Genomic DNA, 72,089 nt, shown 5'->3' on the forward strand with positions numbered 1-72,089 from the left:
TATAGGCACCGGCAAAGACTTCTTAGAAAAGACCTCAGAGGCACAGTCAAAGCCAAAATTAACATTTGGGAGTGCATCAAATTGAGAAGTTTCTGTACTGCAAAAGAAACAGTCAGGAAAGTGAAGAGGCAACCGACAGAATGGGAAAATATATTTGTTCTACTTAATACTATTGGTTGAACTCTTTAATTAACACACAATTGGAGAGGGAGCGGGAGATGGGAGGTTTGTGGGTGGGAGGGAAGTTATGGGGGGAAAAAGCCACTGTAATCCAAAAGCTGTACTTCGGAAATTTATATTTTAAATAAAAGTTAAAAAATATATAGAGCGATTTTAAATCTGATCCTTCTCACCATTTCTACTTACTGTTATCCTGAATTATCTTCTGTCATCTCTCACCAGGGTACATCATTCTCTCTCAGTTCTCTGTTTATATGCTTGCACTCTTACTAGGCATTTGCAGTACAGCACCAAGAATCATCCTTTAAAAATGCAAATCAGAATTCAGCTACATGCTCCAACATGGATGAACCTTTAAACACTATACTAAGTGAAGGAAAGCCAGACACAAAAGCACAAATATTGTAGGATTCCACTACGTGGACTACCCAGAATTGGCACATTTATGGAGACAGAAAGTATGTATATGGTTACAAGAGCAAAGGGAGGGAAGAGTGGCAAAATATTGTTTCATGGGTTCTGCGTTTCTGTTTGGAATGAGAATAAGTTCTGGAAATAGTGGTGGCAGTGTGGATGAACCTAATTGCCACTGAATTACACCCTTAAACTGGTTAAAATGATAAGTGTTACGTATTTTTCACTGTAATAAAAAACATAAATCACGTGGCTTGTTTTAAATACCCTTTAATGGCCTCTGTTCTCTTAGGGAAGATCTATATTCTTTATCATGGGCTCTGGCCTGGCGTTCAGCCTCGTTCCTGCTCACACTGCCACCTCTCCTCTTACCTCTCTGTGACTTGGATCAGTGGGGCTCTAGCCCACTCTGCCCTGGTATTGTTCTTTTAGGTGGTACACAGAGTTCTTTAGGAGTATTTCCTCTCCTCTGTCCTCATCTGGGAAGCTGTTCTGCAGAATTTTCCATAAACTCACTGTCTTGTTCCCTCAACTCACTGCTCAGTTGTTTGCTCTCCTGAAAGGCCTTCCCTGCCTATTCTATGTCAATTAAACCCATCTCCTGCACAATCTTACAGCTCTCACTTCCCCAGCACAGCTTTAGGTTTCCTCATAAAACTTGTCACAGACGGAAACCATATTATGAATACTTTTTGGTTAGTGTCTGTTGCTCCCTTTAGAGTACACTCTCTCCAAATCAGGGACCTTGGTGTGCCTCTTCCCTGCTGTGCCCCTCCTGATCAGAACAGTGCTGGAATGCACGAAAGAATAAAATAAAAATATGTTCTCATATTTATGTAGTATGTAAATAATTTAAAAAGTACTGTAGCACAAATTCTTCAGCAATATATTCTAAAACTAATCCTGGAGGGGTTGGAAAGAATCAATCATATACTTGGGGATAGAATCACTGATGACATATATTCAATGTCTGTTTTGTCCTCTCACATGGTTACAGCTATTGTCCAGCTTATATTTGTCATTGGCTTACAACGTTCCAGGAACTGAGATAAGACCTTTATTTGTATCATCATAATCACTTCTAATAATACATGTATAAATCGAATAAAATGATTTCATTTTACAGGTGAGGTAACTAAGGTTTAAAGCTTGTGGCACTGCTCTGAACCCAGATGGGCACTTGCTACCCTACCCACATGACAGATGCTGACAATCAGGGTTTTCCAAACTCAGCTGTTAATCAAAAGCCCAGGAGAAGTCTCTTTTTTTTTTGGATAGGTAGAGTTAGACAGTGAGAGAGAGAGACAGAGAGAAAGGTTCTCTTTCTGCTGGTTCACCCCCCAAATGGCCACCACGGCTGGAACTGTGCCAATCTGAAGCCAGGAGCCAGGTGCTTCCTCCTGGTCTCCCAAGCACCTGGGCCACCCTCCACTGCCTTCCCGGGCCACAGCAGAGAGCTGGACTGGAAGAGGAGCAATCAGTACTAGAACCGGCGCCAATATGGGATGCCGGCACCGCACCGCAGGCGGAGGATTAACCAAGTGAGCCACAGTGCCGGCCCCTATATGCATATTCTGGAGCCCAGATAAGAACACTTTTGGATTGGCCACAAAAAGACCCTGGCCTACATCCTTGCTCTCCCAACTCACTTCCAACATAGAGTTGTCTCTTTCACTGAACCACATAAAGTACTGTGAAGTTAGTAAGCAACTGTGATTGAACTATAGTGGAGATCAATCACTCTGGCCCTGATGCGATGTTGATGACACCCACCTGGGCAGAGATGCATGATAGATGTCAGGTAGCTTGTATCTCTGTCCTAAGTGTCACATAACAAACACTTATAAAGAGTGCCATGCTGTACCCTACTCATATCCTAGAACTCTAAAAACAAAGTTAATTTCTACCCACCATCTCTCTGTCTCTCTTTTGCTAGTAACTTACAATCATCTCCTATTTTGATGAAAACTATTTCAGAAATAGAAAAATACAAATAAGATTTAGTTTACAAAAATACTTTTCAATCTGAGTATGCTTCTAATTCTCAATTTTTACTGTCTGTGACTTCTAAGATGTCATTCATGCCTGTGTATAATCCCCCTTTTCTTGAATGTGTGTTGGACCTAATGATTTGTTTATGAAGAATAGAATACATTGAAAAAAATAAAAGGACAGCATTTCCATGATTAAGTTACCTAAGTCACTTGAGATCATGATCAATTCAATGAGAATATATGCATGTTTGTATGTGTGTATGCAGATTCCCCGTGGTAACAGGAATCTACATTTCATGATGATTTCATTGTAACTGTTTGGAAATTCTCCCTCCAACTTCATGTTGATGGAAAAGCAATAAAATATATTTCCTTATTCTCAGAAAAGATTTATAGTTTAGTTATATTAAAATTATGATTTGTTAAAGTGTTAATTACTAATTATTTCTCACAAATCTTGAATCTCACAAATCAAAATTTGGATTTGCCAATTATGTTTTACTTAGATTTGTTTGATGTGATGATAGATCTCTTTTAATGTGACAAGCTACTTATGGAGGAGTTAAAAGGCAGGAAAATGAGAGAATAATTTAGTTTTCCACCATTGGGAGGCAGTAACTTGCAATAGTCTTTGCCTTGTATAGGTTTTTCATAAATATGGACCCGTCAGGCTGCAAGCATTGATCTTGTTCTGTTCCTATCTAGTTCATATTGTTTAACAGTCTTACTCTAGGAACTGGATGTTTCCTAGGAGACAACTGTTATGACTGAGTTATTAAGATAACCTCACAGGAAAAGTAAAAAAGAGTGATTGCTCTTCAGCGATGACACTTTGTTCAATGGGGCAGTATTTTTCCTCACAGAACCACTGCTTTCTGGCCAAGGATAATGAGTGCACACGGACAGAGAGATAGTCTGATATCAAGGTGTGGGGGTCAGGAAATTTCTCCCCAACACTGAACGTCACTGACAGTAAAACAAAGCTGCTACACTGGGATGGCTTTCTGGTTTTTGTTTGTGTTTTCACAGAACTAATTTGCATAGCAAAGTACAAATCAATAGGGATTCTCCATGGCGTCCAGAATTTGATATAAAAATATATATATATGAAAGCGATTACTACACCTTTGCCTTACTTGTGATTAGAATTTATCTTTCAGGTCTCACAATAAACATTAATACTTATCTGTATACTTAGATAATTTGTTAGATTTGTTAATAAATATTTAATGAAGAATTGGAAAATACAAAACACACACAAAAGTGATTCATAATCCCCCTGCTCAAAGACAACTACTATGTTATTTTTCTGGCATAAATTTGTGAATATGTAACAAGCTTTGCTACCTACTATCTAGTCTTAGGTGAATTACTAAATCTCCCTGTGCCTTGATTTTTTTTATCTGTAAAATTATGAAATTCATAGAATTGCTGCCAAGATTTTTAAAAATTATATACATAGATGCCTGACATGGTAATCAAAATTTATTATTATTACTATGAAGATAAAAGCTGATTCCAGATTTTCTTATGTGTGTGTTTTATTTAGTAATCTTTAGGTATAAATTTAGAGAGACTGGTAGAAAAGAAGAAAAGAAAGTATTCTCTTAAGATTCCTAGCCAATGCCATAACAAACTGTTACTCTGTCAAAACACAGGTCAATTACATTTCCGAAGCTGACAGATGTGATTAAATCAGTTGATGTCTGAGCTGAGTGGGCTTTTAAAAAATCCATATATAAGTGAAAATTTTACTTGATTTGCCTCCACACGAGGGCTCTCAATGCTGCTGAACTTCATTCCTAAAAGTTTTTAGAAAAGCTGCAAACATGAATATTCCTTTAGAAGTGAATTCCATTTCACGACTACCTTGGTCTTTAGGAATTTTCTATCATTTCTTTTGAAATATGATGCAAAGCAGAAGTCACAAATGATATGATGGACTTACATAGAAAATTTAAGAAAATCTACAATTAGAACTCAGAAGAGAGATCAGCAAGTTAGCTGAATAAAAAAAAATCACTATACCAAAAAATCAAGAGGATTTCAATGTAACATCACAACCAATTAAAGATAGCTAAAAAACTCATTCAAGCTAGCAAAAAAAAAAAAAAAAAAAAAAAAAACAACCTACATAAGCTCCCTAAAAATAAAAATAACAGAATTTATTTCCTTCTTTACTGAACAAACTTTAAATTTTTATTGCAGATAGACCTAAATACATGGAGAATAATAATATGATGGAGTAGAAAGATTCAACATAGTAAAGATTCTCTTTTGCCTAGATTTGTTAATAAATTCAACACTATTATAAAAAAAATACAAAAGTACTTTTTCTGGAACTTGATAAGACTAATCCTAAATTCAAATGGAAGAGTGAAGGGCAAAGAATAGTCAAGATAATTTTAAAGGAGAAAAAACAATAGATACCAGATTTCAAGACCTATAAACTATTATAATAAATTATATTATAATTAGTAATATAGATATTACTATAAGATTAGATGAATAGGCCAAATTGAACAAAGTGAGAGAATTCAGAAATAGACATAAATTAGTGGAGAAATGTTGACTATCCAATATATGATGCTGAGACAAAATCAGTAACTATATGGAAGAAATTAAAACAAGATTCCCAGCTCATACTTTCTTTATACAGAAAATCCAAACCTGTATAAGAGCAAAATTCTAAATCTTCCATTAGAAAACTAGGACATAATCTTTATGACATTAGGAAAATGAAGTTTCTTACATGGAACACAAAATTCACAAGTCGTAGATAAAAATATTATTTTTTTCCAATGGTGAAAGGCACCATTGAGTATGAAGAAAAGTCACAGATTTGAAGAAGATATTTATAAAGCATGGATCTGACAAAAGTTTAGCATCCCAGTCACAAAAAATATCAAAGAAGAAGGAAATTTTCATGAAGGGAGGAGAGAACTTCCACCTTGCTTATGGCCTTGTCTAAATACTGACAGAGTTTGTGGGTTCAAACGGCTTCCATGAGCCTAGGCAGCTCATATCAAGAGCCTTGGGTGATCACTGATGTCATACATAAGACTGTTAATTGTTAAATTAACAACAGGAGTCACTGTGCACTTACTCCCCATTCAGCACCTCTGTCCTCAGTGAGTTGTATTATAATTATCTCTAAGTGCTCCCAAAAGATGTATCATTCTTGGGTGCTTCTTTAAAGTTAACTAAGTTTCTAAAAGAAAAAAAAAAGTGAAATTAACTTCAAGGTGCAATGGCTTTGAATAGCCCTTGTCTCTATTGTTGAGGAACAGGTTTTCTTTTTTTTTCCATGCAAATTACTGAACTCTTTACTTAGTATAGAGTTGGTCTTCTGTGTATAAAGTTAATCGAAAATGGGTCTTAGTTGAGAATGGGACTGGGAATGGGAGAAGAGGGGGAAGTGGGGTAGGAGAGTGGGGGGAGGCAAGTATGGTGTGAAGAATCACTATATTCATAAAGTTGTACTTATGAAATGCATGAAGTCTGTATTCCTTAAATAAAAGGTTTCTTTGGGGGAAATAAATAAATAAATGAATAAATGAAACAAAATTTTTAAAAAAGTTAGAGAGTGGAAGACATCTAGCATATAAGTACAAGGAGATGTGTTTGGAGATATCTACTTCAGCTTTAACCATAATGACCAAAATTGTATTATAACCTAAATTCTATCAGTAGAGATATTATAGGTACTAAACAATGCATCATGGCAGTTTCAGTGGTATTTTAAATATGCAACAGTTTAAAAGGATGAATTAGACCTATTGGTATCTACACTGATTATTCTTATAAATAAAAATTGTAGAAGCATCTTTAAAATGATACAATTGATATAAATGTTTAAAAACAGACAAAATAATATCTGCAATTAGTAAACTTCTCTGTAATGGGCTAGATAATGAATATTTTAGGATTTGTAGGCCATATATATTCTCCAATGCATACATTCATCTTCCTTGTTTCAGCCCTTTAAAATTATAAAAACTATTCTGACTCATGGGCCTCACTAAACAGGTCACAGCCAGTTTTGATTCATAGGCTATAATTTGCCAACTTCTGCTCTGTGCTGTTTATGAAAACATATCTGTATTGAAACATGAATAGGAAGGCTACTTCTCAGAAGAGAATGAGAAAATCAGACTGGGAAGTTATAGTACAATGTTAATATTTTCTGACTTTGAAAAGTGAGTGCAGGCATATCTCCCATTTTATTCTCTTTATTTTTCTGTATATTTTATGTATTTCCTGATTGAACACATTTTCAAAAGAGTGCAGTGAAAACCATGGATTTACATAATCTTCAGATTGGGACTAGTGAACTGCCAATGTGCTTGAGTTGAAACAAGCAGCAGAGAATAATTTTCCTGTTAATGTTTCAGTATTATGTATGTAAATACATAATACATACACATGTAAAATTAACGCTGTATGTTTCCTTTCTAACATTAGTTTGCAGTTGTATTCCATAATATTTAGAAGGAGGTAAAGGAAAAGCTAGTTTAAAAAAAAAAGAAGGAGGTAAGGGAAAAGCTATTTAAGGAAACAAAACATGAAACTGGTATTTGTGTGAGGTCCAGAAATAAAAGAAAATTGTGTTTGAGATAGCAGTGTAATATTAGAGAATCAATCCTTTAAAATATTGAGTTTAAACTTTGAAGCATGGGCTCCAAAAACAATAGAAATATTTTGGATTTTTAAGATAATAAGTTTATTCCAATTCTTAAATTTTTATGGAGAAGCAGCAATATTTGAATTACACAGCAAAAATCGTGACAGATATAATCTAATCAGTGGTAGTTGCATTGAAAAATATCTAGGGATATTTCTGTTGTTGGATTGCTAATGATAAAATGCAGGTTACAGAGAGCAGTGCTCTACAGAAATGCCAAGCACAGTCAGCCTCTTTTCAAGAGGATGGAATTCTTAGTTTTCTACAATGTCTTTGTTGAAGGTCACAGGGCATCCTTTCCTTACTTGCAGCATAATGTAGTTGAACATTAAAAATGAGTAGTGTTCTTTTAATTTTAGATTACCTAAGATTTTATTGCAATATCCGCAATGGAAGTCATTTTAAAGGTGATTTTAAAAATATGAGCAAACCAAAAATAGAGATCATTATACAAAGGCTTTTCACATTCACAGAGGTCAAAAGCTCTTTAAAAGCATTAATTAAAATTTGTAGCTCTCTAGAGAAGTAAATAAATATTATTTTTCTTATGGAGCAGTAATCTTGGCCAAATAGAAGATTGTGTTGGCATGAACCTTAGCTCAAAGTCAAACAGTAAGTCATTATCTAGGATGCCCAGAAAATTTAGGATTCTCCTTCATGTTCTTTTGCTAAGCCACTGTACCAGCAAGCAAAGAACAAACCAACAAAAATCAAACAGAAACAAAAAAGGCAAATGAAGTTTAGAACTATGATATTAATGTTTGAAATAAAGCATTTTTAAATTATATTTTATCTATCTAGTGTAATTGCTATTTTTCTATTCTCTCTAGCTTTGATTTTCCTGAGTGTGGCTTGATGATGATGATGACTGCTAAGCATCTTGTAAGTATTCTCAGTTTATGGCATCACACATACAAACCATTTTTAGCATTGAGAGAAAAACTTACTGTAGAAATCCAAAGTTCATTTCCGATGATGAAGTAGGAATCTACCAATGTAAATCAATTGCTTATTAAGAGCATGTGTATGGTTATGTTCACTGTAAAGTGAAAGCCATTCTTAAGGAAGTTTAACAATTTACATAAACTCTTGAAAAATATGGTTTCCTAGAGCACTTTAAATGCAGATCATTATACTTGAAGATAGAATGGCAACTTTTTCAGGTTCTATGCTATAAGGTCAACAGTCATTCAGCAATACAACTCAGATATATAACTAATCTGAAAAATTATAGAGTATAATATCTAACAAAGGAAATATTAATATTATATTTTTTGTTTGCAGTGAAAGATTTTACAAGATTTTCATAAATGATGATCAATTGCTAAAGTTCATGATCCAGGTAAGCTAATGAAAAGATATTTAACATTTAAATATTAAATAAGATTTTATTTAAGGGCCTTACTCAAGGATTTGTTTTCTTAAAAACATTTTACTTTGAGGCTGGGTCTGTGGTATAGTTGGCTAAGCCTCTGCCTGTGGCACTGACATCCCATATGGGTACCTGTTCGTATCCAGGCTGGTCCTCTTCTGATCTAGCTCTCTGCTTATGGCCTGGGAAAGCAATGGAAGATGGCCCAAGTGCTTGGGACCCTGCACCCACGTGGGAGACCAGAAAGAAGCTCCTGGCTCCTGGCTTCGGATTCACACAACTCCGGCTGCAGCAGCCATTTCACGATTGAACCAGTGGAAAGAACACTTCTCTGTCTCTCTGTTTCTCTCTCTCTCTTTCTCTCTCTGTAATACTGCCTCTCAAATAAATAAATAAAATCTTTGAAAAATTTTTACTCTTGCTGCAATCAATTTAAAAACTAAGCCAAAAATCCTGAGTAAGTCCAAGGTAAGCATCCGTGTTGGAGCACAATTTAACAAATTCCTCAGGTAATAATCACTTTCATGGAAAATTGCTGAGCTGGCAAGTTCCTTCTAGTATTCCTCAGAATATTGGAAAGAGAGGACAACTACATTTAGTGAATGGCCATAATAGTAAGTTTAATTAAGCAAAAAACAACATTAATTCAATGGTTTGACTATGAAGTTGGCAACAGTTTGTCCTCCATGCTGCCAAAATTATAATCTCATAAGTGTGTCAGCCAGTTTGGAAGAACTAAATGTGGGGAGTTTTCCTTTCAGTCTTCCCGAGGAAGGGATATTTTCCTTTTATCTAGGCAGCTTTCCTATTTACTGAATGCAATTACTTTTAGATCTCCTGGGACCCATAAAGTCCCACAGTCACCATCTCAACCACATACCAAGGTTGCTTGTCGAAAACCTGGATTCACACAATGATGAAAGCATTGATTTTGTCATAGGATGCGGAGCCTCCTACTTTCGACCTGAAGTCTCTATTTTTTATTATACGAACTTGAAGTGTGCAGAATGTTTGTATGTGCGTGTGTATGTTTATATAATGAAAGGGTTATTGTAGTCAAGCAAATGAACAGATCCTTGTCTCAGGTATTTACCCCTTTGTGTGTGTGTGTGCGTGTGTGCATGCATGTGGCAAGAACACCTAAAATCTATTCTTACCAACGTGAATGAAGTCTCCATTTTTATGTGCTGAAGTCTCCATTTTTATTCTTGGATGATTTCCCTATTGACTCCAACCATAAATCTTTAGTAACTGGCAGAAAATATTGTTCAGTTTTAAGTGGGGTATTTCTCCAAAAAAAATAGAAACCTCCTTTTCCTATGACACCTTCCACAGTGTTTTTTGCAAGTGAGGTTTAAGGATTACTATTCTCACACAAGCAGTTTCAGTTTGAACTGCTAAGAGACCTTCAAATGTAAAATTCATCAGCTGGATGAGATATTGAAAAAAAAAGTATCAAATCCAGCATTTTACTATTTTGTTGTTTATTGGTATGCATGAACCTAGTCATATTTGGATGATTGGCACAAATATGACCAACAATGTAGACCAGACATCCTAGATGTCTAAAGACACATGGAATAGATTAAGCCCAACCAATTCTTATTTTAGGAACGTTCTCTATGAGATTACTCATAGGTAGCTTTTGCACTTGTTAACTTTGCTAAAGTAACAATTATCCTAAGACATATAATTCACATTTATTTTAATATTGATGGTTGTGGTTCTGCCACACATATTTTTTTAAAGATTTATTTATTTATTTGAAAGTCAGACTTACACAGAGAGAGGAGAGGCAGAGAGAGAAGTCCTCCATCTACAGGATCACTCCCCAATTGGCCGCAACAGCTGGAGCTGCGCCAATCCGAAGCCAGGAGCCAGGAGCTTCTTCCTGGTCTCCCACGTGGGTGCAGGGGCCCAAGGGCTTGGGCCATCTTCTACTTTTTTCCAGGCCATAGCAAAGAGCTTGATAGGAAGTGGAGCAGCCGTGTCTCAAATCGGCGCCCATATAGGATGCCAGCACTGCAGGCGGGAGCTTTACCAGCTATCCCACAGTGCCAGCCCCCTGCCACACATATTTTCTTACTCTATGACCTAGGATGAAGGAGTAGCCCAGATTCAGGACATACTGGTTTTATGGCAAAGGAAAAAAAAGTAAGAGAGATTCAGGAAAATCATGATGCCCCTTAAAGCTTTGTTATAGTAGAAAGTCTTGTTATTCAGTTTTTTATTTGATGTTCAGTAGCTTTAACCTCACTTAGAAGCTTGTTAGAAATACAGTATCTAAGGGGCCCTTGTTGTGGCTTAATGTGGCACCTGCGATGCTAGCGTCCCATAGGGATGCTGGTTCGAGTCCTGGCTGCTCCACTTCTAATCCAGCTTCCTGCTAATGTGCCTAGGAAGGCAATGGAGGATGGCCCAAATGTTGGGCCCCTGGGCCCATGTGGGAGACCCAGAAGAAGCTCCTGGCTCCTGGCTTTGACCTGACCCAGCTCCAGCCTGTTGAGACGTGAACCAGCAAAAGGAAGATCTCTCTCTCTCTAACTCTGCCTTTCAAATAATAAAATAAACTTTTAAAAGAAAATAAAAAAGAAATGCAGGATCTAAGGCAACAAATCAGCCATACCAAATATAAATCTTCTTTTTAACAGATACTTCAAGGAATTCAGTAAACACATTAAAGTTTGAGAATCACCACATCAGACCGTCTCACAATTGCTGACCAAAGGATGTCATATGGCCAAATCCTACTTTGCTTGAGAAAGTCAATATCCAAAGGGAGATTTTACAAGTGACATGGCAGTGGACAAACAATCCTCTTTCAGGAAGGAAGCAGAAGCAATTATAAAATTTGCAAATCTTTAAGCCCTTTGCTTATACCAAATGGGACTAATTATTTTGTGAGGCTGCTCATTTCAACTGTTGAATATATCTTCTAGTCTAGTTTTACGCATTGATTCTACTTTTGCCCTCTGCCATAAAGGAAGCATCTATTTCCAATTTCATATAATGTTTAGTCAATGAGTTAAACGCAGTACCGATGTTTTCCCTCACTCACCCCAACATTATCCAAGTTAAGTGGACCTTTCTTCAGCATTTTCCTTAGGTTGTCTAAGAGACTTTCTTGATATCCTTTCTTAATGGACAAGCTCCTCTTGGAAAATTAAATGTGATTGTTGATTATCTGTTCCGCATGGAGAAGATTGGGGCTACTTAAATCTTTCTTGATCAGGACATAATACTTTGTGTTTTTTTTTTTTAAGATTTTTATTTATTTATTTGAGAGAGAGAGTTACAGACAGTGAGAGGGAGAGATAGAGAGAAAGGTCTTCCTTCTGTTGGTTCACTCCCCAGATGGCCGCAAGGGCCGGAGCTACGCCGATCTGAAACCAGGAGCCAGGAGTCTCTTCCTAGTCTCCCATGCGGGTGCAGGGGCCCAAGCACTTGGGCCATCCTCCACTGCCCTCCTGGGCCACAGCAGAGAGCTGGATTGGAAGAGGAGCAGCCGGGATTAGAACCAGCACCCATATGGGATGCCGGCACCGCAGGCAGAGGATTAACCTACTGCACCACAGCGACAGCCCCAGGACATTATACTTTGTAATCTAAGCCATTATACAGTTTATAGAAGTTGTGTCCTACTGATGGTTCCTAATATGTGCATGCCACCATCCTAGGGCTTTTTTATATAAATGGCTGTCAAACCATTCCTTATGCATTCTGCATCAAAGAAATTGATCATTCAAAGCTAATCTTAGGACTGTATATACATTCTTAGAAATTCATCTTGTGATGTTGACTAAGTTTCTGATTCCACGATGTTATAAGTTGTATATCCTGCCTAATTTCAATTCATCTCTGGACCTATCAAGCAAATATGCATGAGGGACAGAAGACTATCCTGTATGTTGAGGTCTGAAGATTAGTATAATTCTGGGATTCTCTTTAAAAGAGATAATTCCAAACAAAGCACTCTTCAAAATTTCAAAAAGTTATTATTAAAGTTCTTCTAGAACTTTGAAAGTGATCCAAGGCAGTGAGGGGTCCTAGTGTTAAAATCATTATTTTCCTAATAGTTATGTCACTAAAGGTGGCAAAAAAAAAAACATATGAAAAATTGAGGTGCTTAAGTGTCACTCAAGGGGCTGGCAATACATTTATGAGGAAAAGGTAACTCTAGAAATGGAAGGGCAGGGAGAAGAAGAATATGGGTAAAGAAACTTGTAAAAGGGTTAACTATAAGCTAAAATCAGAAGACTTGGTGAAACAAGCTGTTAAAGCAGAATTAGCCCACTGCTTGCTTCCTATGTATTCCAGATTATGGATAAAAATCATAAACAAAATCAGACTATTAAAAATTCAGTATGTAGGTATGAATTAATAAAGCCAACAGGAACATATATGTGTGTGTGTGTATGTGTGTGTGTGTGTAAGAGGGAGAGAGAGCGCTTGAGATTCTCTGTCTCTCTTCTCTTTCATCCTTTTAGGTTTCTCTTATCTAGGTCATCAAATTTTCCATCAAACATTCATTAATCAAAGCTTGCATTGTAATACAATAGGTTATTGGTTCTTGTCTCAACCGCTACACTTCCAATTCAGTTTCCTGCTAACATGCCAGGGGAAGGGAGCACAATTCCCACCATCCATTTGGGAGACCCAAATGGAGTTCCTGGCCCCTGGCTTTGGTCTGTATCAGACCTGACTCTTGTAGCCATTTTGAAAATTGAAACAATGAATAGAAAATCTCTTTCTCATTTTCTTTCTCCTTATAGCTCTCTACTTTTCAAATAAATAAATCAGAATCAATTTTAAGAAACATTCATTAGTCATATTTTATGAAATGTAATCTATCCGTTGCCAAACATACATCATTCTAATGTCAAACATTTTTTAAAAACATGTATTTTTTTTTACATTTTAAAATAATCACAGTTAATTAAAACTATAGTAGTATAACATTCTTTTTTTTACATTCTTATTGTTAACATGTATTTTGAATCCATTTATAACTTTATTTTACTGTTTTAGTCAGGACTTTCTAGAGATGTGTGTATGTACATATGCATGAGTACCTCTATATCTATCTATGTATGAGCAGAGAGAGAGAGAGAGAGAGAGAGGAGAGGTGTTAAGTAATTGTCCAAAGTGATTGTGGGGGCTGGCGCTGTGGCGCAGTGGGTCAACGCCCTGGCCTGAAGTGCCCACATCTCATATGGGCACTGGTTCAAGACTTAGCTGCTCCACTTCCAATCCAGCTCTCTGCTGTGGCCTGGGAAAGCAGTACAAGATGGCCCAAGTCCTTGGGTCCCTGCACCCACATGGGAGACCCGGAAGAAGCTCTTGGCTCCTGCTTCGGATCAGCACAGCTCTGGCCATTGCGGCCAATTGGGGAGTGAACCAGCTGATGGAAGACCTCTATCTCTGCCTCTCCTCTCCTCTCTCTGTGTAACTCTTTCAAATAAATAAATAAATCTTGTTTTTTAAAAAAAAGTGCTTGTGGGGACTGATAAAATATGCAGAGTAGGGTGACAGACTGGAGACTTGGGGAAGAGCTGATATTGCAGGTCAACTCTGAAGGCTGACTACTGGAGGAATTCCTTCTTGTTCAACAAAGGTCAATCATTGTTCTAGTAAAACCATCAGACAAGTGGATGAGCTCCACCTATGTTATGGAGGGTAAACTGCTTCAATCAAAACCCAACAATTGGAGTAGGGGCGGAGCCAAGATGGCGGAATAGTAAGGGCGCGCACCGATAGTCCGGGAAAATTTAGTTTAATAAAAGGGGAGTTACGGTAGCCTCAGAAAAAAGAACCAGGATAATATTGCAGAGGAAACCCTTCTGGATTGAGTGGTCGTGAATCGGAGGACCTACTGGGAGAACAAGGTCGCCCACCATGCGGAAGCCGAGCCGCGGGACCGAGCCGCTGGAACGCGAGGTGAGCCGAACCTCAATAGCCCGAGACACCGGCAGGCAAGCGGAGAGAGGAGACTAGAGGGAACGACCCCCCGGGGAGGGGGGGACTTCACCAGGCTAACTGGAAGAGAGAGAGAGGTGACTGGTACGGACACGGGTTTCTCTCTCTCCGCTCACCTCTCAAGGGCGAGCAAGACAAAGAGCAGGCTCCATCTTGGACATACGTCATAAGCAGAGCGACCTCAGGTCTGCACCGGCCCTGAGCCTAGCAGAAAAACCTGACTCTGGGCGGGGCAAATTAACAGGAGATTAGGACCTAGTAAATTTGTGGTGCTACTGAACTGAGACTGTGAAAAAAGAGACGGTGGGGGAGAGAACTCACGGAATTCACGTGAGCACTCTCCAGAGACGCTACAATTCCGTAACTTTGGCAACCCAGTGGGAGACTGAAGGAGAATTTGAGCCCACTCTGAGGGCCGAACAGATTCCCTGTGTGGTCCTTGGGAAAGAGCTTCTGATCTCTGGTTCCTGTGGGTATATCATTTGCCTGCTAACTACCTCCAACTTCGTTCAGCTGTGCAGAATAACTTCCCTTTTGAATCAAAAAAAAAAAAAAAAGAAAGAGAGAGAGAGAGGTTTACCACGCCTAACCTGGGAGTGTCACCTTTGGCACACCAAACAGAGCTCTCAGGCCACACCCATCTCAAGCCCTAAGGCTCCATCAAAAACAGATAGTCCACTTAATCTAGAGCCATAGTATAACAAGAAAAAGCACCACAGTGAAGAAACCAAATATCTCCAATATGCCAAATAACAAACGCAAAAACCAAGGTAATAAAAACAAGGAAGTCACCATGAAGCCCTCAAATGAAAAAGACACCCCAATTCAAGATTATGAAGATGATGACATAGAAGAAATGCAAGAAGCAGATCTCAAAAAATTGATAAGAACATTAAGAAGTTCTCAAAAACAAATTCTTGAACTACAGAAATCCTTAATGGACAAGATAGAAAATCTCTCTCGTGAAAATGAAATATTAAGGAGGAATCAAAATGAAACGAAACAACTAGTACAACAGGAAACTGGGATAGTGACTGAAGTGAAGAATTCAATAGATCAAATGAAAAACACAATAGAGAGCCTTACAAACAGAATGGGTGAAGCAGAAGAGAGAATATCGGACTTAGAAGACAGAGAACAGGGAAGGATACAGTCAGACCAAAGAAAAGAAGAGGAAATTAGGAATCTAAAACATATTGTCGGGAATCTTCAGGATACTATTAAAAAACCCAACATTCGGGTTCTAGGAGTTCCTGAAGGCATGGAGAGGGAGAAAGGATTAGAAGGCCTTTTTAGTGAGATATTAGCAGAAAATTTCCCAGGTTTGGAGAAGGACAGAGAAATCCTAGTACAGGAAGCTCACAGAACCCCTAATAAACACGACCAAAAGAGACCCTCACCACGGCACGTTGTAATTAAACTCTCCACAGTGAAACATAAAGAAAAGATCCTAAAATGTGCAAGAGAGAAACGTCAGATTACTCTCAGAGGATCTCCAATCAGACTCACAGCTGACTTCTCATCAGAAACTCTACAAGCTAGGAGGGAATGGCGAGATATAGCCCAGGTACTAAGAGAGAAAAACTGCCAGCCCAGAATATTATATCCTGCAAAGCTATCATTTGTGAATGAAGGTGAAATAAAGACTTCTCATAGCAAACAGAAATTGAAAGAATTTGTTGCCACTCATCCAGCCCTGCAAAAGATGCTTAAAGATGTGTTACACACAGAAACACAGAAACACGGTCATCAATATAAAAGAAGGTAAAGGAAGGAAACCAAGGAAGGAAAGCTCACAGCAAAAGATCACAGGGAATTCAAAGCATATATTAGAACTTATCTTTGGCAAATGGCAGGGCAAAGTTACCACTTATCATTAGTCACATTGAACGTGAATGGCCTGAACTGTCCAGTTAAAAGACACCGATTGGTTGATTGGGTTAAGGAACAAAACCCATCTATTTGCTGCTTACAAGAAACTCATCTTTCCAACAAAGATCCATACAGACTGAAAGTGAAAGGCTGGAAAAAGATATACCATGCCAACAGAAATGAAAAAAGAGCAGGTGTAGCCATCTTAATTTCAGACACCATAAACTTTACCACAAAAACCGTTAAGAGAGACAAAGAGGGACACTACATAATGATTAAGGGATCAATTCAACAGGAAGATATAACAATTATCAATGTATATGCACCTAACTACAGGGCACCGGTTTATCTAAAAGACTTGTTAACGGACTTAAAGGGAGACTTAGACGCCAATACAATAGTACTGGGGGACTTCAATACTCCACTCTCAGAAATAGACAGATCAATAGGACAGAAGATCAACAAGGATACAGTAGATTTAAACAACACTATAGCCCAAATGGATCTAACAGATATATACAGAACTTTCAATCCTACAGCTAAAGACTTTACATTCTTCTCAGCAGTACATGGAACCTTCTCTAGGATTGACCACATACTAGGCCATAAAGCGAGTCTCAGCAAATTCAAAAGAATTAGAATCATACCATGCAGCTTCTCAGACCATAAAGGAATGAAGTTGGAAATTAGCAACTCAGGAATCCCTAGAGCATATGCAAACACATGGAGATTGAACAACATGCTCCTGAATGAACAATGGGTCATAGAAGAAATCAAAAGTCAAATCAAAAACTTTCTGGAAGTAAATGAGGATAACAGCACAACATACCAAAACTTATGGGACGCAGCAAAAGCAGTGTTAAGAGGAAAGTTTATATCAATAGGTGCCTACATCAAGAAATTGGAAAGGCACCAAATAGATGAGGTTTCAATTCACCTCAAGGATCTAGAAAACCTACAGCAAACCAGACCCAAATCTAGTAGGAGAAGAGAAATAATTAAAATCAGAGAAGAAATCAACAGGATTGAATCAAGAAAAACATTCCAAAAAATCAGCCAAACGAGGAGCTGGTTTTTTGAAAAAATAAACAAAATTGACACCCCATTGGCCCAACTAACTAAAAAAAGAAGAGAAAAGACCCAAATCAATAAAATCAGAGATGAAAAAGGAAACGTAACAACAGACACCACAGAAATAAAAAGAATCATCAGAAATTACTACAAGGACTTGTATGCCAGCAAACAGGGAAACCTATCAGAAATGGATAGATTCCTGGACACATGCAACCTACCTAAATTGAACCAGGAAGACATCGAAAACCTAAACAGACCCATAACTGAGACAGAAATTGAAACAGTAATAAAGGCCCTCCCAACAAAGAAAAGCCCAGGACCAGATGGATTCACTGCTGAATTCTACCAGACATTTAAAGAAGAACTAACTCCAATTCTTCTCAAACTATTCAGAACAATCGAAGAAGAGGGAATCCTCCCAAATTCTTCCTATGAAGCCAGCATCACCTTAATTCCTAAGCCGGAAAAAGATGCAGCACTGAAAGAGAATTCCAGACCAATATCCCTGATGAACATAGATGCAAAAATCCTCAATAAAATTCTCGCCAATAGAATGCAACAACACATCAGAAAGATCATCCTTCCAGACCAAGTGGGATTTATCCCTGGTATGCAGGGATGGTTTAATGTACGCAAAACAATCAATGTGATACACCACATTAACAGACTGCAGAAGAAAAACCATATGATTCTCTCAATAGATGCCGAGAAAGCATTTGATAAAATACAACACCCGTTCATGATGAAAACTCTAAGCAAACTGGGTTTGGAAGGAACATTCCTCAATACAATCAAAGCAATCTATGAAAAACCCACAGCCAACATCCTATTGAATGGGGAAAAGTTGGAAGCATTTCCACTGAGATCTGGTACCAGACAGGGATGTCCACTCTCACCACTGCTATTCAATATAGTTCTGGAGGTTCTAGCCAGAGCTATTAGGCAAGAAAAAGAAATTAAAGGGATACAAATTGGGAAGGAAGAACTCAAACTATCCCTCTTTGCAGATGACATGATTCTTTATTTAGGGGACCCAAAGAACTCTACTAAGAGACTATTGGAACTCATAGAAGAGTTTGGCAAAGTAGCAGGGTATAAAATCAATGCACAAAAATCAACAGCCTTTGTATACACAGACAATGCCATGGCTGAGGAAGAACTTCTAAGATCAATCCCATTCACAATAGCTACAAAAACAATCAAATACCTTGGAATAAACTTAACCAAGGACGTTAAAGATCTCTACGATGAAAATTACAAAACCTTAAAGAAAGAAATAGAAGAGGATACCAAGAAATGGAAAAATCTTCCATGCTCATGGATTGGAAGAATCAATATCATCAAAATGTCCATTCTCCCAAAAGCAATTTATAAATTCAATGCAATACCAATCAAGATACTGAAGACCTTCTTCTCAGATCTGGAAAAATTGGTGCTGAAATTTATATGGAGGCACAAGAGACCTCGAATAGCTAAAGCAATCTTGTACAACAAAAACAAAGCCGGAGGCATCACAATACCAGATTTCAGGACATACTACAGGGCAGTTGTAATCAAAACAGCATGGTACTGGTACAGAAACAGATGGATAGACCAATGGAACAGAATAGAAACACCAGAAATCAACCCAAACATCTACAGCCAACTTATATTTGATCAAGAATCCAAAACCAATTCCTGGAATAAGGACAGTCTATTCAATAAATGGTGCTGGGAAAACTGGATTTCCACGTGCAGAAGCATGAAGCAAGACCCCTACCTTACGCCTTACACAAAAATCCACTCAACATGGATTAAAGACCTAAATCTACGACCTGACACCATCAAGTTACTAGAGAACATTGGAGAAACCCTTCAAGATATTGGCACAGGCAAAGAGCTTCTGGAAAAGACCCTGGATGCGCAGGCAGTCAAAGCCAAAATCAACTATTGGGATTGCATCAAATTGAGAAGTTTCTGTACTGCAAAAGAAACAGTCAGGAGAGTGAAGAGACAACCGACAGAATGGGAAAAAATATTTGCAAACTATGCAACAGATAAAGGGTTAATAACCAGAATCTACAAAGAGATCAAGAAACTCCACAAAAACAAAACCAACTACCCACTTAAGAGATGGGCCAAGGACCTCAATAGACATTTTTCAAAAGAGGAAATCCAAATGGCCAACAGGCACATGAAAAAATGTTCAAGGTCATTAGTAATCAAGGAAATGCAAATCAAAACCACAATGAGGTTTCACCTCACCCCGGTTAGAATGGCTCACATTCAGAAATCTACCAACAACAGATGCTGGCGAGGATGTGGGGGGAAAGGGACACTAACCCACTGTTGGTGGGAATGCAAACTGGTCAAGCCACTATGGAAGTCAGTCTGGAGATTCCTCAGAAACCTGAAGATAACCCTACCGTTCGACCCAGCCATCCCACTCCTTGGAATTTACCCAAAGGAATTTAAATTGGCAAACAAAAAAGCGGTCTGCAGCCTAATGTTTATTGCAGCTCAATTCACAATAGCTAAGACCTGGAACCGACCTAAATGCCCATCAACGGTAGATTGGATAAAGAAATTATGGGATATGTACTCTTTAGAATACTATACCGCAGTAAGAAACAACGAAATCCAGTCATTTGCAACAAAATGGAGGAATCTGGAACACATCATGCTGAGTGAAATAAGCCAGTCCCAAAGGGACAAATACCATATGTTCTCCCTGATCGGTGACAACTGACTGAACACCAAAAAGGAAACCTCCTGAAGTGAAACGGACTCTATGGGAAATGGTGACTTGATCAGCATAGCCCTGACTGTTAATGAACAACTTAATACATTATCCCTCTTAGTAGTTTTTTTGTCTGTTCTACTTAATATGACTGGTTTAATTCTGTAATTAATACACAGTTATTCTTAAGTGTTGAAAATTAACTGGAATGTGATCCCTGTTAAACATAAGAGTGGGAATAAGAGAGGGGAGAGATGTATAATTTGGGACATGCTCAAGCTGACTTACCGCAAATGGTAGAGTTAGAAACATACCAGGGGATTCCAATTCAATCCCATCAAGGTGGCATGTACCAATGCCATCTCACTAGTCCAAGTGATCAATTTCAGTTCACAATTGATCATAATGAAAGGACTAAGAGTCAAAGGGAGCACATAAACAAGTCTAGTACCTGCTAACACTAACCGATGGAATAAATAAAGGGGAGAGTGATCCAACATGGGAAGTGAGATACTCAGCAGACTCATAGAATGGCAGATGTCCTAAATAGCACTCTGGCCTCAGAATCAGCCCTAAAGGCATTCGGATCTGGCTGAAAAGCCCATGAGAGTATTTCAGGCATGGAAAGCCAAGACACTCTGGCAAAAGATCTCTGCGAGTGAGATCCCAGTGGAAAGAACAGGTCTTCAAAGAAGGAGGTACCTTTCTCTGAAGGGAGGAGAGAACCTCCACTTTGACTATGACCTTGTCTAAACAAGATAAGAGTCGGAGAACTCAGAGGGCTTCCATAGCCTTGGAAACTCATGACTGGAGCATAGGGAGACTACTGATGCCATAGACAGGAGTGTCAATTGGTAAAGTCAACAACAGGAGTCACTGTGCACTTACTCCTCATGTAGGATCTCTGTCCTTGATGTGCTGTGTATTGAGATTTAATGCTATAACGAGTACTCAAACAATATATTTCACTTTGTGTTTTTATGGGGGTGCAAACTGTTGAAATCTTTACTTAATGCATACTAAACTGATCTTCTGTAAAAAAAAAAAAAAAAGAAAGAAAGAAAGAAACTATCAACTCCCAACTTGACTCTCACTGGGATTAAACATGACAATCGGTCTGATCTGATTTCATCATCATTTAAAAAAAAATCATCTATTATTTCTCACTTTATGTTTCTGTGTGAGAGCAAACTGTTGAAATCCTTACTTAATGTATACTAAGCTGATCTTCTGTATATTAAGATAATCGAAAATTAATCTTGATGTGAATGGAAGGGGAGAGGGAGTGGGAAAGGGGAGGGTAGTGGGTGGGAGGGACGGTATGTGGGGGAAGCCATTGTAATCCATAAATCGTACTTTGGAAATTTATATTCATTAAATAAAAGTTAAAAAAAAACCCAACAATTTAAATGTTACTCTTACTTTAAAAAAACCCTCACAGAAACATCTGGAATAATTTTGACCAAAGAAGTTGACATATAAAATTAATCAACACATTTACTGCCACTATCATCAGCTGGAACAAAAATTGAAAAACATTATTTATGCTCTTTTTTTAAAGATTTATTTATTTATTTGAAAGTCAGAGTTACTCACAGAGAGAAGGAGAGGGAGAAAGAGAGAGATCTTCCATTCGCTGGTTCACTCCCCAATTGGCCACACAGCCAGAGCTATCTGATCTGAAGCCAGGAGCGAGGAGCTTCTTCCAGGTCTCCCACGCAGGTGTAGGGGTCCAAGGCCTTGGGCCATCTTCTGCTTTCCCAGGCCATAGCAGAGAGCTGGATTGGAAGTGGAACAGCCAGGACTCCAACCGGCACCCATTTGGGATGCTGGCACTACAGGCAGCAGCTTTACCCTCTACGCCACAGCGCCAGCCTACCCTTTTTTTCATTTGATGTTGAAATTTTGCCATCTTGATAATTATGTTCCAAATCCTGCCAGGATTTTCCAAGAGCCCTCAATATAGGAATGAACCCAAGCTATCCCAGAAACTATGACAAGTCATGAAGCCCACATCTTGATCCATTTCTACTGACATAAAATGTAAGTTTATTATCTGCAGAAAACAAGAACTCTCTGCTGATACATAAAGCAGAAAGGAAATTATGTTGATGAATTAGAGTGTAGACTTTTTAAGTTTTTTCAACTCTCCAGGACAGTCTGAGTTCATCCCTGTAATGCAGAGGGAGAATCCTTGTCCTGGGAGCTCAGACTGCCCATACATGAGAGTCTGAAGGAGCTGCCTCACGGTTGCCATCTGTCCCCTACTAGGTGAGTTTTCTAATGAACTCTGGCACTGGGTTTGCAGTTGTCCAGCTGAGTCGTCCGCATGTTGTGAAGCAAATAGCCACCTGTGGGGGTTATTGGCAATAGGGGGTGGTTTTAAGGATGAAAGGGAAATGTCTGTGGTTTCACTACAAGTGACTTCTCTTTCTCAATATTGGTTTTGAGTATCATTAACATCCCAGGAGGTGTCCAGGGACTGGTCTGGGAAACACAGGTGTCATTTTACTTCCCCCAAAACAATGTCCCAGAAAGATGACACACTCCTCAGTTGCTCTTCCTCAGAGATGTACTAACTACCATAGTTTAGCTCTTCTTCCAGCAACTGTGAGACTCTGTATTATCAACCATCTCCTAATTTTCAATATGTAACTGTTTCTTTTTTTCTGATTAGCATTCTTTTATTCTTTTTTTGACAGGCAGAGTGGACAGTGAGAGAGAGAGACAGAGAAAAAGGTCTTCCTTTTCTGTTGGTTCACCCTCCAGTGGCCACTACAGCTGGTGCGCTGCGGCCGGCGCACCACGCTGATCCGATGGCAGGAGCCAGGTGCTTCCTCCTGGTCTCCCATGGGGTGCAGGGCCCAAGCACTTGGGCCATCCTCCACTGCACTCCCTGGCCACAGCAGAGAGCTGGCCTGGAAGAGGGGCAACCGGGACAGAATCCGGCGCCCCGACCGGGACTAGAACCTGGTGCGCCGGCGCCGCTAGGTGGAGGATTAGCCTAGTGAGCCGCGGGGCCGGCCAGCATTCTTTTATTCTTTAACTATGATTTCTTCCACTCTTCCTGCAGGATTTTCTTCCTGGCTTTCCTTCTCTATCCAGCAGTACCTCGTATTACTGGTGTGTGTGTGTGTGTGTGTGTGTGTGTGTGTGTGTTACCACTGGCAATGGGATTATTATTACTACTTATTGTGATGAATTTAGTAACTGTAATTGTACTTATTTGTCATAATACCATTCACTTGATATTTGCTCTGTACTAGGCACCGGGTGAAGAGTTTAAGATATCTTACCTCATTTAAATCCTCACATCAACCCAGAGAAGTAGACATTCTTATCCCAATTTACATGAGACAACTGAGGAACAAGGTTTAGGAAAAGTGAGTTATGTGAACAACATTAAAAGATATGCTATACAATAGCAACAAGAGCACAGCCTTTATATACTCTGCATGTTATACTGACTATACCGTGTCATTTGGTCTTCTCATTGTAATATCTTCTTTTTGACATGATTGCATTGGCACATGTCATGAAAGGAACATTCATTTCTTTAGTTGACTTGTGCTTGCTTCAAGGGCCACCCATGTGGCTCTGTGAAGGGACTTCTGGTGGCTACGCTGGTCCAGATTTCAGAACTCTACAGCAACATCTCTTCACAACAATGAATCCTATATCAATAGATCTCTGTTTAACCATCAAAAATCATTTTCTTTCAATTTCAGGGCACAGTCTCCATTCAAACAGAAGTTTCAGAGAGTTCACCTTGCTTTCAGCGGTAGAAGATGTAGTTGGGTTTAAATGCTCACATAGTACTATACTCTTTGCCAATGCATGGTTTGATCTCCAAAGCTGCCTGCCATGTGCAGCTTGTCTCTGCTGTGCAGTGGCTGAATGTGCAGGTTCTCAAGCTGGGCTGACTTACCCTGTACTCTGTCTTCAATACTGCTGGTAAAACCTGGTAGATTACTTTACCTCTCAAAGTCTTTGTCTCTCTGTACCATGAGAGTCATGACTGAATCCACTTCACAAAATTGTTAGGTGAATTAATAAATCTAAAGTGCTTACTGCAGTGCCTGGCACAAAGAAAGCACTAAGTTGCTACTAGAAGCTGCCATCATTAGTGGTAATAAGTATATGCTTCTGCTTTACATATAGCACAGAGCTACAAGAACAACTCGAGTCAGATCACATTTGCTGGATGTGTGATCTGAGGAAAACGCCCCAATTTGCTTGATCCTTGGCTTCCTCATCTTTATACAGGAGACAGTAAGCTTACAGACCTCATGAGGTAGGAGGAAATGGTTTGAGTTATATGTTATATATAAAGCATCCACTTAAAAACTGAATAACTTGTGCTGTTCTTATTCTTGTTGTGAAGCTTACTTTCGTTGGTCCACCGGTCTTTGATGGTTTTCTCCTATAAAAATCGAAAGAGCACAGAACTTCTTTGAGCAAATAGCATGTGCTGAGTTGCATCACTTGTTATGCGTGTGTCCTTTCCTCCACCTAGGCTGTAAGTCCCTGGATGAAAGGATTTGTGTTCACACTGTCAGCCACAGATTGCCCTGCACATTTCTCTGTTTAATATATATTTGCATATAATTGGGGGATTCATATTCTATATAAAAATGACTCCTCAGGGCGATCAAAAAGTGTTGTTGAATGAGTGGCAAACATTCATTAATTAATAACCCAAGCACTATTTTAGACTCTAGGGACAGCACATCAAACAGAGATATTCCTTTGCAAAGATCAAGGTTTTGTGTATTTCACTTTGCAGCAGTTTGAGGTTGAGAGCATGCTGGCACTATTCAGAAGTGGAGAGATGGAGATGGAACCTTTTGGTGTTGAGATGATGAGAAAGATCATGTGGAGGTCAAGAAGTTAATTATGTTACAGGGAGGCTTGAGGCATTATTCTTTCAAGCCATGAACTGATAGACGGTGTTCACTTTAGCAGCCTAGGTTTTCGCTTCCCTGTCTGATTACTGCAATTCTGCCCCTGGCCCTGCCTGTCTCTTGTCCATCACTCATGCCTTTGGCACTTATTGGACCTATCATTGTGACTCAGATGTTTGCTCAAAATGTCTCTCTTTGTTGATATTTGTCTGTTTTTATGAGACAGAGAGGAGAGAGAAGGAGAGGGAGAGAAAGAGAGAGAGATCCTTAGCCATTCTTAAGGCTAACAATTATTGATCACTGGTAATCTGTAAAAGAAAAAGGAGAGCAAGATAATAAAATTTACTGCATCCCTGCATACAGTTTATGAAGACTAATCTATGCTTAAAGTGACAAATAAAATCTTAGTACCACATGAGATTATATTCTTTTGGTGCCATTTTATAAGGAATGTGAGTGGAGAGATAGAGTATAAGACAATGAGATCTTTATCTAAAAGCAGATACGTAAGCTATTGAGGAGACAGGGACTCAAGAAGGCTTCCTCCTTGTTTCAGTTCTAAGAAATACAGGATCAGTGAAAAGCCTGCACAGAGGTGCTCTATTTTTCTCTCCGGATATTGGGGTAGATGTGTTCCACCACTATGGTTTCATTTGTCTCTGGTTTTATCATATTATTTCACCCATCTAGTGGCATGTCCTTCTCAATTATTGTCCATTCATGTCTTTATATCCTGGGGCACTTGGATATTATGTTCAAAGATCTGCTTAATATTTCCTGATAAAGTTAATAGGGCTGAATGGTATCCATATTGGTCACTCTAGTACATTTAATTGCAAAAACAAAGATACTGGACTAGCTTCCACTTCTAATTCTGTTCTAGCCAGCTCTTACATTTTGTTCCGACTCATCACAGAAGGAATGAACCATAAAAATCCTTCTCTATCTTTCATAAAGATACCTTCATATCTTTCCATCTCTACTCCTTGTGAACCAAAATAACATCCATGAAAGGAAAAAAAATCCAAGTCTAAAAATTATTTGTGTATTTGCTTATATATTTATTTATTTTAGGGGCATACAGAAAAAGAGAGAGAGAGAAATGAGAGAGGGTGAGAGCTTCCAATACTGATTCACTCCCCTTATGTCCACAATGGCTGGGGCCAAAGCTGGGAGCCAGGAACTCAATCTATGTCTCTCATGTAAGTGGCAGTAGCCCAATCATGGCTGCCTTCCAGGATCTGCAATAGCAGAAAGCTGCAGTCAGGAACTGAAGCCACTATTGATCCCAGACAGTATGTGGGGTGCAGGCATCCTAACTAGTGTCTTAACTGCTAGGCCACATATTCAATCTTTCTTGTTTCAATTTCGACTTCCTAATTGCCTCAATTTATGCTTTCCTAATTGAATATGGTACCATTTTCAAAATACAACATATCCTCATAAAACTAAAACTCTGTTTAATCTATAATCTTGAAATTGTTCCACAGAATTCACAGAAATCCCACAGGAAGCAATCAAGCCAAGCAGTTTAATTTAACAACAAAAATAAGATAGAAATGAGGTTGAGTGACTGTATATTAAACACATTCTACAGCCAAGTCTAGCATGTTGCCAGTCATCAGATATTTTCAGTATATCTACCAGCCCATTTAAAGTCTTGCAAAAATCATAGAATAAACATAAGGTCTTGGGTTTGGGGTATCTGAAGTAGATACAGTTTTAGAAAGTTCTGGGATTTTTCCCCTGTTCCATAGCTGGCTTTGAGGAATGAGAACTGGGAATATCCTATCATGTCAATAAAATCTCAGTTGGCCCTCACATTACAGTGGATAAATCGAATACCCAGTAAAATTATTTATTTTGGATCTTGGCTGACTGCTGACTGAATAGGCTAATATTGAAAATACCCATCTTGTGTCTGATTTTTTAAAATTTGTTGCATGATCAAGATTTGAATATTGGGGCGGAGCCAAGATGGCGGAATAGTGAGGGCGTGCACCGATAGTCCGGGAAAATTTAGTTTAATAAAAGGGGAGTTACGGTAGCCTCAGAAAAAAGAACCAGGAAAATATTGCAGACAAAACTCTTCTGGATCCAGTGGGCGTGAATCGGAGGACCTACTGGGAGAACAAGGTCGCCCACCGCGCGCGAAAGCCGAACCACAGGACCGAGCCGCGGGACGGAGCCGCGGAAGCCGAGCCGCGGGACTGAGCTGCGCGCAAGTGCTCGAAGGGGAGTGCAACAGCGGGGAGACTTGGGAAGTCCAGGGCTCCGAGTCCACACATCGGCGCTGGAAGGGGAGCAGACCTGCGTGGAGAGCGTGGGAGCCCACAGTTCGGGACATCAGCGGCAGACTCAACACACCAGCGCTGGAACGCGAGGTGAGCCGAACCTCAATAACCCGAGACACCGGCAGGCAAGCGGAGAGAGGAGACTAGAGGGAACGACCCCCGGGGCGGGGGGGACTTCACCAAGCTAACTGGAAGAGAGAGAGAGGGAAAAAAAAAAAAAAGGTGACTGGTATGGACACGGGTTTCTCTCTCTCCGCTCACCTCTCAAGGGCGAGCAAGACAAAGAGCAGGCGCCACCTTGGACATACGTCATAAGCAGAGCGACCTCAGGTCTGCACCGGCCCTGAGCCTAGCAGTAAAACCTGACTCTGGGTGGGGCGAATTAACAGGAGATTAGGACTTAGTAAATTTATGGTGCTACTGAACTGAGACTGTGAAAAAAGAGACGGTGGGGGAGAGAACTCACGGAATTCACGTGAGCACTCTCCAGAGACGCTACAATTCCGTAACTTTGGCAACCCAGTGGGAGACTGAAGGAGAATTTGAGCCCACTCTAAGGGCCGAACAGATTCCCTGTGTGGTCCTTGGGAAAGAGCTTCTGATCTCTGGCTCCTGTGGGTATATCATTTGCCTGCTAACTACCTCCAACTTTGTTCAGCTGTGCAGAATAACTTCCCTGTTGAATCAAAAAAAAAAAGAGAGAGAGAGAGAGAGAGAGAGAGAGGTTTACCACGCCTAACCTGGGAGTGTCACCTTTGGCACACCAAACAGAGCTCTCAGGCCACACCCATCTCAAGCCCTAAGGCTCCATCAAAAACAGATAGTCCACTTAATCTAGAGTCATAGTATAACAAGAAAAAGCACCACAGTGAAGAAACCAAATATCTCCAATATGACAAATAACAAACGCAAAAACCAAGGTAATAAAAACAAGGAAGTCACCATGAAGCCCTCAAATGAAAAAGACACCCCAATTCAAGATTATGAGGATGATGACATAGAAGAAATGCAAGAAGCAGATCTCAAAAAATTGATAAGAACATTAAGAAGTTCTCAAAAACAAATTCTTGAACTACAGAAATCCTTAATGGACAAGATAGAAAATCTCTCTCGTGAAAATGAAATATTAAGGAGGAATCAAAATGAAACGAAACAACTAGTACAACAGGAAACTGGGATAGTGACTGAAGTGAAGAATTCAATAGATCAAATGAAAAACGCAATAGAGAGCCTTACAAACAGAATGGGAGAAGCAGAAGAGAGAATATCGGACTTAGAAGACAGAGAACAGCAAAGGATACAGTCAGACCAAAGAAAAGAAGAGGAAATTAGGAATCTAAAACATATTGTCGGGAATCTTCAGGATACTATTAAAAAACCCAACATTCGGGTTCTAGGAGTTCCTGAAGGCATGGAGAGGGAGAAAGGATTAGAAGGCCTTTTTAGTGAGATATTAGCAGAAAATTTCCCAGGTTTGGAGAAGGACAGAGAAATCCTAGTACAGGAAGCTCACAGAACCCCTAATAAACACGACCAAAAGAGACCCTCACCACGGCACGTTGTAATTAAACTCTCCACAGTGAAACATAAAGAAAAGATCCTAAAATGTGCAAGAGAGAAACGTCAGATTACTCTCAGAGGATCTCCAATCAGACTCACAGCTGACTTCTCATCAGAAACTCTACAAGCTAGGAGGGAATGGCAAGATATAGCCCAGGTACTAAGAGAGAACAACTGCCAGCCCAGAATATTATATCCTGCAAAGCTATCATTTGTGAATGAAGGTGAAATAAAGACTTTTCATAACAAACAGAAATTGAAAGAATTTGTTGCCACGCGTCCAGCCCTGCAAAAGATGCTTAAAGATGTGTTACACACAGAAACAAAGAAACACGGTCATCAATATGAAAGAAGGTAAAGGAAGGAAACCAAGGAAGGAAAGCTCACAGCAAAAGATCACAGGGAATTCAAAGCATATATTAGAACTTATCTTTGGCAAATGGCAGGGCAAAGTTACCACTTATCATTAGTCACATTGAACGTGAATGGCCTGAACTGTCCAGTTAAAAGACACCGTTTGGCTGATTGGGTTAAAAAACAAAACCCATCTATTTGCTGCTTACAAGAAACACATCTTTCCAACAAAGATCCATACAGACTGAAAGTGAAAGGCTGGAAAAAGATATACCATGCCAACAGAAATGAAAAAAGAGCAGGCGTAGCCATCTTAATATCAGACACCATAAACTTTACCACAAAAACCATTAAGAGAGACAAAGAGGGACACTACATAATGATTAAGGGATCAATTCAACAGGAAGATATAACAATTATCAATGTATATGCACCTAACTACAGGGCACCGGTTTATCTAAAAGATTTGTTAACGGACTTAAAGGGAGACTTAGACCCCAATACAATAGTACTGGGGGACTTCAATACTCCACTCTCAGAAATAGACAGATCAATAGGACAGAAGATCAACAAGGATACAGTAGATTTAAACGACACTATAGCCCAAATGGATCTAACAGATATATACAGAACTTTCAATCCTACAGCTAAAGATTATACATTCTTCTCAGCAGTACATGGAACCTTCTCTAGGATTGACCACATACTAGGCCATAAAGCAAGTCTCAGCAAATTCAAAAGAATTAGAATCATACCATGCAGCTTCTCAGACCACAAAGGAATGAAGTTGGAAATGAACAACTCAGGAATCCCTAGAGCATACGCAAACACATGGAGATTGAACAACATGCTCCTGAATGAACAATGGGTCATAGAAGAAATCAAAAGAGAAATCAAAAACTTTCTGGAAGTAAATGAGGATAACAGCACAACATACCAAAACTTATGGGACGCAGCAAAAGCAGTGTTAAGAGGAAAGTTTATATCAATAGGTGCCTACATCAAGAAATTGGAAAGGCACCAAATAGATGAGCTTTCTATTCACCTCAAGGATCTAGAAAACCTACAGCAAACCAGACCCAAATCTAGTAGGAGAAGAGAAATAATTAAAATCAGAGAAGAAATCAACAGGATTGAATCAAGAAAAACATTCCAAAAAATCAGCCAAACGAGGAGCTGGTTTTTTGAAAAAATAAACAAAATTGACACCCCATTGGCCCAACTAACTAAAAAAAGAAGAGAAAAGACCCAAATCAATAAAATCAGAGATGAAAAAGGAAACGTAACAACAGACACCACAGAAATAAAAAGAATCATCAGAAATTACTACAAGGACTTGTATGCCAGCAAACAGGGAAACCTATCAGAAATGGATAGATTCCTGGACACATGCAACCTACCTAAATTGAACCAGGAAGACATCGAAAACCTAAACAGACCCATAACTGAGACAGAAATTGAAACAGTAATAAAGGCCCTCCCAACAAAGAAAAGCCCAGGACCAGATGGATTCACTGCTGAATTCTACCAGACATTTAAAGAAGAACTAACTCCAATTCTTCTCAAACTATTCAGAACAATTGAAGAAGAGGGAATCCTCCCAAATTCTTTCTATGAAGCCAGCATCACCTTAATTCCTAAGCCGGGAAAAGATGCAGCACTGAAAGAGAATTACAGACCAATATCCCTGATGAACATTGATGCAAAAATCCTCAATAAAATTCTCGCCAATAGAATGCAACAACACATCAGAAAGATCATCCACCCAGACCAAGTGGGATTTATCCCTGGTATGCAGGGATGGTTTAATGTGCGCAAGACAATCAATGTGATACACCACATTAACAGACTGCAGAAGAAAAACCATATGATTCTCTCAATAGATGCCGAGAAAGCATTTGATAAAATACAACACCCGTTCATGATGAAAACTCTAAGCAAACTGGGTTTGGAAGGAACATTCCTCAATACAATCAAAGCAATCTATGAAAAACCCACAGCCAACATCCTATTGAATGGGGAAAAGTTGGAAGCATTTCCACTGAGATCTGGAACCAGACAGGGATGTCCACTCTCACCACTGCTATTCAATATAGTTCTGGAGGTTCTAGCCAGAGCTATTAGGCAAGAAAAAGAAATTAAAGGGATACAAATTGGGAAGGAAGAACTCAAACTATCCCTCTTTGCAGATGACATGATTCTTTATTTAGGGGACCCAAAGAACTCTACCAAGAGACTATTGGAACTCATAGAAGAGTTTGGCAAAGTAGCAGGGTATAAAATCAATGCACAAAAATCAACAGCCTTTGTATACACAGACAATGCCATGGCTGAGGAAGAAATTCTAAGATCAATCCCATTCACAATAGCTACAAAAACAATCAAATACCTTGGAATAAACTTAACCAAGGACGTTAAAGATCTCTATGATGAAAATTACAAAACCTTAAAGAAAGAAATAGAAGAGGATACCAAGAAATGGAAAAATCTTCCATGCTCATGGATTGGAAGAATCAATATCATCAAAATGTCCATTCTCCCAAAAGCAATTTATAGATTCAATGCAATACCAATCAAGATACCGAAGACCTTCTTCTCAGATCTGGAAAAATTGGTGCTGAAATTTATATGGAGGCACAAGAGACCTCGAATAGCTAAAGCAATCTTGTACAACAAAAACAAAGCCGGAGGCATCACAATACCAGATTTCAGGACATACTACAGGGCAGTTGTAATCAAAACAGCATGGTACTGGTACAGAAACAGAAGGATAGACCAATGGAACAGAATTGAAATACCAGAAATCAACCCAAACATCTACAGCCAACTTATATTTGATCAAGGATCTAAAACTAATTCCTTGAGCAAGGACAGTCTATTCAATAAATGGTGCTGGGAAAATTGGATTTCCACGTGCAGAATCATGAAGCAAGACCCCTACCTTACACCTTACACAAAAATCCACTCAACATGGATTAAAGACCTAAATCTACGACCTGACACCATCAAGTTACTAGAGAACATTGGAGAAACCCTTCAAGATATTGGCACAGGCAAAGAGTTTCTGGAAAAGACCCGGGAGGCACAGGCAGTCAAAGCCAAAATTAACTATTGGGATTGCATCAAATTGAGAAGTTTCTGTACTGCAAAAGAAACAGTCAGGAGAGTGAAGAGACAACCGTCAGAATGGGAAAAAATATTTGCAAACTATGCAACAGATAAAGGGTTAATAACCAGAATCTACAAAGAGATCAAGAAACTCCACAAAAACAAAACCAACAACCCAATTAAGAGATGGGCCAAGGACCTCAATAGACATTTTTCCAAAGAGGAAATCCAAATGGCCAACAGGCACATGAAAAAATGTTCAAGGTCATTAGCAATCAGAGAAATGCAAATCAAAACCACAATGAGGTTCCACCTCACCCCGGTTAGAATGGCTCACATTCAGAAATCTACCAACAACAGATGCTGGCGAGGATGTGGGGAAAAAGGGACACTAACCCACTGTTGGTGGGAATGCAAACTGGTCAAGCCACTATGGAAGTCAGTCTGGAGATTCCTCAGAAACCTGAAGATAACCCTACCGTTCGACCCAGCCATCCCACTCCTTGGAATTTACCCAAAGGAATTTAAATTGGCAAACAAAAAAGCGGTCTGCAGCCTAATGTTTATTGCAGCACAATTCACAATAGCTAAGACCTGGAACCAACCTAAATGCCCATCAACGGTAGACTGGATAAAGAAATTATGGGATATGTACTCTTTAGAATACTATACTGCAGTAAGAAACAACGAAATCCAGTCATTTGCAACAAAATGGAGGAATCTGGAACACATCATGCTGAGTGAAATAAGCCAGTCCCAAAGGGACAAATACCATATGTTCTCCCTGATCGGTGACAACTGACTGAACACCAAAAAGGAAACTTGTTGAAGTGAAAGGGACACTATGGGAAACGGTGACTTGATCAGCATAGCCCTGACTGTTAATGAACAACTTAATACATTATCCCTCTTAGTAGTTTTTTTGTCTGTTCTACTTAATATGACTGATTTAATTCTGTAATTAATACACAGTTATTCTTAAGTGTTGAAATTTAACTGAAATGTGATCCCTGTTAAACATAAGAGTGGGAATAAGAGAGGGAAGAGATATATAATTTGGGACATGCTCAAGCTGACTTGCCCCAAATGGTAGAGTTAGAAACATACCAGGGGACTCCAATTTAATCCCATCAAGGTGGCATGTACCAATGCCATCTCACTAGTCCAAGTGATCAATTTCAGTTCGCAATTGATCATAATGAAAGGACTAAGAGTCAAAGGGAGCACATAAGCAAGTCTAGTACCTGCTAACACTAACCGATAGAATAAATAAAGGGGAGAGTGATCCAACATGGGAAGTGAGATACTCAGCAGACTCATAGAATGGCAGATGCCCTAAATAGCACTCTGGCCTCAGAATCAGCCCTAAAGGCATTCAGATCTGGCTGAAAAGCCCATGAGAGTATTTCAGGCATGGAAAGCCAAGACACTCTGGCAAAAAGATCTCTGTGAGTGAGATCTCAGTGGAAAGAACAGGTCTTCAAAGAAGGAGGTACCTTTCTCTGAAGGGAGGAGAGAACCTCCACTTTGACTATGACCTTGTCTAAACAAGATAAGAGTCGGAGAACTCAAGGGGCTTCCATAGCCTTGGAAACTCATGACTGGAGCATAGGGAGATTACTGATGCCATAGACAGGAGTGTCAATTGGTAAAGTCAACAACAGGAGTCACTGTGCACTTACTCCTCATGTAGGATCTCTGTCCTTAATGTGCTGTGCATTGAGATTTAATGCTATAACGAGTACTCAAATAATATATTTCACTTTGTGTTTCCATGGGGGTGCAAACTGTTGAAATCTTTACTTAATGCATACTAAACTGATCCTCTGTAAAAAAAAAAAAAAAAAAAAAAAAAAGAAAAGAAAAGAAAAGAAAAGAAACTATCAACTCCCAACTTGACTCTCACTGGGATTAAACATGACAATAGGTCTGATCTGATTTCATCATCATTAAAAAAAATCATCTATTATTTTTCACTTTATGTTTCTGTGTGGGAGCAAACTGTTGAAATTCTTACTTAATGTATACTAAGCTGATCTTCTGTATATTAAGATAATCGAAAATGAATCTTGATGTGAATGGAAGGGGAGAGGGAGTGGGAAATGGGAGGGTTGTGGGTGGGAGGGACGGTATGGGGGGGAAGCCATAGTAATCCATTATTCGTACTTTGGAAACGTATATTCATTAAATAAAAGTTAAAAAAAAAAAAAAAAAAAGAATAGATCAGAGCTACAGAGAACAAACTGACTTGAAATTGATCAGATTTTCAAAAGAGATCCTTTCTTGTGTTCCCTCTACACCATGACTGTATTCTAGTTACTTGTTGTTTGATGTATGAAATTAAAGATTAGCCCTCATCCCTAAAAAAAAAAAAAAAAAAAAAAAGATTTGAATATTATCATGTTATTTTAGAGCTTCCTTTTTAATATTGGAGGAAAGAAGTTCTGAATGCAAAATTTTAATATTTATTTTCATCTACATGGAATTCAGAGCAAGAGAGAGAAGGAGAGAGAAAGAGAGAGAGAGAGAGAGAGAGAAAGTGCTATCTCCCCCATTTGCTGGTTCATTCCCCAAATGCCTGCAACAGTGCCAGTGCCAGGCCAGAATGAAGCCAGGAGCCAGGAACTCCACTGAAGTCTGCCACATGGGTAGCAGGTGCCTAAGCACTTGAGCTATCATCTGCTACCTCCCAGGATGCATTAACAGGAAACTCGGTTGGAGGTGGAGATGCCTTGACTTGAACTGACACTCTGATAGAGGATGCAGGTCCCCCAAGCAATGGTTTGACCCACTGTACCACTCTGTTCAACCTGGGAAATTTTAAAGGAAATTCCCACTTACCAACAAGGGACTGTTCTCCCCCTAGTTTGGTTCTTCCTGCTACCCATGATGTTTGCTGGAGTACACACAAAGCTGAGGTTCTGTAGACAACATTTGATGAGCTACTCCTAGGATTTAAATTCTTTTTTTTTTTTTTTTTACAGGCAGAGTTAGACAGTGAGAGACAGAGAGAAAGGTCTTCCTTCCGTTGGTTCACCCCAAGTGGCCACTATTGCCAGTGCACTACGCTGATCCGAAGCCAGGAGCCAGGTGCTTCTCCTGGTCTCCCATGCGGGTGCAGGGCCCAAGCACCTGGGCCATCCTCCACTGCCTTCCCAGGTCACAGCAGAGAGCTGGCGTGGAAGAGGAGCAACTGGTACAGAATCCAGTGCCCCAACTGGGACTAGAACCCAGGGTGCCGGTGCCGCAAGCAGAGGATTAGCCTAATGAGCTGCGGCCCCGGCCAGGATTTAAATTCTTAACAGCCTACTTACATCAGTGGTCAAGGACACAAGTTCTGAAGCTAGACAGATTTAGATTTCAATCCTAGTCCTTGAGCTTAATGGTCATGTGAACTTAGGCAAGTCATTCAACTTTCCACATTCCATTTTCCTTAGTTCTAAAAATAAGGATGATACTATCATCAATGTTAAAATGTTATAAAAATTAAATGAGCTATTTGAAAGATTTTTAAACTTTCTGGGGGTCAGGGGGTCCTTTGGTACAATTGGAAAGTGATATGCAAAGATTTCTTAAAAAAACAATCAAACTGAGATACAGCTATTAAAATATCAAAGATCAGGCCAGCGCCGTGGCTCACTAGGCTAATCCTCCGCCTGTGGTGCCGGCATCCCGGGTTCTAGTCCCAGTTGCTCCTCTTCCAGTCTAGCTCTCTGTTGTGGTCCAGGAGGGCAGTGGAGGATGGCTCAAGTACTTGGGCCCTGCACCTGCATGGGAGACCAGGAGGAGGCACCTGGCTCCTGGCTTTGGATCGGCATAGCGCCGGCTGTGGTGGCCATTAGGGGAGTGAACCAACGGAAGGAAGACCTTTCTCTCTGTCTCTCTCTCTCTCTCTCTCACTGTTTAACTCTGCCTGTCAAAAAATAAATAAATAAAAGATCAATTGTCAATAATATACATGATATTTTTCACATTAAGTACCTAGATATGGCAATGAGCCTAATAACTCATAAATCCAAGATAGTGATGAAGTTTTTCAAGACAGCTATTATAAGGTTAATACATGATGAAAATATTTTTGACTTCTATTGAAGCAAACGCTAAATTTCTGTTGAAATACATGTTAATTAGTTAAAATAATTATGTAAATTTTCCTAATCAAACTTATGAATCTCTGAATTTTACTGGGCTCTGAATAAAGGATCTCTATAGTATAGGGGTTAGCACAACATTTGGTAGAATAGGGGCCTCAGGAAGGTTGTTACAATTATTACCATCCTCAGAATTCCCATTGTCATCATTTCAGGAGGTCGGCATGTGTATTTGGAATTTTAATTTAGCAATAATGTTTTAAGGTTTTCATGATACATTAAAAATCGGGTTGAGGGTCAGAGCTATGGCTCAGTGAGTTAAACCACGATTTGCAGAGCCAGCATCCCATATAGATGCCATTTCCAATCCTGGCTGCTCTACTTCTGATCCAATACTCTGTTGGTGTGCCTGGAAAAGCAGTAGAAGATGGCCTAAGTCCTTGGGCCCCTGCACCTACATGGGAGACCCAAGAAAGTCCTGGATCCTGGATCCTGGTTCCTGGCTTTGGCCTGGCCCAGCCCTGGTCATTGTGGCCATTTGAGAAGTGAACCAGTGGATGGAAGATCTCTCTCTCCCTTGCTGTCTCCGCCTCGTGCTCTGTAACTCTGGCATTCAAATAAATGACTAAATTTTTAAAAAATTAAATTGAGTATTCATTAGCAATGTGAAGTGAAATATTTTTCTCAGCTATACATTATTGTGAACAATATGCAAATAATATATTTCAAAATGTTAATGAAAATTAATGACTATGAACTAGCAATTATTGCAGGTATTTTCAGAATAACTTATATCACATAGTATATCTTATTTTAATATTTGACAAGTTTAAATAGTATACACTCAGGAGGTCAGCACTGTGGTGCAGCGGGTTAACGCCCTGGCTTGAAGCGCCAGCATCCCATATAGGCATCCGTTTGAGTCCCAGGTTCTCCACTTCCAATCCCGCTCTCTGCTATGGCCTGGGAAAGCAGTAGAAGATGGCCAGATCCTTGGGCCCCTGCACCTGCATGGGAGACCCAGAAGAAGCTTCTGGCTTCTGGCTTCGGATTGGCGCAGCTCCAGCCATTGAAGCCAACTGGGGAGTGAACCATCAGATGGAAGACCCCTCTCTCTCTCTCTCTCTCTCTCTGCCTCTCCTCTCTCTGTGTAACTCTTTCAGATAAATAAATAAATCTTTAAAAAGATAGTATACACTCAGTTAAACAGAAGTCCTAAGTATAATAGGTCTCAATAAATATTTGTTAAAGGATATTCTGTCCACTGTGCCTGTAATTCTGATTGTTGCCATCTGGTGGCAACAAAACTAAGTCAGTTTTTTTACCTGATATTTTAAAATAAAAATATCACTAAAATATGATAGTATTGAATTTGCACTAAAATTCTTTACAAGAATATTTTTCTTAAAGCCAAATACAAAGGATTAGAACTACTAACACTTAGAGCACTTGCTATGTCTAAAGTTTTATCTGTTTGACAAGATTTTTTCTTTTCGATTGTAATCCTGGGGTGGTTTTATTCTCATCTCATCAGTCATCTCTGTGTTTTGTCATATGAAAGCAATCTTGTTTTAAAACCATTGAAAGCTATATAAATCTCATCAGAAGCCTCCTAATGAGGCAGCAAGGAGATAATTTTGACTTAGTACCAAGTAAGACTTTCTAAAAATTTTTCTAACTATCTAATCCTCAAATACCCATTTATGGGCAGTGCTCTCACCAGTGAGTCCTTTGTTCAAAATGCTAGTTGACATACAAGAGTATTTCAAAAAAGTTGTGGAAAATGGTATTTAATGATATATTTATTTTGGTGCAAAATGAATTAAAATTTGTGTCTTTTTTTCATTCTATGCATTTTCCATGAACTTTTAGAAGTCTTTTTGGATGCATGGATTTCAAAACTTTTTTCAGCAAAATATTCTTGCCTTTTTATTCTATTTTCCATGAACTTTTTAAAGTACCCTCATACCATAAAGGTATAGCTCTATATAATAAAATATACTTATCAGCTTCTATATCAGGAAATAGAACATTACTCTGATACCATCTCATGCTCTCCTTCAGTACTACCCGCTCTCACAATGGTAGCATTACCTGATTCTTAACAGTTTGAATTAATTTCGCCTGTTTTTTGTTTTATATATGTAGAAACATGCAGCACTTTTCAAATCTGGCCAATTTCAACCAGCATTACGTTTGTGAGGTATACCCATACTGATACGTATAACTGAAGTTATTAATTCTTGAATAGCATTCCATTGTGTAAATATACCACAAATTTTCCATTCTTCTTTATGGATATTATATATTTTCCAGTTTGGAACCATTAAGAATAGTACTGCTATGAATATAACAGTTCTAAGTCTTAACTGAACACATGCATGATTTCTGTTTGGCATTTACCAAGCTTCACTACCCAAATGCCTCAACAGACAGGGCTAGGCTGGACCAAAGGTAGGAGACAGGAGCTTCATCTGGGTCTCCCACTTGGGTCACAGGTACTCAAGTACTGCGGTTATCATCCTCTGCCTCCCAAGAGCATTAACAGGAAGCTAGATCAGAAGCCAGGAGAGACTTGGACTTGAACTGGCACTATGATATGGACTGTGGGCATCACAAGTGATGGCTTAACCCATCACATCACAACACCAGGCCCTCAATAATATCTTTGGGTTGAGAGAAATTCTTAATTTTATTATCTAGTTATCTGTGTCTTCTTAAAATATAAAGTTACCCATCAATGATCTTCTTATTTTCTCTGTTCAATTAGTCCTAAAAGGGATATAAAGGGTCTAGCGCAGCCTGAATGATGATGACTTAGAAAGGAAACAGGACAAGTGTGCATGAGATTATGTATGATACATTGTTTTACAGACCTATATGATTTACATTCTTACATCTTACACTCTGAATGGCTGGCTTTCTTGCCTTCTGACAATTTTGGCAGTAGAAAGCTTCTTAGTCCATTTTCTGTAGCCATGACAAAATCCCTAAGACAGAGTTATTTATAAAGAATAGAAGCATATTTGGCTCATGGTTCTGGAAACTAGGAAGTCCAAGAGCATGACACTAGCATCTGTTCAGCGTCTTGTTAGGACCTTCTTGTTGCATCATAACATGACAGAGTTCAGCACTTGCTGAGACAGAGCACGTGTGCCAGCTGTCTTGTAAGCTAGGAATGCCATCATGGAAACCCCACGCTCGTGCCCTCTTCAAGTCCTATGTACCTTCCGAGACTTAACTTGAAATCACAGAACTTTGAGGAACACATTCAAACCATAGCAGAGGGGCTGAGAATTTTTAGTTTTTCTCAAGTTAACCATATCTGTTTATTTGATATTTTTAGCCCCCAAAATGTTGCTTAATTCCTACTTTCCATATCAGACACACAGAAACTGTTTGTCTGTGTTCTCTACCTAGTACAATAGCCAAGTCCATTTTTATCTACTTTTGCTGCCTAAATGAAAAGGATTTCTTAAAGCCTCAGAGAAAGAGGGCCTTTATCAATAAGCTCCTTTCTCATACCCTTCTTAAGGTTTAACTTATTTCAACAGGACAATAGTAAGAAGCTTGTCTATAAATTCTCAAATTGAAATATGTAAGTTTCTGCTTTTAGTATAGTTAGCTTTTAGGATTTTTAAATTCAAATAGGTATGTAGTGGGATATCATTGCTGTTTGAATTCTTTAATGACAAATGACATAGAGTATCTATTGCTTATTTGCCATCTATATGTAAATCTTCTTAGCTGAGTTGTTAAGTGTTTTGCTCATTTCTTTTTTATCTGTTGTTTGTATTCTTGTTGTTGAATTGTTAGGAGTTCCTTCCTTCCTAAGATACATGATTGCCCATGTTGTCACCTGGTCTGTGGCTTGTCTTTTACATTATTTCTTTTTATTTATTTGATAGTCCGGGAAGGGGAGAGAGAGAGAGAGAGAGAGAGAGAGAGAGGACCCCTAACTGCTGGTTTACTTCCCAATCACCCAAAATGACTGGTTCAATAGAAATATAATACAGGGCTCCCAAATGGGTGGCATGGACCCAGTACTTGATTCACCACCTGTCGCCTACCAGAGTCTGCACTGGAAATCGAATCGAACCCAGGCACTCTAATGTGGGATCAGTGCCTTAACCAGCATCCTAACTGCCAGTCCAAACACCCTCTCCTAGGGCTTGTCTTTTCGCTCTCTGAATAGTTCTTTCACAGAGTGGCCATTTTTATTTTAATAAAGTCCAACATCATTCCTTTAAGGATTGTGCCTTTGTATTGTATCTAAAATGTACTCGTTAAATGAAGAAAAATTTTTATCATTTTGTAGTTTACATTTAGGATTATTATCTATTTTTTATTTGATTCTTTTGGTCAAAGTACAAAGTCTGTGACTAGATTCGCTTTTGGTATGAGAATGTCCAGTTGTTTCAGCACCATTTGTTGTAAAGACCACCCTTTATCCATTGAATTGCCTATTCTCCTTGTCCACATGCTACATTGACAATCATGTCATTTACAAAAGAAGAAAGCTTTATTCTTCTTCCTAAGTGTATGTGTTTTACTTTCTTTTCTTGTCTCATTGAATCAACTAGGAGTTCTGTGTGGGGAGCAACTGGGAGCAACTCGGACTAGACTAAGTTACTGGAATTAAGACTTATTCTATGCATCTGCTCTCCCACAATATGGTGCTGAGAAGGGAGAAACAGCTTCTACACAGCTGCCTCCAGTTCAACCAATAAACTGTAGGACCTGCTCCTGATTGGAGGAGAGCAGCGTACTCGGCGTGTGGGTAGCAGAGTTGGGATTGGTGGAAGAGGACTATAAAGGAGGAGAGAGACAACATGCACGAGGAACATCTAAGGGGAACATCCATCTGAAGGAACACCTGTGCAGCCCCCGAAAGAGCCGGCCGGTGGTGTGCCGCTCCCCCACGGAAGTGGGGAATGTGGCAGGGGGAACCGCCCTTCCACGGAGGTGGAAGGGTCGGTAGCCAACCCGGGAAGAATCAGCAGCAAACCCGGGGAGGGCCGAGCAGACGAAAGAACAGCGCAGGGTCCTGTGTCATTCCTCCACGAAGACGGGGAGCGACATAATGGTGCCGTGACTCAGATAGGAATCCTAGGCAGGGTTTAGTGTCGTTCCTCCACGAAGAGGGGGAGGGACATTCTGCAATGATGCTACATGGGAGTGATGAGAGGAGATATTCTTGATTTCCTCCCAATCTTAAGGAAAGAATATCCAATTTCTCACTTTAAGTATGATGATAAACTGTAGGTTTTTTGGTAGATGTTCTTAATTAACTTGGAGACATTTTCTATTATTTCTGGTTCTTATTGTGAGTTTTTATTATGAACAGATATTGGATTTTGTCAGATTCATTTTGTGTATCAGCTGATATTATCATATGATTTTTCTTCTTTGGGCTATTCATGTCATAGATTTTGTTTATTGATTTTGACAATGCTGAATTAATCATGCCTACCTGGAATAAATCTGATGGGTAATGGTATATAATTCTTTATATACATTGTTGGACTTGATTTGCTAATATTTGTTGATGAATTTTTTTACCAATATTCATTTGAAATATTGGTCTGCCATTTTCTTTTAATGTCTTTATCTGGTTTAGATATTACAATAATAGTAGCCTTTAAGAATGGCTACTAAATAAGAGTTAGGAATTTTTTCCTCTGCTTATAGTTCCTGGAAAAAGACTTCTGAGATTTGGTATAATTTCTTCCTTGAATATTTGCTAGAATTTGTCAATAAAACCATCTGGGCTAGTGCTTTCTTTTGTGGAAGGTTATTATTGACTTAATTAATGTTCCTGGCAATTTGAGTCTTTCAAGGAATTGTTCCTTTAATTTTAAATTATGAAATAACAGGGCAACAGAGTTTCTTTATTATCTTTTTGTGAGTAATGTCTATGGGAATAGTCAAGATTAGCCCTCTATTACTTATGACATTAGTAATTTTTGTCCTTTTTTTTTCTTGGTTGGCCTTGCTAAAAATTTTTGAATTTTATTGGCATTTTCAAAAAATAGTTTTGGTTTTGTTAATTGTATCTATTGATTTCCTGATTCCAATTTTATTGATATCTGCTCAAATTTTAATTATTTTTTTTTCTTCTTCTTACTTTTGGCTTAACTTTCTCTTTCTCTCCCTAGTTATGTAAGGATCTAAAGAGGGGTCTTAGCTATCAGTTTTTAGGTCTTTATTTTTTCCTAACATATGTATATAATTCTATAAATTTTCTTTAAGAAAGCTACTTTTTTCTACATTTCACAAATCCTGTCTTACTTTCATTGTAATTTAGTTCAAAATATTAAAACATTTATTTTCAAATTATTTGACCCATTTGTTATTTATAAGTACATTATTTAATCTCCAAATACTTTGGACTTTCCTACCTATCTTTCAAAATTTTTATCAACACATAGATATTTTTTTTTTTTTTTTTTTGACAGGCAGAGTGGACAGTGAGAGAGAGAGAGACAGAGAGAAAGGTCTTCCTTTGCCGTTGGTTCACCCTCCAATGGCCGCCGCGGCCAGCGCGATGCAACCGGCGCACCGCGCTGATCCGATGGCAGGAGCCAGGAGCCAGGTGCTTTTCCTGGACATTTTACATATTTATGGGGTAAAATGTTCTGTTTTGATGTATGTATAGATGGTATTATAATAAAATCAGATTAATTAGCATATCCATCACCTTGAGCATTTATCATTTCTTTATTGAGAGAACATTCAAAATTCTCCATTCTAGATATTGAAATATACAATATACACCCTACTTCACAGAAGTGTAACAGAAATTATTCCATTTATCTAACTGGACCATGTGCTCATTGTCCAACCTCTCTCCGTTTTCCTTAACCCCTTAATTTCCCCAGCCTCTCATAATGACTATTTCACTCTTAACTTCAGTGAAGTCAACTTTTTTAGATTATACACATGAGTGGGATCATGCAGTATTTGTCTTTTTGTTCCTGTATTAATTTAAAAATGGATAAAAGACTTGCATAGATCTTCCTCTAAAGAAGATACACAAATGACCAATAGTTATAGAAATTTCAGCATCACTCACTGTAGTAGTTTGAATAGGATTTGGATCCTGCAAAACATTTCAATATTTAAAATCCAAGATCTATGTTAAGAGTTAGTGTGTTAATGTCAGTGGTTGATGTGTTATTGGTGGAGGCATGATCCAGCGGTAGTGTCTGAATGTGGAGCCTTTGGAAAAAGACTGGATTTGATTTGTTGCCATTGTGGAATCCCATGATTGAAGCATGATGGCGTTATAGAGACACCTGGACTTGAGGAAGAGTGTGTGCTCTGTGTCTCTCTGCTTGCTGGATTGTCCACTTGTATTCTACAATTCACCACCCTGATTGGATGCCACACAGATGGGGTCACCCAAGTTTGAACCTTCAGGTCCATAAGCTGAAATAAACTGTCTTCCTTCTTAAGTAGCTTCCTTCAGATGTTTTAGTTAAAATAATAAAAAGCTGACTAATGCACTCACCATCAGGGAAATGCAAATCCAAACCACAATGAAATATTACCTCACCCCACTTAGAATGACCATAACTGAAAGGACAAAATTTAACAAATTCTGGATAGGATGTCTGGAAATCTTATACATGGTTGATAGGAATGTAAATGAGTATAGTCAGTATGGAAACTAGTATGAAAGTTGTTCAAAAAAGTTAAAAATAGAGTCACCATATGAGCCATACATTACTGGCTATATAGCCAAAGGAAATGAAGCAAGTATGTTGAAAAAGAGACCTGCACTCCCGTGGTTATTGTGGCACTGTTTCTAATAGCCAAGATACAGAATCAACTGAAATGTCCATCAGTGGATGAGTGGATAAAGAAAATATATTCACAATAGAGTACTATTTGGCAATTAAAAGGATGAAATCCCATCATTTGTGACAACATGGATGAGTCCAGCTATCTTTCTATTATTGGTTTCTAGTTTAATTCTACTGCAGTCCAAGAACATACTTTGTGATTTCTATTCTTTTAAATTTGTTGATTTATGGTTATGTCTCAGATTGTGTCTAGTTTGGGCCATGTTCCATGTCAGCTTAAGAAGAACGTACTGTGCCTGGATAGAGTAGTCAATAAATGCTAATTGTATTAGTTGATCAATTACATCCTTACTGATTTTTCTACCTGCTGGATCTAACAATAAAGAGGGTTATTGAAGTCTCCAACTGCAAAAGTGAACTTTCTCTATTTTTCCTTGCAGTTATATCAGGTTTTTTTAAATTTTGGATTATGAATTTTTATACTCTTTTGTTACATGCACACACATTAGGAACTGTCAAGTCTTATTGGAAATATAACGGCCCTTTTCCTGAAATTTACTTAGTCTGAAATTAGTATAGCAATTCCAACTTTCTTTTGACTAGTGTTAGCGTGGCTTAACTTTCTCCATCACATCACTTTCAAACCTGTTTACCTTTAAAATTAATTTATTGAAGACAATGTATAATAAGGTCATGTTTGGATTTATCTATTTGACATACTGTCTTGTTATTGGTGTATTTGGACTACTCATATTTCAAATAATTATTGATATAGTTGGGATGATATCTACCAGGTTGCTAGGTTTTACATTTTTTATTATGCTTGTTATATTTTTTAAATCTTCCCTTTTTTCTTTTCTGATTTGGTTTTGGCATTTTATAATTCCATTTGATTTCCTCTTTCATCATACAAGTTGTATTTCTTTTTAAAAAGTTTTGGCTGTTTTACTAGAGGTTATAATATATATTACAACCAATCTAAGTCCGCTTTCAAATAAAACTATACAGGTTCACATTTATTACTGGTACTTTATAACAATCTATTTCTCAATTTCTCCTTCCCATTGCTTATAACATTGCTGTCCATTTCACTTATCCATATACTGTCATCAACAATATTTTTACTAATATTAATTTGAACAGTTATCAATTATATTCATGATAAGGAAAATTAAAAACTCATAGGATATTTACCTTCTCTGATGTTCTTTATATAGACCTAAGCTTCCGATTCATATAATATCCTTTTCTCTGAAGAACTTTTTTTCCACTCAGTTTTTGTTTGTATGAGAAAAGCTTCATTACTCCTTCACATTTGAGGGATAAATTCACTGGATATAGAGTTCTAGGTTGGTGGAATTTTTTTTCTTTCAACACCATATATTTCATTCCACTGTGCTCTTGTTTACATGTATTCTGATAGAAATCTTAGTAATTCATAGCTTTGTTCTTCAATAGAGAAAAATTTCCTTCCATCACCACTCCCTCACCACAACCACCATGGCCCCCTAGCTGCTTTCAAGATTTTCTCTTTGTCTTTAATTTTCTGCAAATGTGTTTTTGTTTTGCGAAGTTTGGTATTCTCTGAATTTCCTAGGTCAGGTTTTGGGAAATTCTCAGCCATTACCACAACAAATATTGTGATCCGTTCTCTATTTTCTTTCTGGTAGTTCAATTAAATATGTACTACAAATTTTGAAATTGTCCCACAGTTCTTTTACATTCTTTTTTTTATTTTTTTTATTTTTTTTTTATCTTTTATTTAATGAATATAAATTTCCAAAGTACGACTCATGTATTACAATGGCTTCCCCCCCATACCGTCCCTCCCACCCACAACCCTCCCCTTTCCCACTCCCTCTCCCCTTTCATTCACATCAAGATTCATTTTCGATGATCTTAATATACAGAAGATCAGCTTAGTATACCTTAAGTAAGTATTTCAACAGTTTGCTCCCACACAGAAACATAAAGTGAAAAATAATAGATGATTTTTTTTAAATGATGATGAAATCAGATCAGACCTATTGTCATGTTTAATCCCAGTGAGAGTCAAGTTGGGAATTGATAATTTTTTTTTTTTTTTTACAGAAGATCAGTTTAGTGTACATTAAGTAAAGATTTCAATCGTTTGCACCCCCATAGAAACACAAAGTGAAATATACTGTTTGAGTACTCATTATAGCATTAAGCCTCAGTGTACAGCACGTTAAGGACAGAGATCCTACATGAGGAGTAAGTGCACAGTGACTCCTGCTGTTGACTTTACAAATTGACACTCCTGTCTATGGCATCAGTAATCTCCCCATGCACCAGTTGTGAGTTTCCAAGGCTATGGAAGCCCCTTGAGTTCTCCGACTCTTATCTTGTTTAGACAAGGTCATAGTCAAAGTGGAGGTTCTCTCCTCCCTTCAGAGAAAGGCACCTCCCTCTTTGAAGACCTGTTCTTTCCACTGGGATCTCACTCACAGAGATCTTTTTGCCAGAGTGTCTTGGCTTTCCATGCCTGAAATACTCTCATGGGCTTTTCAGCCAGATCTGAATGCCTTTAGGGCTGATTCTGAGGCCAGAGTGCTATTTAGGACATCCGCCATTCTATGAGTCTGCTGAGTGTCTCACTTCCCATGTTGGATCACTCTCCCCTTTATTTATTCTATCGGTTGGGGTTAGCAGATACTAGACTTGTTTATGTGCTCCCTTTGACTCTTAGTCCTTTCATTATGATCAATTGTGAACTGAAATTGATCACTTGGAATAGTGAGATGGCATTGGCACATGCCACCTTGATGGGATTGAATTGGAATCCCCTGGTATGTTTCCAACTCTACCAATTGGGGCAAGTCAGCCTGAGCATGCCCCAAATTATACATCTCTTCCCTCTCTTATTCCCACTCTTATGTTTAACAGGGATCACATTTCAGTTAATTCTTATTTTGTTATTCCTTTTTATCTTGGCATTTCAGTTGTTGACATTTCTACCAATACATCTTCACTGGAAAATCCTCTTGGATTTTGAGTCCAACGCCTTAACCACTCAGCCATCATAGCACTTTCTACTGATACATCTTCAAGATCACTAAGTCATTCCCTCACTGTGTCCAATTTACTGATGAGCCGATCAAAGGCATCCTTCATTTCTGTTACAATTTTTCTGATTTTCAGCATTATTTTCTTTTTGATTCTTTGTTAGAATTAACATACCACTGCCTACATTACCTGTCTATTCTTTTTGTTCTGTTTTGTTTTGGATTTATTTATTTATTTGAAAGACAGTTACAGAGAGGCAGAGAGAGAGAGATAGAGAGAGGGAGAGAGAGAGAGTGGGGGAGGGAGAGAGAGAAAGGTCTTCTGCTGGTCTACTCCCCAAATGGCTGCAAAGCCTGAGCTGGGCTGAGCAGGGCTGCTGAGCCAGAAGCCAGGAGCTTCTTCCAGGTCTCCCATATGGGTGCATGGACCCAAGGATTTCAACCATTTTCTGCTGCTTTCCTAAGCACATTGGCAGGGAGCTGGATTGGAAATGGAACAGTCAGGACTCAAAACATTTTACCCGCTACGCCAAAGCGCCAGCCCCATGACCTATATATTCTTTTTTGTTGTTTGTGTTTTCCAGTAGAGCTTTTAAGATATCAGAAAACTAAAGACAAAGACAAGATTTTGAAAGCAGCTAGGAGACCATGGTAGTCATGGTGATGGGAAGAAATTTTTGCCCATGGAAGAACATAGCAATTTTTCAGTTCCTTATCTGATGACTTAAATATCTATGTTATACATGAGTCTGGTTCTGATGCCTTCTTTGTCTATATTGACTACATTTTCTTTCCTTTCAGTATGACTTACATATTTTTTTACCATCTGATACTTTATTTTTTCATGTTAATATGATATTAATTCAAAGAGAATAGATTCAATATAGTTCATAGATATAGTTCTAAGAATATAATGTGACAAACTTTTTTTGAGAAAGAAACCTGATATATTAAGTAGCAGAGAATAAGGTAGATAGGCTCTCACTGTGAAGTTTCATGTTGATCTGGTTAGGAGTTAGGCTATGTTTGACTTTAATTTTTAATTTATTTATATGAGAGTTAAAGACAAAGAGAGAAGCAGAGGAAGATGTACACAGGTAGAGGGAGATGGAGAAGAACAGAGAGAGAGAAGTAGAAAGAGGGAGCTAAATGGAGGAGAAGGAGATGGGAAGAGGGAGAGGGAAATGCTCCCATTCACATACACACTTCCCAAATGTCTGAATTGGCTGGGGCTGGGCTAGGGCTGAAACCAAGAGCTAGTAACTCAGTTCAGGTCTCCCACTTAAGTGGCAAGAGCCCAACCACTTAAGTCATCACTACTACCTCCCAGAGACCACATTACTAGGAAACTCAAGTCAAGAGTTGGAGACAGGAATTAAACCCAGGCACTCTCATGTGAGATGGAGGCACTCTGTCAGTGTTTTAACTATTAGACTAAATGCCTGCCCTCTCTCTATGGTTAAAGTTTGCTGTAGCTTTATAGCTGTGGGAGGTTGCATTTACCTTTAGTGTCTTTCATATTGTCACCACCTTTGTCCTGTGTCTTCCTAAGAATTCCTCTTGTAGAGAGTCTGTTTCTTGTGGCTCCTTCAGCTATAGTCTACTTTGATGACACTGGAACCCTGTCGTGGTGCTGTTAGATAATGAAGTGGAGAGAGATTGTAAGATTATATGATTAAGTCTGCCAGTGGGCATGTATCTCTGGACTGTGACCTTCGTAAGTTTTTCTTAGCCCAATTTTTCTTCCCTTTGGTGAGACAGGAAGGCCAGAGGAGGCTGTAGTTTGATAATTACCTCATTTTTAGATCCGATAATGACCTTTTCATATTTTCTCTTTGGTATGGAGAAAGCTCTGCACATAGGAGAGGGCTTAAAAATTTTTTGGAAAAATGGAATAATGTGAGTTACCCATAAGTGTTTTTTAAGCTTCTTTTAAACATTTCAAAATGTTTAATTCCACCGGCACCTCCACAAGAGAGGGAAAGGGTTCCTTGGATCTTCACTGTGAGAATATGATGAGGTTCCTAGAAGTAAACTCATAAAAATGTGTGGATCCTCCTATGACTGGACCCTCAAGGTTCTCATTTTTAAGATAGTCCGTCCACACCAAGCCACAGCAATCAATTCAATTGAATTAATTAATCCAATTAAAATCACCCTTTAATTGTTTCTAGTGTTTATGACTCCAACAGCTTCTGTTCCAGTTAGTCAGTCTTACCAGTAGTTCTGCATGTCACCTAACTCCAGACATCAGGGTGGTGCTTTGGCCTGTGTAGCAATATTTTTGTGTATTAGATTTTCATTTTCCAAATACTATGGCAAGCAACTTATGAAGGAAGGAGGTCTGTTTCTGGCTTTCAGTTTTGGAAGTTCACATTCCAAGACTGGTTGGGTCCATTGGTTCATTGTCTGATGAGTATGGTGGGTGTCCCTTGCGGAGCATGTACACAGAAAAGATCGCATGGTGAGCCAGAAAGTAAACAGAGGGCAACTGGGCCTAACTTAAGCCTTTGTAAACAATCCTCTTGTGAGACATACCTTCCAAGGGCATAGCCCCAACAACCTAAGAACTCCTCCTGCCAGCCCTGCATCCTAGGTACCATAAGTAGATCAGACCCTGACTTTGGGATTTAACCAAATCCCAAAGTTTGGGAGCTATATCCCCTTCAAAGCATAGAAACCTGCAATCTTAGTTCTCTGCTTGGCCCAAGAAAACTCATTTATTTTTGGTTTGTTCAGCTTTTTTCTTGTTGTAAAGACAGAATGACTACTTTGGGGCCAGTTCTACACATGGGAAGCTGAAACTGGAAGTTGAACGTGTGTTTTAAAAAATAAAATACACAAAATCTCATATTTTCTTCCACATTATGATTAACGTAAAATTTTCTGGAATTTATTAGTCAAGAATATTTTAAAATAAATAAAACTGTCATACTTAGAATAGCGAAACCTTAAGTTTCCTAAGACCAGTTTTATTTACAGATTTTCTTCGGCTACATATTCTCACGTTTTCCTCCAAACATCTCTCATTTAAAGCAATTCGACCTTAAAAAAGATTCCTACAGTGGCTGAGAATGAGGGGAAAAAAAAAACCTCTGAGACTGTCATTTTTCTCTATTGGAAGCACCCTCAGTTAAGTCATGAGGAACAGGTTGAAGCTAATAGATGAAATGAAGTGTTAGGATTGCGGAAATGAATTATCTATGCTATCACAGGCCTCCATTATTGTGTCTAATTGAGTAGGCTATAGTGGAAAGGGTATGGAAGATGTTATTAAGGAAAAGACCTTGCAAAGTGTGAGATTCATTCTCTTCACTTTGTGAAAAATTTTGCTTCATTCAGAGCAGCTAGCAGAGTTTTCAAAGCCTTTGTGTCATATTCATCATCAGAGAAACCTTATCCTATTCACGATATGACAGTCTTCTAAAGTCCTACTTCTGTTACAATTTGCTTCCACTAAAGAAGAAGGGTTATACATTAGTATCTATGATGTTACCTGTCATTTTCTGTGATTTATATCATCAGATTTTTAAAAAGTTCTGCAAATTACCATATGATATCCTTGGAGGTTTCTTTCTGAACAGTATAGTATAGACCAATTTAGAAAGCAATTAAATGCTTCCACAATCATTACTTTTTAATTGACTAAGCACAATCCTGTGATTTATATTAAAAATTAAGCATCTTTCAAAATAATTCCTTTTTTAAAAAAATGTCTATGTTATTTTTCTCCTGCTGCTCTTGAAAACACCCCCCAAAATTTAGTGGCTTAAATGACAACAATCTTTTATCATCTTTCATGTTTTCTGTAAATCTGGAATTTGGGGAAGACTTAACCACTTAACCAGGTAACTATCACTGGGTGTCTTTTGTGCAATTGAAACCGTATTTTGCAAGGGTCTGCAGGCAGCTCAAAGCTTGCCTGGAGCTGGAAGACCTGCTGTTAGTGTCACACTCACGTGGCTGGCAATTTGACGCTGGCTGAGTCTCTCTACTGGGTTGTTTGAGAATCCTTATGACATAGTGACTGGCTTTCCCTAGATGAAGCAACTCAGGAGCTCATGGAAAAGCTGCACTGTCCATTATAATATGGCCTTGAAATTCACACTGTCACTGCCACCACATGCTATTGGTCAGACCTGCTTCATCATGGGAGAGTTCTGAGCGAGGGCATAAAAAGAAGAAGGCATGGATCATTAGAGCTATCTTGGAGGCTGGCTATTGTTTGACTTTCCATATCTTATTTTAGAGGTATATAATATCAAACATAATTTTAAAAATTTCTTGACCCCACAGCAGCTCATAAGTAATAAGCCCATCCCTATTTCTATTTTCTTATGCTTCTAAAATTATTTCTTCTTTATGTAGTTGTGGTAGCCTGATGGGTTAAATGTGCTTTTTTTTTTTTTTAAAGAGTTTTTAAAATTTGAAAGGCAGAATTTCAGAGTGAGAGAGAGAGAGAGAGAGACATTCTGGGGGCCGGCGCCATGGCTCACTTGGCTAATCCTCCGCCTGCGGCGCCAGCATCCCATATGGGCACTGGGTTCTAATCCCGGCTGCTCCTCTTCCAGTCCAGCTCTCTGCTGTGGCCTGGGAAGGCACTGGAGGTTGGCCCAGGTGATTGGGCGCCTGCATCCAAGTGGGAGACCAGGAGGAAGCACCTGGCTCCTGGCTTCAGATCAGCACAGCGGCCATTTGGGGGGTGAACCAACGAAAGGAAGACCTTTCTCTCTGTCTCTCTCACTGTCTAACTCTACCTGTCAAATAAGTAAACAAAAAAGTGAGAGAGAGACATCTTCCATCTACTCTTCCATCCACTGGTTCACTCCCCAAATGAGTGCAGCTGCCAAGGCTGGGCCAGGCCAAATGAAACCAGGATCAGACATTCCATCATGGTACAACATGAGCATATACGGTCCCAAGTACTTGAACCATCTCCTGCTGCTTTCCCAGGTGCCTTAGCAGGGAGCTGGATTGAAAGTAGAGCAGCTGGCACTCAAACCAGCAGCCATATGGGATGTCAGCATCACAGGCGGCAGCTCTACCTGCTATGCCACAACACTGGCCCCTGATGGCTTAAACGGTATTCTTGTTTTTCTCTCTTCAGTATTATTCTTTAAAATTTAAGTAGCAAAATGTATCTCATAATGGCCATATAAAAAGCTAGTCAGAGCCGGCCGGCGCCGCGGCTCACTAGGCTAATCCTCCGCCTAGCGGCGCCGGCACACCGGGTTCTAGTCCCGGTCGGGGCGCCGGATTCTGTCCCGGTTGCCCCTCTTCCAGGCCAGCCCTCTGCTGTGGCCAGGGAGTGCAGTGGAGGATGGCCCAGGTGCTTGGGCCCTGCACCCCATGGGAGACCAGGAAAAGCACCTGGCTCCTGGCTCCTGCCATCGGATCAGCGCGGTGCGCCGGCCGCAGTGCGCCGACCGCGGCGGCCATTGGAGGGTGAACCAACGGCAAAGGAAGACCTTTCTCTCTGTCTCTCTCTCACTGTCCACTCTGCCTGTCAAAAAAAAAATAAATAAAAATAAAAATAAAAATAAAAAAAAATAAAAAAAAAAAAGCTAGTCAGAGCCATTTAGTGAAAAGCAGTTCTGTGTCTGAAAGGCAACAGACTGTAGCTGTATTTCCCTAGGGGTATTCTGAGTGCAATAAATTTCAGGGTCAGACATATCTGTGATATTCTGGGTTTAACAAAGTTAAACATGCTTTGTTTTGTTTTTTAACTGTCTACTTTCACAGCTTTAACATTTTATATGCTACATTCACTGCAGATCCCCAAGAAGGAGATAGAATATGTCACATTTCCCAAAATTATTGGAGCCTGGAACACTGTGCCCTCAGGAGTTTTACGCTGATATTTCATGAAACATTTTCCAGAAGTGCTGAATTTATTATTTCACTCATATCTTTTCTCTGTCCAAACTTCAGTTCTTCTATATGTGTTTGTTTTATTTTTTAAAAAGATTTATTTGTTTATTTGAAAGTCAGAGAGAGAAGGAGAGGCAGAGAGAGAGAGAGAAAGAGAGAGAGAGAGGTCTTCCATCCGCTTTTTCACTCCCCAATTGGCTGCAATGGCTGGAGCTGTGCCAATCTGAAGCCAGGAGCCAGGAGCTTCTGGGTCTCCCACATGGGTGCAGGGGCCCAAGGCCTTGGCCCATCTTCTTCTGCTTTCCCAGGGCACAGCAGAGAGCTGGACTGGAAGTGGAGCAGCCAGGACTCAGTCCAGTACCCATATGGGATGACAGCACTGCAGGCGGCAGCTTACCCACTACGCCACAGTGCCGGTCCCAAAAGGTGTGTTTTCAACTATGTCTTCCTGTATTTATTTATCATTGCTATAGACTGTAATATAGAGAGTATGTTCTTTTAAAGACAAATCTGAGGCCAGCGCCGTGGCTCCCTTGGTTAATCCTCTGCCTGTGGCACCGGCACCCCAGGTTCTAGTCCCGGTTGGGGCATCGGATTCTTTCCCAGTCGCTCCTCTTCCAGTCCAGCTCTCTGCTGTGGCCCTGCAGTGCAGTGGAGGATGGCCCAAGTGCTTGGATCCCTGCACCCCATGGGAGACTGGGAGGAAGCACCTGACTCCTGGCTTCAGATCAGCACAACGCCGGCCATAGCGGCCTTTTGGGGAGAGAACCAACGGAAGGAAGACCTTTATCTCTGTCTCTCTCTCTCACTGTGTATAACTCTCTCTCTCTTTCTCTCTCACTGTCTAACTCTGCCTGGCAAAAAAATAAAAAAAAAAATAAAAGGCATATCTGAACCCATTATCCAAGTGCACACAACCTTCAAATCATCTTCCGGTTTTTCTTAGGATAAGATTGTTCTTCTTAATAAAGACACATCCTGTTTCTCCACCTTTCTCCTCTTTCAATTCAGCAAACTGGGCTCTCCTCCAAATCTAGTACTTACCGTGTTCCTCCCACCACAGGACTTCCCATTCCCTGTCTTCTGCCTGTACCCTCTTACCCTCCCTCTGTATATGATTACTTCCAGTTCATCCTTCAGAGCCAAGCTCAAGCATTACTTAAAGTTTTCCAACTGATTTAGTTCAAACCCCTCAATTACAACCATATTCTCCCCTTTAAAGTGCTTACAATATTTGCAGTTTTATATTCATCCGTGTTATTATTTGATCATAGCCTTCCTTTCACATGAAATTATAAGGTACATGAGTACAAAAATTACTGGTTTTGGCCACCATATGAGATCTTTCATAAAGACTGTAAATAAACATGAAATGCCCTCAAGAATTCCTGTTTCCTCTATGTCACTACTCCAATGTTGGTTAGGGCCTTTATAGTTTTGCCCTGAAATTGCTGTTTTATCTCCTAATAGATTCCTGTCATTCAAGTTTATCTACTTACTTAGTTCTTGTTGAGCATTATATCCAGACTCTTCTAAAACTATCTTAATCTTGGCCAGTGCTGTGGTGTAGTGGGCTAAGCCTTCATCTGTGGCACCAGAATCCCATATGGGTGCCAGTTCAACTCCCAGCTGCTCTACTTCCTATCTAGCTCTCTGCTACACCTGGGAAAGCAGTAGAAGATGGCCCAAGTGCTTCAATTCCTGCTCCCATGTGGGAGACCTAGAAGAAGCTCCAGGCTCCTGGTTTCAGATCAGCACAGCTCCAGCTCTTGTGGTCATTTGGGGAGTGAACCAGCAGATGAGAGGCCTTTCTCTGTCTCTCCCTCTGTCTGTAACTCTACCTCTCAAATAAATAAAATATTAAAAAAAACCCTACTATACTCCATATGTTATTGTACTAAACTGCTTTAGATGGCTGATTGCAGGAGTTGCAAACCATACACCTTCAAGTGGAGTAAAAGTGGGATATGGGTGCTAGCTTTAAAGTCCATGGACTACGAATTTCTGACTCTGATTTATAATGCATCTAAATATGATATTTAAACCCCTTTGTTTTTCCCCAGGCCACAAATAGGTCTGTATTTAACTTGCATTTCCAGTTCTAATCTATACAACTGTTACATCAATCATGTTTTGAGCCAAAAAATAGCCCCTGTGCTGCTAACCTCTGGTTAACTGATGACTTTCACATTCCTTTCACACTTCTAAGTCTCTGGTCACCACTTTCCCATTGTCTGGAAACCTCTTCTTCTACATTCACACCATTCAAACTCTCAGAGAAGAGAAATATTGCCTACATCCTGAATCATGGCCCCCGCTGAACTAGATTTTAAGGCAAAATGTTACATTTTCTATATCTAAGATTTATAACAAAATTATTGTCACCATTGTTTGCATCACTTATTGTCCAAAGTAGCATTCTCACTTAGTAAATGCATAATGAAGGTCTATCCATTGCTTTCTTTAATAACCAGCAGCTGTTGTCAAAAGGTAAAAAGGCAGACAAAAGCAGCTTAAAACATTAATTAATAGACTAAGATTCATTCTTCACATGAACAACTGGTTGTTTTTGAGGACTCTCTTCTTTTTTTTTAAGATTTATTTATTTATTTGAAAGGCAGAGTTACAGAGAGGCAGAGGGGGTGGGGGAGAGAGAGAGAGAGAAAGAGAGACAGAAAGAGAGAGAGAGATCTTCTGTCTGCTGGTTGACTCCCCAAATGGAGACAACTGCCGGAGCTGGGCCGATCCAAAGCCAGGAACCATGTGCTTTTTCTGGGTCTCCCACATGGGTGCAGGGGCCCAAGGACTTGGGCCACATTCTACCGCTTTCTCAGGCCACAACAGAGAGCTCAATTGGAAGTGGAGCAGCCGGGACTCGAACCAGCATCCATATGTCCATATGCTGGCACTGCAGGTGGTGGTTTTACCCACTATGCCACAGTGCCGGTCCTTCTTTTCATTATTTCTTTTTTTTAATATTTTATTTATTCATTTATTTGAGATGTAGAGTTGCAGGCAGTGAGAGGGAAAGACAGAGAGAAAGATCTTCCATCCACTGGTTCACTCCCCAAATGGCTGCAACAGCCAGAGCTGGCCCAATCTAAAGCCAGGAACCAGGAACTTCTTCCAGGTCTCCCATGTGGGTGCAGGTCCCAAGGACGTGGGCTATCTTCTACTGCTTTCCCAGGCCTTATCAGAGAGCCAGATCAGAAGTGGAACAGCCAGGAATTGAACCAGTGCCCAAATGGGATGCCAGCACTGCAAGTGGTAGCTTTACCTGCTAAGCCACAGCACCAGCATCGAGGTCTTCAGTCCTCAGTTATAAATACCAATTTGTATTCATCCAGTAAACTGTATTTAGAAGGCTATGAAGGCTATAGAGTACAAAATCATTTAGGAAGAAAATTCAGCAAAAGGGGCAGTGATCATTTCCCATAAAAACAATTGAAAAATTATTTACATTTATTAATTAATGTTCGTATTTATATACTTTTCCCAAGAAAAACAGTGTTTGAAATGATTCAGAGATATTTTAAATGATGATGGTTTGGGATGTGTGAAATATTGGATAGAAGAGCAAACCTATTTCCAAAGAAAATACCACAAAAACACTGGAATTTATCCAGTGGTGAAACATTTTTGAACTGTGTTGGCAGTTCCATCAATGATTGAATGGAATCCAAGAGGACTGATACAGTGATATGGAAAAAAGCAGCAATGACAGAAAGTAATATCAAATTAGTATTTTAATTTGAGATATTGGAATTACTTAACTGTAAAATCTGCCATTAAGAAATGAATAAAATACAAAATACTTTTCCCACTTTCATTTAATGTTCTCTTCTTATATCATGTTCTGAACAAGTACACATTCTTAATTCAAAGAAATGGAATAATCTCATGAGGAGATGACAAGTTCTTAGAATTTATCTATAGCTGTGTGTGTGGCCTTGGGCTAGAAATTATGAATTTCTTCATTACACAACCTCATTGAAGTACAAGAAAAAATACTTACCAGAAAAAGTTCTTAAAATTCTGTAAGCTCTTGGAATGGAAACTTTGTATATCATTTTTGAGAATGGTGATGATGTTTTGACCAGTGTATAAATTTATAAAGGACCTATGAAGTCTAACAGTCTGCTTGTATAGTTTACATGAGATAAATCTGTCATGCTATTCAAATTATAATCTCTAATTAATACATACATAAATAGTTTATATGGGATGATAGATTTTATTCATTACCTAAAAGCAATCTGGAAAGTTTATGTTGTTTATGGGAACAAAATTTTATAGATGTCATAGTTGTCCAGGGTCTAAAATCTCTCTGCTTTAATAGGTCCATAGAAAACAGAAAAGTCAAAATTCATTTTTATTGTTTGCAATATATTATTATTTTATTGATTCCTTTTATCCAAAGGCAGTCTGTTTTCTTGTGTCTATGTAGAGTTAAATTATTACTCATTTCCACAATTTTTCTCCCCACTAAACTTTAGATATTATTCCATTCCTATGGCATATCCATCAGATTGACCTACTTAGCATCATATTCCAACTCCTTTCATGTGTCTTCCCTTTACTATGAAACTTAGCAAGCTGCAAGTTATACACTGAAATTCCCTTGTGGCTGGGATTCTACATGGTTTCAGCTACTCCAACAAGATATACTCATAAAAAACATGGAGACAAAGGTGAGAAATAAGACTGTGGCACCTAAAGAGGAAGAGCGACTTCTGATAGCATGTTTGAGAAGGCCAACAACATCAATTTGCTGGAGCAGAATAAATAAGTAGAGTATCTTTGGGGAGAGAATTGGCAACCACATCCTGCAAGGCCTTGTGTATGGGAAGCCACTGAAAGATTTTGAACAGAAAGACATCATCTGACTTAAGCTTTTTAGGGGTTGTGTTGGCTGATATGTTGAAAATTTATCGTAATATGGCAGAAGTGGATACAGGAATTCCAGTCTCAATGTCATCACAATAGTCCAAAGAGAGGTGATAGTGACTTTGGCTGGGAGTTAACAGTGGAAATGATATGGTCAGATCCTGGACATATTTTATAGCCAATTCTAGGAAATTTCTAGGATGTGGTAGTGGACGTGAGGGATGACTCTTCCACCAAAGTAGAATAGCCAAGAGTATTAAAGAGGAGGAGTGCTCATCCACATCAAATGAGCTCATGCACCAAGAAGAGAAATAATAATCAGCAATGTAGAGATCATAGGTAATCTAGATAAGAGCGGTTGTTGTTAAGTTGAGCATAAAAGACACATTGGAATTGACTTAAGAGAGGAAAATGGGAGTGAAATTGGATACTGAATGAGACAATGCCTTCAAAATATTTTTTTTTCTGCTAAGAAACTGTTATATTGATTTAATATATGAAGCATTCTTTTATCATCAGCTCTATTTCCTGGCACAGAGCTTCTAATCCTTGGAATTTTTTAGGTAATAGGAGTCTTTTCATGAGGTGATTCTGGGTGGGCTCCTGTGAGGGAGTTGGTCACCATAAAGACCAAGCCATGATTAGGAGCTTGAAATTTTCAGTCTCACCCTCTATCCTCTGGGAAGGGGAGAGGAACCAGAGATTGAGTTGAGTTCATAATCAGTTGTGCTTTCATGATGAAACCTCCACACAAATCCTTGAACTACAGGGTTCAGAGAGATTTCAGAATGAGCTCTAGGTCCTTGCAGGGTGGTGCACTCAGAAAGGGCATGGGCACTCCATTTTCCTTCTCCTGTATCATGTCCTATGCATCTTTTTCCATCTGCTGCTACTGGGTTATAGCCTTTGTAATTAACTGGTAATATAATTAGTAAATTGCTTTCCTGAATTCTTTGAGCTATTCTAGAAAGTGGCAAAGACCAAGCAATTGAATGTTGGAACCTTTGATTTATAGCTACATTTTATAGAAGTTGTCATAATCTGGAGACCTATTGCTTATAATTGGTATCTGAAGTAGAGGTCAAGCTTTTGGGATTTATCCTTTAATCTGTGGGAACTGATGCTACCTCCTGATAGTGTCCAGATAGTGTTAAATTGTAGGACACTTATATTATTTCTTTGGGAGAAGTGAAGTGATGTGTGAGAAAAAAGAATAGGATGTGCATTGTGGCACAACAGGTTAAGTCACCCTTCAGGACACTAACATCACATATTAGAGTACCCTTTCAAGTCCTGGCTTCTCTACTTTTGATTCAGCTTCCTGCTAGTGCATACTGGGAGGCAGAGGATCATGGCTCAATGCTTGGGCCATTGTCACCCATGTGGGAGACCCAGGTAGAATCTGAGCTCCTGAATCTTCTCTGACCAGCCCTGCTGTTGTGGGCATTTGAAGAGTAAACCAGCAGATGGAAGGCCTTTCTCTCTCTCTCTCTCTCTCTCTCCATACTTCAAGTAGAAGAAACAACAAATAAGCATTTTTTATAAACGGAGAAAAAAAGTGCCACACACATCTGGTGTCACAGGTGAAGCACCAAGAGTATAGTGAAAATTTTGTGGTATTTTTCCCTGTTATAAAGAATGCAAAGCAATGTAGTGCTACCTAGCAGCAGGTAGTGAGAGAAAACAAAAGATTTTGGTTTTGTTTTGTTATTTAATATAGGAAAAATAACAACGCATTTGAATGAATGCAAGCATAGTTCATCTCTAGAAGCATGCAAGAAGTCAGAGCATGTGGGTGTAGATGCACATGGAGGTCAGGAAATTCTTTTTTTAGTTGTTTTCAAGTTTATCTGTTTAACAGGACTCAACTACCAACAACTAAAAATGACTTCGGGATAATTAGAGGATCAACTAATAAATAGTATGGGAGGTGATGATATTACAGGTCTCTGATGGTTAGTTCAGGCTAAATCAGATCTGAAGTCAATGAATGATAATGACCGATAATGACTGGGTGGAGAATGAAGAAGATAGGCAGAGAGAATTGAGTCTACGTTTTGCTAGGTTGGGCACTGAGGCCTCAATTAAGAAAACTGGGATCAACATAGGCACTGATGACAGTAGTTAGTGCAATCTAGAAAGCACTCAGAAAATCAAGGAGAATCTATGAGGAAGAACTGAATAAGGATAGATGAGTCAGCTTGGTATGTCTGGTGTAGGTAGGGTCCAGTACAAACACTAGCTCTGATTCTCTGCTGCTAATATTCTGTTCAGGTGGTAGGAGGGCTGAACTGACATGCAGAACTCTTTGTTGCTGGAACTTGAGGATGTTGGAATAAACAGAAAATTACAGGGTTCAAGTTGTTTTAGTTTCATCTACATAATGCCAAATGGAATTCTATCAATTATGTTAATGTTTTGTCCACACAAGCATGTAAATTTAAGCAAATAGCTGAATATTGGGCTTGTTCCAACATGGTCTCTGAAATCCCAAAATAAGACTGTAATTTCTAAGTGAGGCAGATACTAAAATATTGTAATAATGTGTTCCTTTAAAACAATTCAAATGTTTATATACATTGTAACATGGTATTCTGTTAGGCATATAGTGTTATACTAGGTGAGAAAGCTGTATGACAGAGGTCTAAAATATCGAGAATCACAAACTGGTAAGTCACAGATTCAGAAACCATTTATAGTCTTCATTAAAAAAAAAAGATTTATTTATTTCAAAGGCAGCGTGACAGAGAGAGAAAAAGAGAGAAGGAGAGACAGAGAGAAAGTGATCCTCCATCTACTGGTTCACTCTTCAAATGGCCATGATGGTCAGGGCTGGGCCAAACCAAAACTAGGAGTCAGGAACTCCATCTGGGTCTCCTATGTGGGTGGCAGGGGTCCTAGCACTTGGGCATCTTTCTTTGCTTTCCCAGGCACATTAGTAGGGAGCTAGATCAGAAGCAGAGCAGCTGGGGCTTGAAAAACTGGTGCTGCAATATGGGATGCAGCATCACTATGCTGCATTAGACCACTATGCCATAATGCTGGACTCGGCTATTTCTGATCTTGATTCAATGAGTTTATTTGCGTCAGATTCCCTTCCCATAATTTTGTTTTGATTTCTTTATTTCCAGCCTATGCTCCTTGTTTAAAAGAAGGCAGGAAAAAAGTATTAGTTTGGCCTGCTGTAGTAGAATGGGAGAGTTACAAAATTGCAATGTATTTCTCAGTTCTGGAGGCTGGAAGTCTGAGATCAAAGTGCCATGGTCAGGTCTTGTCAGGCCCTCTTCTGGGCTGCATACAGAAGATTTCTCATTGTATCCTCCCAAGGTGGAAAGAGGACCAGAGATCTCTCCAGAATCCCATTTATAAGGGCACTAATCCCATTTTTGAGGGCTCTAACGACCTAATTCTGATGGCTTAATTTTCTCCCGAGACTCTACACCCTAATATCACCACCTTGAGAGCTAAGATTTCAACTTATGAATTTGAGGGTACACAAACATTCAGTGCACTGCAAATGCTATCTGAAGAAAACTTCCATCACAAAAAGAAATGTTTTTCTGTATGCTAAATATTGTGAAATAATGTCTTAATCTTCTATATATTGATGTACTACCATTTTTAGTTTTCACTAATAAGTGATTTCAAATTAAAGCTGCAAATATTTTTCAGCAGAATGGGCTATCACTATTTAGTCTGAAAAATTATAATGTTGTGCTCCAATTTTTTTTTTTTGCTTAAAATGTCACCTCCTATCAGTCCCATTCACAATAACTACAAAAAATTTAACACCTTGGGATAAATTTAACTAAGGTTGTGAAAAATCTCTACAATGAAAATTATAAAACATTAAAGAAAGAAATAGAAGAAGACACACCAAAAATGGAAAAATCTTGCATGATTATAGATTGGAAGAATTAATATCATCAAAATATCCATACTACCCAAAGCAATTTACAGATTCAATGTGATTCCAATACAAATACCAAGGACATTCTTCTTAGGTCTAGAAAAAGTAATCCAAAAATTCATATGGCAACACAAGAGACCCCGAATCCTAAAGCAATCTTGAACAACAGCAAAAAAGCTGGAGGCCTCACGGTACTAGGCTTCAAGACACAATAAAAGGCAGTTATAATCAAAACAGCCTAGAACTGGCACAAAAAACAGACATGTAGACCAAAGGAACAGAAGGGAAACCTCAAAAATCAATCCATGCATCTGCAATCAACTAATCTTTAACAACTGAGCTGAAATCCATATTTGGAGAAAGGACAGTCTCTTCAACAAATGGTGCTGAGGAAACTGGATCTACACATGCAGAAGTATGAAACAAGAATCCTACTTCACACCCAATATACAAAACAAATCATGATGGATCAAGAACCTAAACCTAAGACCTTAAACCATCAAATTACTAGAGGAACATGGAGAGGAACACCGCCATACAATGGTGTAGGCAAATGCTTCATGGAAAAGACCCCAGATGCACAGGCAATTAATCAAAAAATAGATAAATGGGATTATATCAAGCTAAGAAACTTCGGTACAAAAAAAGAAACACTCAAAAAAGTGAAGAGATGGGGCCAGCACCGTGGTCCACCTCTGGCGACGGCATCCCATATGGGCACTGGGTTCTAGTCCCGGTTGCTCCTCTTCCAGTCCAGCTCTCTGCTGTGGCCCGGGAAGGCAGTGGAGGATGACCCAAGTGCTTGGGCCCCTGCACCTGCGTGGGAGACCAGGAGGAAGCACCTGGTTCCTGGCTTCTGATGGGCGTAGCACCAGCTGTAGCAGCTATTTCAGGGGTGAACCAAAGGAAGGAAGACCTTTCTCTCTGTCTCTGTCTCTCTCTCACTGTCTATAACTCTACCTGTCAAATAAAAAAAAAGTGAAGATGCAACTGATAAAGGATTAATATCCAGAATCTGTAAAAAGCTCAGGAAACTCAACAACAAAATAAAGAATCCACTTAAGAAATGGGCAAAGGACTTGAGCAGACATTTTTCAGAAGAAGAAATTCAAATGGCCAACAGACACATAAAAAAATGCTTAGGATTGCCAGCCATCAAAGAAATGAAAATTAATCCCACAATGAGATTCACCTCACCACAATTAGAAGGGCTGTCATCCAAAAATCAAAACTTCTGGTAAGGATGTGGAGAAAAAAGTATCCTGATACATTGTTGGTAGAAATGTAAACAAGTAGAATCGTCCTTGTGGAAGACGATATGAAGATTCTTCAGAGATCTGAAAACAGATCTATCAGATGATCCAGCCATCCCTGTCTTGAGACTGTACCCAAAGGAAATAACGTCAGCATATGAAAGAGTTATGTGTATCCCCACATTTATAGCTGCTCAACTCACAATTGCTGAGATATGGAATGCATCCAGCCATCAGCTGATGACTAGATAATGAAATTTGGTATATATCCGCAATGGAGTATTACTCAGCTGTGAAAAAAAATGAAATTCTGTCTCATGCAACAAAATAGATGCAACAACTGGAGTTTGTTGTGCTTAATGAGATAAACCAGAACCCAAAAGACAAATACTATTGTGTTTTCTCTGTTTGGTTGTAGCTAAAAAATACAGTACCAAAAAAACAAAAAAAAAACCCTTAATGTATGTTGAGTTAAACTGACATTTTGTGATTTGAATGTTTTTTACAACCCTTATTTATACCCCTGTGGAACAGTGGTCTATCCACCTTTTACTTGTAGAGCTCTTTGTTTAGATGAGCATTGAGCCTGTCATTACAAGGTAGATTGAAAGTATATTACCACAAAAAATTAAAAGGAAAGGAAGAGGGGCTGGCGCTGTGGTGTAGCAGGTAAAGTTGCCACCTGCAGTGCCAGCATCCCATATGGGTGCCAGTTCGAGTCCTGGTTGCTCCATTTTTGAACCAACTCTCAAGTATGGTCTGGGAAAGCAGTGGACGGTGACTGAAGTCCTTGGGCCCCTGCACCTGCTTGGGAGACCCAGAAAAAGCTCCTGGCTCCCAGCTTCAGATTGGTGCTGATTCAGCTATTGCCTCCATTTTGGGAGGAAGCCAGCAGTTGGAAGACCTTTGTGTCTGTTTGTCTCTCTTTCTCTCTCTCCCTCTCTCTCTCTCTCTCCACTCCCCTCTGTAACTCTGCTTTTCAAATAAATAAATAAATCTTTTTTTTTTTAAAGGAAAGGAAGGAAGAGGGAGGGAGAGAGGGAGGAAAATATTGTATTCTTAGAATTTTATCTATGAAATTCATGGACTTTGGTTTCTATATATTAATAAATAAAAATGAAGCACTCACAAAATATCATCTTCTAAGTATCTTTTATACAATTAAGACTGTTTTCATGTTGTTAATGAAAAAAATATTGGTGGTGTTATGGTAAGGCAAGTTATACCACTAAATTCCAGTTATTCCATTTCTCCAATGAATACTCTATTTTTGACTAGAGACTAGTACAAATAACAGAAAAATAAGAGACAGTAAGAAAACTGTGCCATTTTTTGCACCTGCATTCATCTTGTAGGCAGGTGTTTATAGCTTCTTTAAATGAGTATTCAGATAATACGGTGCACTGTGTCATCACTATGCCAGAGCAAGTAATCAGCCTCAAAAAAGAGCCCTGTGCTTAAAGAAATCTGTCAATAAGTTGACAAAGTTGATTTCTATAAAGAGTTAATGGGCTTGACTGCTTAAGGGCTTGCCTGGGAGACCATTACGAAGACAAAACTTCTAACTATGCCAGTAGCCAGTGCAGGCTAAAGCTTCAATTATTTACTGCACCAGTATTTTAAGATCAATATTCCTTTAATTTATACAGTTTGGGACCAAGATAGGACTTTATGTCTCAACATTTTACACTGCCATCTGGAGAAGCTGTTTTTAAGAATGTACATGACTATTTGGAAATCCCATCACAGCATGTGAAACTTGGCATATGGAAAAATAAAACAAATGTATTAAAGACCTTTCTTTTGGAAACATGAGGCGGAGACTGGTACAATTGTTACACTTGAAGTACATTAACCAAGTCTGCTTTTGTTTTGCCTAACCTTGTTGCTTTTCTGAAACCTTAGTGATTTCTTTATAGAGTGGTGCAAGCAGCAATTGACATGGTTGCTTAAATAGTAACACATCAGATACAATCCCAAATAAAAATTTTAGAAACTCTTATGTAAATGCCAATTTTCAGTTAAAAACCTAAACAGACTAGAATTGGATGACTTATCAGCTCAACAGCTAAAAGATTGATCTTTATTGTTTGTTAGAAAAAAAGCAGTACTCTTAGATTTTTCCTCGAGAATTTCTATCTAATTCTTTTAAGTTTTTAAGTTTACATTAACTTATTTTAAGTCAGTAATTCTTATACATATTTCAAACATTAAAATTATATAAAAATGTTTATGCTGAGAATTTTTGCTCCTACCACTGTTTCTTTCCATCTGCTATAATCATTTTATCCTTTTCTTGTATATCCTTCCGGTATTGCCTTAAAAATAATGAAATGCTAACCGACATGGTTATCTATTTTGCCATCTGCATTTTTACACTATTCTGAATTGAGTTGTTCACAGAATCAGATATTGGAGATTTGATTCTAGATACCTTTTAACATCAGTATGACTTTCTTTTTTAGCTGTATTTTATTGCCTTGTATGAGTGTAGCATGATTTACTCCATACATGAACATTTGGGTTATTTTCATTTGTATTCTTAGAATGTTGCAATTAATGAGTACATATTTAATATCTTTTTGCATCATGAAATCATATCTGTAGGAAACCTCATTCCCTAAGACCTATCCTTTTAAAATTTGATACTACCATACCAAATCTGGGGTACTAGATAACCAGATTATTATATCTAAAAATAAAAACATTGTCAATATACAAGTTATTTCAGCCTCAGAAGAAAATGTAAGGACCATGTATTTAAGTTCTCTTCCTCCTTCCCCACTAATTGCTTTTGAAATTATGAAATTGTGAAAGAAATATTCAAAATTCACTGAATAAAACCCAAATAGGAGCTGGAAAACTTACTGTAACTAAGCCCTGTATCCTCAAGATGTGGTCAAGAGAGGGTCAGATTGAGGAAGTTCAATATAACCCACAGTAAAAGCTTGCAAAGAAAGCTCAATACAGCCCACAATAATATATATATAACATATAAATATAGATATAAATAAAGATATATGACATATATTTAGGAAAAGTCTTCTTGGGCAAAAGTAGATGTTATCCCTTGTAGTAATCACAGTCACAGCTCTGAAGGGCCATGGCTAAATGTAAGAGGGAGTCACAGGGAATTCAGCAAGGGAGTAGATGTTGCAATTCTACTCTCATGATTTCAGAAAGTTCTCGCAAACACAAGACTAACTATGTCCATCCCTCTTTACAATTCTCCTCTAGCTTCCCATTGCTCTTAGAAGAGTATAAAGATCTTCAGCACAGCCATCAAAACCCCGTCTACCTGCAAGGCTTCTGCATTCACATGATGGAAGACCTCTCTCTCGGTCACTCCCTTTCTCTATCTGTAGTTCTGCGTCTCAAATAAATAGATCCCTCTCTTTCCATTTCTCCCTCTCTGTAATTCTGACATTCAAATAAACAAATACATTTCTTTAAATTTTTCCTTTGTAACTATCTTTTTCTACTTAGTTGATGTTCCTTCTTTTTCTACTCAGGCAATAACTGCACAAAGCTCCAATATTCCCTTTCCTCATTTTGTCTTAGAAAAGACATGAATGCATTTGCAACAGTGGGAAAGTCTAATAATTTTAAGCACAATATAAATCACTGTACATGATGGTGTGAAATGATTCCAGAGTTCAAAGAGAGAAAGTGAGTCAGAGAAAATGGCCCCAGTGGAACTGACTTGCTCAAGACAAATTACTACCTTTTAGAAAACTCAAGAAACTTGTGTTCCTACTTAAAAAGATTCAAAATGAACTTGCATTTATATAAACAAAATAATTAGAAATTAGGAAAGATTAATTTGAAGTGTCTAATCATTACTGAATTTGAAAAAAGACAATAAAATAATTGAACATATATTAGATTGTACAAAAAACAAATAAATGGGCCGGTGCCGTGGGTCACTAGGCTAACCCTCTGCCTGCGGTGCCAGCACTCTGGGTTCTAGTCCTGATTGGGGCACTGGATTCTGTCCTGGTTGCCCCTCTTCCAGGCCAGCTCTCTGCTGTGGCCCGGGAGTGCAGTGGAGGATGGCCCAAGTGCTTGGGCCCTGCACCTGCATGGGAAACCAGCAGAAGCACCTGGCTCCTGGCTTTAGATTGGCACGGTGTGCCGGCTGTAGAGGCCATTGAGGGGTGAACCAACAGTAAAAGGAAGACCTTTCTCTCTGTCTCTCTCTCTCACTGTCCACTCTGCCTATCCAAAAAAAAAAAAAAAAAAAAAAAAGAAAAGAAAAAAGAAAAGAAAAGAAATAAATTAATTAGAAGAACAGACTAGGAAATTGCCAGAGAACACAGGGAAAGAAAATGAAAGGGTTATTACAAGAAACAAAGCATTAGGGCCAGCGCTGTGGCATAGCTGATAAAGCTTCCACCTGCAGTGCTGGCGGTGCCATATGGGCACCAGTTCAAGTCCTGGTTGCTCCACTGCTGATCCAACTCTCTGTTACGGCCTGGTAAAGCAGTAGAAGATGGCCCAAGTGCTTGGGCCTCTGCACCTGTGTGGGAGACCCAGAAGAGGCTCCTGGCTTCAGATCAGCACAGCTCCAGCCATTGCAGCCAATTGAAGAGTGAACCAGCAAATGGAAGACCTCTCTCTCTCTGTTTTTCTCTCTCTTTCTGCCTCTCCTCTTTCCGTGTAACTCAGATTTTCAAGTAAATAAATAAATCTAAAAAAAAAAAAAAAAGAAACAGCATAAACAACGTGGAGGATAGAGACAGAAAATCAAATACAGGCATAAGAAAAAATACATGAACCATTTCCCAAATGAATGTGTGACTGTCATCCACATGCTTGTTTTAAATTGTTCCCATTACTCTCTCCCCAGAGGTGCTGGCTTGGTATGTTTGGAGTTGGACTGCACTATATCTATTTTTCAAAATAAGTACATTAAATTATTTTGATGATACGGAACCATTGGAAAATACCATCAAAAATGTCATTTTAAAACTCAAGAAATCAAAAGAAAATATCAAATTATTAAAAATTATTTCAAAATAAATAATTTGGATACAGTTAAATAGCAGTTAAGAGGAAAACAAAAAATCATAATAGTGCTTAAAAAGTTCTATAATGTGTCATCTTCAATGTTTAGTGTATAATTTAAAAACACTTGGTCTTCATAATGCATAAAATGAAGACAACATTAAGGGAAAGAAATGTTTTTCAGTAAAACAAATTTCAAAAACAAGTATTAAATCTTTTAAGCATCCAGTTAGAAAACCTGACAAAAGACCACAAAACCAGACCAGCATTTGTCTTTCCTATGAAACTAAATGCTGGAGCGGCCAGCACTGCAGTGTAGCGGGTAAAGCTGCAACTTACAGTGCTGTCATCCCATATGGGCACTGATTTAAGTCCCGGCTGCTGCACTTCCCATCCAGCTCTCTGCTATGGCCTGAGGAAGCAGTAGAAGATGGCCCAAGTCCCTGGGTTCCTGCACTCACGTGGGAGACCCAGAGGAAGCTCCAGGCTCCTGGCTTTGGATCCACCTAGCCCTGGCCATTGCAGCCATTTAGGGAGTGAACCAACTGATGGAAGAACTCTCCCTCTGTCTCTCGCTGCCTCTTCTTCTGTAACTCTGCTTTTCAAATACATAAATCTATATTTTAAAAAAGCTTAAATACTAGAAGACAGGGAACAAATGTCAACAGAGTCAAGACAGAAAAATCTACAATCCCTGAGAAGCCATTGTTCACTGCTGAAGAAACAAGGATATATTTTCAGGAAAACAACAACTCATGAAATGCTTTATCTGTTTACCTTTCCTGAAAGTATTGTAGAAAAAGTGTTAATTAAAAATTAGACATAGAAAAATGCGGCCATAAATGATTAATATACCTTACTTTAGATTTCAAATGTGTAACATTTAATTAAGAACTATGCAATATCCAAAACCAAAACATAATCTAGATTTTTTTGAAAGACAGCTTATTTAAACAAAAATTGGGAGATGAGAAGAGGAAATAAAGGTATATTAATCTTTCAGATTGCATGTGGATATTAATAAACATTATTTTTTACTTTGATAAATAAATGTGTTAAAATAGAATGAAAATGTAAATATGGCCACCAGTTAATCTAATTTGCCTGTATAGCACCTGGAATGAACACTCCATTTTCCATACATTCTTTGCAGCTGGGTGTGGACATATTGTTAGAAACCAAGGGTAGAGGAATCCCAGAAAGAAGAGAGACACAAGGGGGAGCTCCAAACTCTGTGTGCAAACCTCTCAAATCCTGGCTGACTCCAGCACTGCACCGACATGCCTTGAAAGCACCCAGGAGGAAAACAGCTGCAAGGCCTTTAACACTGCACAGAAATCTTAGAAGGTGCCTGGATGCTGGAAATATAGAGTTAGAAGCTTGATTCCCACCAATTTAATGAACAGTTTTTTAAAAGCACCCCAGGCTTTCCAAAGAATCTGGAGAGCCATACCTTAACAATAAGAGCTATATTTCAGGAAAAAGGGAAAAATCAAAGCAGGCCTGTTCTAACAAAACCTGAAAGCACACCTCCACACTACCAAGGTGATCTTCCACTAATCTACTAATCTAATTGCCTTTATTATCACCAAAAAATAGAGTATTGAGCTGGAAGGCAAATGGGCAAATATAGTTATCTAAGTGCTACAATATATCATAAAAATCAAAAAAATTTCAAAAATTTAATTTAATTTAGTGCAAAAAGTTTAAAAATCCATGCATTTGAGGGGCCTTCAACAAGGTCATGGCAAATGCATATTATAAAATAACCATGCATAGATTTCAAATAATTTTGGCACCAAAATAAATTTTTAATGTCCCCATCCTGCGATACTTTTTGATTCCTAAGAATGTCATTTGGAACCCCAAATGCATTTTCTTTCTTTTAAGCATCCAGTTAGAAAACCTGACAAAAGACCACAAAACCAGACCAGCATTTGTCTTTCCTATAAAACTAAATGCTGGAGCGGCCAGCACTGCAGTGTAGCAGGTAAAGCTGCAACTTACAGTGCTGTCATCCCATATGGGCACTGATTTAAGTCCCGGCTGCTGCACTTCCCATCCAGCTCTCTGCTATGGCCTGAGGAAGCAGTAGAAGATGGCCCAAGTCCCTGGGTTCCTGCACTCATGTGGGAGACCTTGAGCTTTTTAAATTACTCTCACACAGTGTGATTGGAATATAAGGGAGTACAACTTTTATAAAAGGCATTTTTGTAAAGATATACAACAAAATCACTCAATGCAATATTCTGTTTTTCTTAACAATTTAATATTAGCAATTTAAGCAGAGGTTTCCTACAACGAAGATTCAAAAAGTTCATGGGAAATGCTCATTATTTTTTTTAAAGATTTATTTATTTATTTGAAAGTCAGAGTTACACACAGAGAGAAGGAGAGGCAAAGAGCAAGAGAGGTCTTCCAACTGCTGGTTCACTCCCCAGTTGGCAGCAACAGTTAGAGCTGCGCCAATATGAAGCCAGGAGCCAGGAGCTTCTTCTGGGTCTCCCACGCAAGTTCAGGGACCCAAGGACTTGGGCCATCTTCTACTGCTTTCCCAGGCCATAGCAGAGAGCTGGATCAGAAGAGGAGCAACCAGGACTCTAACCAGCACCCATATGGGATGCCACCACTGCAGGCAGCGGCTTTACCAGCTATGCCACAGCGCCGGCCTGCTCATTATCATTTAATTCCATTTTTCCACTAACTTTTTATGGAGCCTCTCCATATGTGAAGATATTCAATGAAACACATACATGTACTTATGCAAAAATAAGAAAAGAATATAAATGCCTGTCTTAGTCCATTTAGGCTGCTACAGAAAAATATCATAAAGTTGGTGACTTACAAGTAGTAGAAATCTATTTCTCACAGTTTAGGAGAAACGAAAGTCCAAAATCAGGAGGATTTTAGCTTCAGTATCAGATGAGAGCCCCTTTCTCATTGATGGTGCCCTCTACCTCTATTCTCACATAGTGGGAGAGCAACACAGGTCCCTGGGGTCTCTTTTATAAGGGCTCTAGGCCCATTCATGATGCTCTGCTAATTCACTTCCCCAAAGGATCCACCACTAATGTGGGTGGGGGAAGGGAGGTAGGAAACCTTCAGCTGATAACAATGTCCAAAATAAAGTTTGCTTTGTAAGTTCTGCTGTAGTTACCTAACAAATAAAGCCCTTCATAAATATGATGTAGATATATATTACTATAGTAGCTGTAATGTATTAAGTAAGAAAAGCAGATTTCAAAACAAAATTCATATTACCATCATACTTTTGTTAAAAATGTCACTATGCACATTCACACACACATGTTTGCATATAAACAAATGCTAGAAAACGTGCATTAAAATAATAAACAGTTATCTGTAGGTGGTGTAGTTATGTCATATTTTTTATTGTTCCCTAGGTTTCCTAATCAAAATAACATGTTAAAGACAGATTCTGTAGACTACTTATGCCTTTCCAGGGCTCTGACTATATTCCTTGTTTTGATCTTGTTGAATAAATAACCTTTAGAAAAATGTAGGATTACTGCCACATAATGATCACCACAATTGAGCTGCACTTTGAGTGAAGTAGGTTTCTGTGGCTGTCCTGTCCATGATGTGTTACAGTGAGCATAGAAGAAAATGCATTTGGGGTTCCAAATGACATTCTTTGGAATCAAAAAGTATCGCAGGATGGGGACATCTTGTTCTGTTCTAGTGACTCTGTCCCTTTGGCAGTCACTTTC

This window comes from Oryctolagus cuniculus, chromosome 5 (assembly GCF_964237555.1).
Source record: "Oryctolagus cuniculus chromosome 5, mOryCun1.1, whole genome shotgun sequence".
NCBI lineage: Eukaryota > Metazoa > Chordata > Mammalia > Lagomorpha > Leporidae > Oryctolagus > Oryctolagus cuniculus.